The 72,089-nt window shown below is 43.1% G+C and overlaps 1 protein-coding gene and 8 non-coding genes across 9 annotated transcripts; 3 read left to right on the plus strand and 6 right to left on the minus strand.

Moving 5' to 3' along the window:
* Positions 1 to 11,393: 11,393 nt before the first annotated feature.
* Positions 11,394 to 11,466, minus strand: trnat-ugu (transfer RNA threonine (anticodon UGU)). The gene has a single exon. It is a non-coding gene; the product is annotated as a tRNA-Thr (tRNA).
* Positions 11,467 to 21,792: 10,326 nt separating this feature from the next.
* On the plus strand, positions 21,793 to 21,864 carry trnap-agg (transfer RNA proline (anticodon AGG)). Its single transcript has one exon. It is a non-coding gene; the product is annotated as a tRNA-Pro (tRNA).
* Positions 21,865 to 24,159: 2,295 nt separating this feature from the next.
* On the minus strand, positions 24,160 to 24,232 carry trnat-ugu (transfer RNA threonine (anticodon UGU)). Its single transcript has one exon. It is a non-coding gene; the product is annotated as a tRNA-Thr (tRNA).
* A 16,286-nt stretch (positions 24,233 to 40,518) lies between these two features.
* Positions 40,519 to 41,796, minus strand: LOC132884184 (uncharacterized). Its single transcript, XM_060918025.1, has 4 exons — positions 41,772 to 41,796; positions 41,509 to 41,615; positions 41,137 to 41,394; positions 40,519 to 40,974 (listed from the first exon to the last, which is right to left on the minus strand). The coding sequence occupies exons 1-4, from the start codon at positions 41,794 to 41,796 to the stop codon at positions 40,519 to 40,521; spliced, it is 846 nt and encodes a 281-aa protein (XP_060774008.1).
* Positions 41,797 to 47,102: 5,306 nt separating this feature from the next.
* Positions 47,103 to 47,175, plus strand: trnav-cac (transfer RNA valine (anticodon CAC)). The gene has a single exon. It is a non-coding gene; the product is annotated as a tRNA-Val (tRNA).
* A 5,411-nt stretch (positions 47,176 to 52,586) lies between these two features.
* LOC132898863 (U2 spliceosomal RNA) lies at positions 52,587 to 52,779 on the minus strand. Its single transcript, XR_009656593.1, has one exon. It is a non-coding gene; the product is annotated as a U2 spliceosomal RNA (small nuclear RNA).
* Positions 52,780 to 52,967: 188 nt separating this feature from the next.
* LOC132895586 (U5 spliceosomal RNA) lies at positions 52,968 to 53,082 on the minus strand. The gene has a single exon (XR_009655781.1). It is a non-coding gene; the product is annotated as a U5 spliceosomal RNA (small nuclear RNA).
* Positions 53,083 to 55,929: 2,847 nt separating this feature from the next.
* On the plus strand, positions 55,930 to 56,092 carry LOC132896871 (U1 spliceosomal RNA). Its single transcript, XR_009656191.1, has one exon. It is a non-coding gene; the product is annotated as a U1 spliceosomal RNA (small nuclear RNA).
* Positions 56,093 to 65,225: 9,133 nt separating this feature from the next.
* trnat-agu (transfer RNA threonine (anticodon AGU)) lies at positions 65,226 to 65,298 on the minus strand. The gene has a single exon. It is a non-coding gene; the product is annotated as a tRNA-Thr (tRNA).
* Between the last annotated feature and the right edge of the window lie 6,791 nt (positions 65,299 to 72,089).

A 72,089-nucleotide genomic window follows, 5' to 3' on the forward strand; every position in this document is an offset into this window, starting at 1 on the left:
TTTCCAAATTTATTTTTCACTTGTATTTCATTGCAGACAGTATGAACAAAATATATTTCATGTTTTGTTTGTGTTTTCGGCCTTCTTCATTTCATTTGTTAATATACATCCATTCCTCCATTTCAGGCCTGTAACACTGTAATGCTTCTCTGATTGTGGTGGACGCTGAAGCACTGGGACAGGTGGGGTTTTGCTTTGGCAGACCTTTTTTAATGAAAGCAATTATCACTTTTCACACAATTCTACACACACACACACACTCGGCCGAAGCCTGGCTGCCTCCCTCCTCTCAGCTCTTTCCTCCTTGTCAGCTCGGCCATCACTGGAAACATGCATGTACGCATGCACGTACGCACACACACACACACACACCATTAGTTAACCACAGGTGTGATCATTTTGCCACTCACCTTCCCTGGCCTCACTCTCCGTTCACAAACTGGCACTCAACCACACCATTGCTTCCACAAACACATTCTAAAAAAATTTTGAAATAATGAGGTAAAACAATGAAATAATGGTGTGATTTGAAACAGGTGATGTCAACAGGTGATTATAATAATGATCTGGTACAAAATCCATATCCAGCAAAGGCCTAGTCTTGGAGTAACAAAGATGGGCCAAAGATCTGTCAAATGATTTGTCAATAAATGCATGAGAAAATTATTGAAATGTTTCAAAATAATGTTTCTCAAAGAATGATATGAAGGGATTTGGATATTTCACTCTCTGATTCAAAGAATCGGATTCTTGAATCTTAAATGATTTAAGGAATCTGGAGGAATTTTGGCACATAAATGGCAAGGGTGCAAGCCAAAGCGGAACACCTGTGATCTCTGATCTGTCAGATGGCACTGCATCAAGAACCATCATTCATCTACAGCTGATATAACCACATGGGTTCAGCAAACCTCTGTCAAGCACACACACACACACATACACACACAGTGTTGGATTGCTCAGTTCTTTCTCTGGTTACTGGCTTCCCTGCAAGAATATAAGAGACAGACATAAATAAATTGCCAGTTGTCAAACACAGCTGGAACTTGTTACGTGTTACCTGGCAGTTCTACCTGATTCCTTCCCACCCAGAGCCAACACTCAGTGACGTCCCCACTACCACAGAGCACCATAAAAAAGACTAAAACTGTAAATGAATAAGACCAGATAATGGGCAGCGTATCCATAGAGGAACTATGATGATGATAATATATCAGCAGGAACTTTCACTCCTTGATTCAAACTGCTACCACAGTCACACTGCACAAAGCTGGATTCATCTGTGCAGGAACTGATTACTCGACCTGGGCAGGAAGGCTCATCCAAAGCCAGCTGATTGACAGTTTGGCCACTCAAGCAAATGGAAAACAATAGGGAAAAAGGGGGGGGGGGGGGGTAATCAGGAAAAGCAAAAGGAAATAGCAAAATCAATAAAAAAAAAATTCTTATTGCTTTATTTTTATTTCTGCATTTATTTTCTTATTCTTTTATTTTTGTTTTTATTCTTTTTTTGCAGATTTAGTCTTTTTTTTACGGCACTTCTGTGACTCTGACACAACATCAAAGCTGTTATTTCTTCACATTCTGTTGACAATTTTGGTGAATTTATTGAATGTTTAAGGTTAAATTCTTACCAATTCTTACACGCAGGACCTTTAAGTTCCTTGAGCACCCGACTGGATATTCGAGGCACTTTTAGTTTTTACTGTGTACAGTCAGATTCTTTCCTTTGCATATCCCAGCATGTTAAGAAGTCAGGGTCAGAGCACTGGATCAGCCATGATTAGCATCTCTGGAGCAGAAAGGGTTAAGCTTAGCAGAGCTGAAGTTTGAATCTCTAACCTTCTGATCAGTAACTCAGAGCCTTAATCAGTGAGCCACAACTTCTCTCTAACATGCCCTTGACATATGCATTCAGAAATGTGTAATTACATTTCAGGACAATAAGCATGTAATTACATTTAAGTCCAATGCTTACTACATAGGGTGCAACATAATGTCACTGTGTCATTGTAATTTAAATTAATTTGAATATGTGGTTGAATTAAGTGACCACAGCAATGCACATAGGATACGACAGACACAATCTGCTTGCAATTGAGGAAGAGGTCCTTATACCAGCGACCTGCATAATATTGAGTAGAATTCAGTAAATTTAACAACACATCATAAACTGTATCATGAGAATTCAGTGTTTGATTTCACCAATTAACTTAAACAATGCATTTTAACACATATGGATGCCAGAATTGACATGACTACACTGAAGTAAAAGTAGGTGGGGCGAGATGTGGTGAGATGCAGTTTAGAAAGTTTCACAGAGTTACTGCCATTTATATCGACTGCAAGAGAGACACAGCAATCATGTTACTATTCTTTGTTTTCATCATTAAAAACATTGGTAAGTCATTTATATTACACACAAACTTTTGGTGTATGCTAGAGATTTGTACTGATACCTAAACATCATGTTTCAGTTGGTATAAAAATATCCTTAAGAAATGAAAAAATGTTGATGTTGTTGCAATGTCTTTACTGCAGGTGCTGTTGACAGCAGCATCACACCAGACCAAACCATTATATCTTCAGCTGAGGGCAGCAAAACCACACTGACCTGCACATATGATGACTCGGCTAGAGATCTCCACTGGTATCGACAAAAGCCTCAATCAGGACCAGAGTTTCTTCTGATGATTACTATATCTTCAAATTATGTCACTGAAGCTAAACAACCTGACCCAAGACTGTCTATCAGACTTCGTAAAAAGGAAAAGAAAGTAGATGTGGAGATCTTTCCTGCTGCAGTATCAGACTCTGCACTGTACTACTGCGCCATGGAGCCCACAGGGACACAAAACTCAAACACACTGTACAAAAAGTGCAGACTGATTTTTTTCCCCTCAGGAGGGAGAGCTGTTTACCTGTTTCATTCAAATACAGTTTTCTGTCTGAGTTCACAAAGTTTGATATTTATTTGTTTTGAATATCTACAGCCATCATCTTTGGTAATGCTTTCTTTGAGCAATTAATGGGGGAAAGTTACACTTCCTATGACGATGTAACACAATGTTCAGACCTTAATATGAAGAAATAGTTTGAGATTCTGATTCATAATTTAACACGATGGTTTCCACCCTCATTATTTAACAGAATATAAAATAGCACTTGATCCAGTACACTGATGTTAGCAGTCAGCTTTCTCAGGCAGCTGTCTGTTCCTCCTATTGATCTGACGTCTGAAGAAGAAGAACTGACAGCCAAGTTAGCAGCTAACAAGCAATCTGTAACAGTCCCTGATGTGGCTGGAGCACAGAAGCACAGCAGGTGGGAGGTGATGTTCACACACACACTTTATTTTTCCTATTTTCTTTGCTTTTCAGCTTTAATCTCATACAGTCACACACAACACACACGTGTTCTGGTCGACAGAGCTCCCCTTGTCTGCTCTCCCCCTCATTTTATGCTCCGCCATCTCTGCAACACACACACACACACACACACACTAACTGACAACAGGTGTAATGACATGGCCACTCACCTTCCCTGACCCCGCCCTCCATGCACAAACTGATGCTTGGCCACGCCCCCACTGCCACACTATCAAATTCAGTAAACACAAAGCCTTGTTGAATAGAAAAGAGCCCTCAGATGCAGTGTCTTGCAAAAGTATTCATCCCCTTGGTGTTTGTCCTGTTTTATTGCATTACAAGATGGAATTAAAATGGATTTTTGGAGGGTTAGCACCATTTGATTAGCACAACATGCCTACCACATTAAAGGTGAAAATTGTTGGTTTATGGTGACACAAACAATAATTAAGATAAAAAAAAAAAAGAATTCTGGAGTGTACACAGGTCGTCCCCCCCCCCCCCCCCCCCCCCCAAAAAAAAAAAAAAAAAAAGTTAATACTTTGTCGAGCGATATTTTGCTGTAATTCTCTATCGGAATCTATACTTACTGTATGACTTTTTGTTTATTCTATCAAAATAAATATATTATGGGGTGGCATGGTGGTGCAGTGGTTAGTACTGTCACTTCACAGCAAGTAGGTTATGGGTTTGAACCTTTCTGTTTGGAGTTTGCATGTTTTCCCCATGCCTGCGTGGGTTTCCTCTGGGTGCTCCAGTTTCTTCCCACAGTCCAAAGACATGCAGATTAGGTCAACTGGGGACTCTAACTTGCCCATAAGTGTGAATGTGAGTGTGAATGGCTGTTTCTCTGTGTTAGCCCCACGATAGATTGGCGATCTGTCCAAGGTCTACCCCTCCACTGTCAGCTGGTATTGGCTCCAGCTCATCTGACACCTGCAATGAATAAGTGGTATAGAAAATAAATGAATGACTGAATATATTATAGTGACTCATATTAGTCAACAATATTATCACAAAATTCAGCAAAACATGTACATTAACAGAATTAACATACATCATAAACTATATTATCCCCATTTAATATTTGTTTTAATGAATGGATTGTTACTCCATCTTTGTAATCCTGCTGCAGTATCAGACTCTGCACTGTCGTCCTGCACCCTGGAGCTCACAGTGACACAAAACTCAAACACACGGCCTTCTCCAAACTCAGATTAGGATGAGTTCAGATTTAATTTAAACTTTATTTATTGATATTAATGAGCCAATAAGAAGTCCATACAATGTTCGACAGCAGCACTTCCTGGGTGTGCACTTCTTACAGATGTGTTCCCTCATGTGGAAAGTTCAGCACATACAGCACTATTATACAGAGTCCTCACAGAGCTGTGTTCAGAAATGGCTCAACCATACAATTTACTGTACACAGTGAGATACATCCCACTGATTCTCACTGTCGCAACAGGTAATTAACTTTCATCAGCTCATCATTACATTAATGAGTACAATCATTAATTATTACAATACATTTTAACTGCTAAATCATTTTATTAATTAATACACATGTTTGTTTTCATCTAGTAATTTCTTAATTTATCAAGTCTGTATTTGATTTAAAAAATACTTCACTGATTTATTTATTCATATTCTTTTTTACAACAGGCAGTTTTGCAGACAAAATTTGGCCGACAGATGAAGCTGCCAACATTGTCAGGAATGAAACAGACACTGTTACTCTGAAATGTTCATATGAGTCAAGCAGTGAGGACATTCGGCTTTTCTGGTACAAACAATATCCGAACAGCGCACCACAGTTTTTACTGTATAAAGGCGCAAGGTCAAGCTCCTACCAGACCACTCCTGATGATCGTCGATTAGAGTCAAAAACAACCAGAGACTCCACTGAACTTACTATCAGAGGTCTAAAGCTCTCAGATTCTGCGCTCTATCACTGTGCTCTTAGAGATGTAGCACAGTAATACAGAGTCAATGAAAGGCTGTACAAAAACATACAAATGGTATACATGAAGCTTCTAAAACCACAGATTAAAGATACTCCCTTTACCAGCTCATCGGTTAACCACAAACACAAACAGCATTTGTGGTAACACATGCACCTGGAGGAAATTGAAAAGAATAATAATGAGGGATTAACACAACAACTCCACATTAATTACAGTGAATTCACAAACCTACATGTTTTATTCTCCAAAATATTTTTATGACACTTCCAGATCCATTGTGTCAGGTTTTGCTGGTTTTCACTGTCTGGAATAAAAATAATGAACTCTTTTCTGGGTTTCCCTATAACCTACTGTAATCAATTTTCATTTGTTCATTCATTCACTCACTCATTAATTTGCTCATGTGTTTATTATGTATGTAGGTATATATGTATGAACAGATGTGACTTTGCTCATACAGATACAAAAAAATAATGAAATAGAAAAATAAGAAAATTCCCAGTGGAATTTGCTTTCCCTTTTTTTCATCGCAAGATTTGATTGCACTGAACTTTGATGAATATGGGTCATGTATATCATATAAAACAAAATTATGTGATTAATGGATGATGACTCTAAACTTTCATCAAGCACTATTTTTTTTTTCAATTTATTCTGTGATTCAAACTTTCAAATATGCATTTAGGTGGATTGGTCACCCTAAATTTCCTATACTGTCCACTTTATTAGGAACACCTGCACATTCTTGCAGTTATCTCATCAGCCAATTATGTAGCAGCAGCATAATACAAAAAAAAAAAAAATCATACAGATACAGGGCAAGAGCTTCAGGTAATGTTCACATCAAACATCAGAATGAAGAAAAAGTGTGATCTCTGTGATTTTGATCATGGCATGGTTGTTGGTGCCAGAAAGGCTGGTTTGAGTATTTCAGAGACTACTGATCTGGAATTTTCACACACACACACACACACACACACACACACACACACACACCAGTCTCTACAGGTTACACAGGATGGTGAGAAAAACAAACAAACAAACAAACAAAAAAATTGAGTGAGTGACAATTCTTTGCATAGAAACTGTTAGGCCACCACTCTAATTGTGTTTAGTTAATCGTTTCTATAATAATAACAATAAAAGTAATAATGTAAGTCTCTGATGTTAGTGGAATACTGAAGTGCTGCAGGCGGGAAATGATGTTAACACAGACTTTATTTCTCACTTTGGGCTGCTTTTCAGCTTTACTAATCTCATTCACTCGCTCACACACTCATACACACGTGCTCTGGTCAGGAGAGATCCCTCTCTTCACGCCCTCCTTTCTATCCTCCGTCGTTACTGCAAAACACACACACACCATTAGTTGACAACAGGTGTACTGACTTTCCCACTCACCTTCCCTGGCCCCGCCCTCCATTCACAAACTGACGCCTGGCCACGCCCCTGCTGCCAAATGAGATGAGATGAATAATAATCGATATGTGCAGTGATGTTGGTGATTCTACACTGTGTAAGAGTGAAGTTGTTGAATATCTTTGTCATAAATCTTTTCGGTGTTGCACTTTGTACACAGTCCCTGAGCACTCATCTCACAGCCAGCAAATTTGCTGCAAACAGCAAATATTCTAGCAAACCTGCGCAAAAAATAGAATTAGGAATCAATTGTTTGCCGAAAGTTTTCCACAAAGTTAGCCACAAGTGCACTAGAGGTTTGCCACAAAATTAATTTGCATGTGAAAATATGACCTTGCCACAAATTTGCGGCAACATTGCCAAAGGTTCACCACAACTGTCTACCAGAAACCTGAACTTTTGTAAGGGATGTCTCCAGTCTACTTACCGGTATGTTTTTGGAAGGAGATCAGAAACTGGATAACCTGGAGGAAACACGTGCAGGACTCAAGGAGAAATTCACATAGAGGTTATCAATGTTTACTTCCCATCCCAACCTGTGAACACCCAGGTATATGCAAGTACAATGTCTGGCCAAAAATATGTGCTTTCTGAGGCCAAGTTTACATTAGACCGTATCTGTTTCATTTTCTTCGCGGATGCACTGTCCGTTTACATTAAAACGCCTGGAAACGCCGGGAAACGGGAATCCGCCAGGGTCCACGTATTCAATCCAGATCGTGTCTGGTCCGGTGCTGTGTAAACATTGAGAATACGCGGATACGTGGATACGCTGTGCTGAGCTCTAGCTGGCATCGTCATTGGACAACGTCACTGTGACATCCACCTTCCTGATTCGCTGGCGTTGGTCATGTGACGCGACTGCTGAAAAACGGCATGGACTTCCGCCTTGTATCACCTTTCATTAAAGAGTATAAAAGTATGAAAATACTGCAAATACTGATGCAAATACTGCCAATTGTGTAGTTATGATTGTCTTTAGGCTTGCCATCCTTCCACTTGCAAGTGGTAAGTGATATGCGCTGAGATCACACACACAGCGGCTCAGTCCCGAATCACTGCTTGTGCGCTCCACTCGCGCGCTCTGTGAGCTGCGCAGGGCCGGAGTGCGCACCCTCCAGAGGGCACTTGCTGTTCAGGGCGGAGTGATTTGGAGTGCAGGATGCCTGCGGAGCCAAGTGTATCCGTGTATTGGCGTTGCTGTGTGAACGCGAATCGTGTATTGGCGTTGCTGTGTGCACGCTAATCGTTTTAAAAACGTTAATCTGATGATCCGCTGATACGGTCTAATGTAAACCCCACCTGAACTTCTTATTCAGAAGGCAGGACATTAATACCATGAATGCTGAGTTGCTGAGTTCAACTGTCAGTTTGGATAAAAGTACTCTAAATGTAAATGAAGGCCACAGGAAGGAAGGAAGACACCTAAAGCAAGTAAAACACCCAGTTTACCACTCACACACTCCGACTGAAAACCACTTCAACTCTCAACTCTCTTTCACACCAGCAAACCTCTCTCTCTCTCTCTCTCTCTCTCTCTCTCACACACACACATACACACAAAACATACACCATTCCCCTGTAAGGCCTAATGACTTGACGGCATCTTTGATAGTATTACCAAGACCAGCAGCTGTTTTTTCTCTCACTTTAATGAAATACTCCAGAAAATGTTGGATATAAAATAAACAACCAAAAATATTTTGAATTGACTGAGATTACGTTGCAGACTTTCAGTTTGAAATTGTGTGATTTTAGAGGAGGGTTTCTCTTTCCATCTGCCTAACCCTCTCCCTCTCTCACTACACATGCAATTCCTGACATACCAGTGACCCCGTCTTGCCACCATCACCTTCTGGCTTCATCCTTCAGGATAAATTCTATCTTTGTAAAATTTATATCCATAATTTATATATTTCTGTAAAGCTGATTTGTGATGATGTCCATGGTTAAAAACATTCTCCAGGTAAAACTGAATTTAATTGTATTTTATTGTCATTAAATTGTATGAGCCAGCATACAGAGAGAAGGTGAAGTGGGTCAGAGGACTACAGTAGAAGCAACAATCCATGGAGGAAAACAAAAAAGATGATTTTTGACCCCAGTAGGACTCACAGTCCCACGCTGATCAATCTGTGCTCTTCTGCTAGTGTGATTATGGAGACAGTCTTGGGGTGCACATGACAGAGGATCTCATCTGTGCCAGAAAATCCCAACTGCGTCTCACTTTTCTGCAGAGACAGGAGAGCAAACCTCACCCCTCCCAGCTTCAATACATTTAGGGGAACCATAGACAGCATCCTGTGCAGCTCTGTGAGTATCTTCTCTGAAAATTGCATTCTGTGTCAAAGCACAAGCTGCTAGAACACATAATGAAAACCACTGGATCCATCATCAGAGTTTCTCTTACCTCAGTTGAGGATCTTTACCAGAAAATACAGTATGAATTTTAAAAAACTGCCCACTTTATGCATGTTCCCTCCCATCCTGCTAACAGAATATTTAATAATCTGCTCATCTACATGAGCTAGAAAGCTTTCCAGAAAGGTCCACAAAAAAGACTTCTTATTCCCAGCAACCATTTTTATCTGTGCAAAATGGGGCAAAGTGGTAGGGATGAGTGAAAGAAGATAGATAGATAGATAGATAGATAGATAGATAGATAGATAGATAGATAGATAGATAACCTTGGTGTGTTAAAGTCTTTCTCCTTTCTACACAAGATGGCATAGTCCGTTATCTTACTGTGGGCCAAGTACTAGGATCCTGCACACACACCCCAGAGATATAGACTTCTGTCATTATATAAATAACACTTTACACAATTATACAGGCTCGATCTGTTCTTCAGTCATACATACATAGTACATTTATATTCACCGATCAGCCATAACATTACCACCACTGGCAGGTGAAGTGAATTACATTGATTATCTCGTTACAATGGCACCTGTCAAGAAGTGGGAAATATTAGGCAACAAGTGAACAGTCAGTTCTCGAAGCATTATTGCCAACTTAGTGACTTTTTTAAATAAAAAAAAGCGACTAACGACAAATCTTGTGAGATTTTGGCTACTTTCGAAAGACGATATCTTTGTCTCCAGAGGATTAAAAGGTTTATTCACTACAGGGCAGATGAGGCCGAATCATCCCTGACTGAAAACGAAACATCCTTCTTGTGGTTGGTTTCCCAGGCAGACAGAGGCTGTGCACTGTGTGAGAGAAAAAATAAGGAAAACACCTTGTCTCTTCAAACTTTCTCTGAGTAATCATTTTATATGCAAATATAGTAATTATCACTGCACAGTTGTTTTCTTTAAAATTATGTGCATGGTGATTTTGTCAGATGACACTGAGGTTATAAAATAGGAATTTTCTCAGTGCAGAGCAGCAGCGTGAAAATGGCTTGGATGTGACTGCTGGTGAACATGTTGTTTTAATGGGCCACGTTTTAGTCACTATTTCATACTCGTTCCATTGCCTGATAACCAAAACAGAAAAACAATGTAAATGAGAACAGCTTTATTGGGAATTAGGCTGTACTAAAATCATGTCCGTCACCAGCTATGCGGTCACTGAGGTCCGGACCTCAGTAGTTTTTTTTTTTTTCAGAACTAAAGAAAAACAGCAACTTATTAAAAAAGAGTGAACTTCCCTGATAAGATGACTGCATGCTGTCCAAACACATCTTCTTGCCAGCCATCATCACATGGTCCATTGTTGATGTTATCAACTGTGCATTGATGGAGACTTGAGTGCAAAGAGTTCTGCAGAAATTGCACACCAAAGACACCTTCAATCCCTCAGTCTCATCCACAGTAATCACACTGATCTTTAAACTGTCCATATGGAGACATTCTCACCAGCAGAAAATGGTCTTCAAGTGATGTGAAATCATGAGCAGCACTTGCTCACCTTCTCAATATCCCCTCTTTTGTTTGGATCAACTTTCTACATTCAAAGCGTCCCTTACAGGCCCCAGCAAGGATTGAACTCACGATCTCTAGTTTATGAGACCAGTGCTCTTACTACTGAGCCTCGACTCTTTCACAGTGGCTGAAGATTGGGGCCACAGCAGAACCTTGAAGCTCCTGTGCCAATCCTCAATAGAGCCCACAGAAACTGCCTTAACATCACTCACAACTTTAGTTCCTAGCTGCAGTTAGCTTCTGTTTACTATTTGCCTCACAAAAAATGGACACACATTTTAAATAATGTGGTGTGTCAATCATAGAGTGGGTTGTGGGCTGTACATTCTGGCTAAACACACTGAGCAGCAGCCAGTGGTTTTCAGGTGATGAGAACTACAATCAAAAAAATCTAACCAGTGTTTTTGGTTCTTTTTTTTTTAATGTAATTTTCTCAACCTCTTGCTTTTTCCATGCATATCTCATAGACTTCTTGTCCCAAGTTCCCAAGTGCTATATAGTCCAAAATTGTAATTGTGTAACCAGGAACTTACAAATATGTGCAGCATGATAAGAATCCTTTAGAGTTTTAGCTGCAGTCTTTTTGTTGATATCAACTAACTCACTGATAGAGAACTGAGTAGAAGAAACAGTAAGAGCTCTCAAGCAACAAATGATAAGGCACCACTTTTTCTTCAGTCACAATTCTCTACCTTCAGAAGGTAGGTCAAAGGCCCCAGTGAGAATTGAACTCACCACCCCAGGTTTACAAGACCAGTGCTCTAACCACTGAGCTATGGAGCCTTAAACAAGTACCTATCTATTGATCCATGCAAAATTACTCAAAATGATTGGAGCGATGACAATGGTGTAATGGTTAGCGCTGTCGCCTCACAGCAAGAAGGTCCGGGTTCAAGCCCCGTGGCCGGTGAGGGCCTTTCTGTGTGGAGTTTGCATGTTCTCCCCGTGTCTGCGTGGGTTTCCTCTGGGTGCTCCGGTTTCCCCCACAGTCCAAAGACATGCAGGTTAGGTTAACTGGTGACTCTAAATTGACCGTAGGTGTGAATGTGAGTGTGAATGGTTGTCTGTGTCTATGTGTCAGCCCTGTGATGACCTGGTGACTTGTCCAGGGTGTACTCCGCCTTTTGCCTGTAGTCAGCTGGGATAGGCTCCAGCTTACCTGCGATCCTGTAGAACAGGATAAAGTGGCTAGAGATAACGAGATGAGAATAAAAATAATAATAAAAAACCCTTATTGTTTACTGAATGAGAAGGGCAGGAAAGATTGAGAATCCAGCAGCTATGGTTTGTTTACACCCAATATTAAAACTTGTAGCATCTTAGCAATCACCACAAAGACGCCTACAAAAAGCAAGAATCGGAGACAGTTTCACTAACTCTTTACATGCCAGCAGCCAAATCAGTTTCTCTGACCACCACTTCACTGGAATTAAACTCGCAAGCAAAAGTCACATGACTGAATACAACCTTTGTTCTATTCCAGGTTAAGCACTTGCAAAGAACAATTGAAAAACTTCTCTGTGGATTGTCGGTGAATAAAATGGCAAGCTCGTGGTCGCAAACTGTGACTGTATGGCAGGCTTTGGAGAGAACTTTTTTGTCCTTTCTCAAGATCTGCGCCAGCAGCTCAATACAGGCTATGAACAGGAGTGAAGATAATGGGCATCCCTGGTGGACACCAGAGCGAACATCAATCACTTTTGTGAGGTGCCCATTTACCAAAATTCTGTTGCAAATGTAACGGGTACTGTAGCAACGGCACCGTGATTGACAGATTGACTCCTGTCACCCTGAGATGCAGGAGAGGAACGAGGACACAGCGCGTTAGTTTCGCAGGTCTTGCAGTAATGAAGCAAGAAACAATGCAAGTCACTAAAACTCGCCACCCGCCCCCTGCTGGCCAGGTGTAAACATTACAGCATACACATTAATTTAGAAACCATACAAATGCCAAAAGGGAATGCAAAAACTCGTGGGGGTACCTTTCAAAATAAAATACAAATATCAGTTGTAGTCAAAATAAAAGACAATAATTCTTTTTCATACTTATATTCAAAAACACAAAAGTGACCCTTTTGTGGTCGTCACACACTCCCCGACAAAAAGAAATGGGTCCCACCATTTTCTTCTCAACTAATGTTCTTTTTTTTTTCCTAACAGGTGACAGGAACTGGTAAGATGTATGAAGGGGGTGGAGGTAAGTGGTAAGGCATGTATGTAAAGGGGGGATAGAGGGCGAAATAGGGGTTAAAGGGATATGTTGGTGTTGTGTATGGAATGCTCGAGTGTAAGGGTTGTGTGGTGTGAGGTGTAGTGTAAGCAGGCGAGTATAGGTTTGTGTTTGCCATGTTAACTCTAGCTTGTGTTGTCAGTGTGGGCTGACCAAGTCTCTCATATGTAAAGATTTGTCTCGGCTGTCGGTCCCGACTTGACCTCCTGACCTCTGTCGGACGGTCTGGCATTGCATTTACAACAGGCTGTTCCTCTTGGATGGGCTCTGGAGCCTCGTCATATCCATCTTGTTCCTCAGGTCCCACGTCAACAGGCTGGACTTCATCCTGTTCATGTTCTCCTCGCTCTATTTCTCCTTCAGGTACCGGATCCACTTCAGGCAAGTAGTCTGTGTTCGTTCTCACCTCTTCTCTTACAGGTACTGGGACTGGGCGACCCACAGGGATGGCTGGTCATTGTGGTGGGACTACAGAGGGTACCTCCTGTATCCTCTCAGCTGGTATCCTCAGCCAGTAACGAGGACCATCAGAGTCCGAGTTAGAGTCTGATTCCGCTCCTTCTGGTGGGTCTACACGCTCTGAGGTTGTACGTCGGATCTGGCACTTACTTTTCTGTAGTCTCTTCTCAGGAGCGGCCCGACATGGAGGTTCTTCAACTGGAAGGTCATTCACAAGTAAGAGCAGATTGCGATGTAGTGTTCTTGTCTTTTTCTTGTCCCCAGACTCAGGATACACTACGTACACAGGGTTATCAGCAAACTGTTCCTTCACGACATAGATGGCCTTCTCCCAGTATGACCGTAGTTTTCCTGGTCCACCACGCTCACTGAGGTTCCTGACTAAGACTCTATCGCCAGGCTGTAGCACCACTCCTCTTGCTCTCTTGTCGTAGAGGACTTTGCCTTTGGCGCTGGCCTGCTTGCTATTCTCACTGGCAATTCGATAGGCTTCAGACATCTGCTTTGCCCACTTCTTTGCGTATCCCTTTGGCGAGTCTGGCTCTGTGTCTTCAAGCAACCCGAACAGCAAATCAATGGGGAGACGAGGATGACGGCCATAAAGGAGAAAGAAGGGTGAGAAGCCTGTCGACTCGTGTTGAGTACAGTTGTATGCATGCACAACTCTCGGGATCTGATCTTTCCATCGCTCTTTCTCTTTGTCAGTCAATGTTCTCAACATCTGCAGTATCGTCCGATTAAACCGTTACGCAGGGTTCCCCTGGGGGTGGTACGGCGATGTTCTTGAATGGCGAATGCCTGACAGCTGCTGGAGTGTACTGAACAGTTCATTCTCAAATTCGCGGCCTTGGTCGTGGTGCAACTTAGAAGGATATCCAAAGCGGAGGACGAAGTCATTAAAGATGCGCTCAGCCGCTGTCTTTCCACTCTTATTCTTTGTCGGGTAAGCTTGAGCAAACCTTGTAAAATGATCAATGACCACTAGGATATATTCATAGCCACCACGGCTGGTTTCCAGATGCAAGTAGTCGATACACACTAACTCTAGTGGTGAGCTTGATGTGATACTACCCATCGGGGCACGAACATGAGTAACCGGCTTCTTTGACTTAATGCATGGACATCTCTTGGTGATATGGTCTTCGATCTCTTTTGCCATGAATGGCCAATAGAATCTCTCTCTGGCGAGGTTCAGGACCCTTTCTGTGCCAACGTGAGCCATGTCATTGTGGAGTTTCTTCAAGACAAGATCTCTGTACTTGGCAGGGAGTACCAACTGCTTTCTGCCATTGGCACGCCTGTACAGGAGACCATTCTCCAAGACGAGCTTTCCCCATTCGTGGAAGAGCCTTTTAGTAGCTCCACTAGCAGCTTTCCGTATCTCATCAGTCAAAGGTGTTCCTGCCTCTTTCAACCTAATCAGCTCACTGATGGCTTTGTCTGCACGTTGCGTTTCCACAAGCTCATCATGACTGATTGCATTCAAGTGATCGAAGGGAGGAGACGGGTCGGCTTGGGAGGAGATGTTCAGGGCTGCCACCCACGCTACATCTTTCTGCTTGGCTACTTTACTCCCATCCCATACAGCGCGAACCACGTCCTGAGAACACTCTTTGGTACAGGACTCTGTATAGGCTTCAATGTCTAAAGGTAGACGTGACAGCGTGTCAGCATCTATGTTAGACTTTCCAGGTCTGTACTTTATGTCAAATCTGAAGTCTGAGAGTTCCCCAACCCACCGATGGCCTACAGCGTTAAGCTTTGCTGTGGTCATAACATAGGTAAGTGGATTGTTGTCTGTATATATCGTGAAGTGAGGTGCGTAAAAGAGATAATCCCTGAATTTTTCACACACAGCCCACTTCAGGGCAAGGAATTCTAGCTTTCCACTGTGCAGATGGTAGTTCCGCTCAGCTGCAGTTAAAGTCCTAGACCCGTACCCGATGACTCTCAACTTGCCATCCTGGTGTTGATAAAGGATCGCGCCTAGCCCCTGGTCTGAAGCATCCATGTGTAATTTGAACGGCGAGTTGAAGTTGGGGTACGCCAACACAGGGGGGCTAACAAGGAGAGAAACGAGTCGGTCAAGGGCTTGCTGGTGCTCAGCGGTCCACTCCACAGGTGTTCTGGATGGTAGTTGTGGACCTTTGCCTTTACCATGCTCTACAGCGGCTTTACCTGGCTTGACTTGTAGTAGCTCGTAGATGGGCTTCGCTATCCTGGAAAAGTCCTGGATGTAGGAACGGTAATAGCCCAGGAAGCCTATGAGCTTTCTCACATCTCCGACTGTCTGTGGAGTCCTGCTGGCCAACAATCTCACTGCATCCAGGTCTCTGGGATCGATTCTCACTCCTTGAGCTGACACAAGTCGACCGACGTACCTGACTTCTCTTCGAAACAGCTCACACTTTTCAGGTCTTAGCTTCACTCCATGTCTCTGAAGTGCTTTAAGTACTTTGCGGACCCCTTCCACGTGCTCGTCAAAGGTCCCCGCATAGCACAACACGTCATCGAGGTACGGGAAGCAGCAGTCATCTCTCAAGGGACCCAGCATCTCTTCCATACTCTGCTGGAAAGCTGCAGGGGCGTTTGAGAGGCCAAACGGGATACGGACCCATTCGTACAGCCCCCAGGGGGTAATGAAAGCGGTGAGGTGTTGAGAGTCTTTGGCAACAAACCCTTGATGGTAGGCTTTCCCTTGGTCGAGAATACTGAACCAGGAATAGCCACCAAGCGTATCAGTCAGATCTTGTATCCTAGGTAAGGGATGTCGATCAGGGATGGTTTTCTGATTCAAGAGGCGATAATCTATGCAGAGGCGGAGCGTGCCATCTTTTTTTCGGACGCAGACCACTGGCGCAGCATAAGAGGACTTTGACTTGACAATCCAGCCTTTCATCAGCAAATCTTGTACGTACTCTTTCACTTCTTTGAAAAGTGGCTTGGGGACTGAGGAGTATGCTCTCTGCACTGGAATCTCGTCCTTGAGGTTGATCGACATCTGCAAACTGGGAATGCAACCGATATCATGACTGTCTCGAGCAAAAGCAGCTGACTCTTCCCACAGCATCTTCTTTACTTTGTCTTGCTCTTCATCACTAAGGTGGCTGAGGTCCACGGGAGGCTGCCATGGGGTCAGAGCAGTTTTAGCGGCTGGTGTCGTTGCAGCATTAGCCACTACCCTGGGCCAGGACATCTCCTGTGAGCTGGTCTCAATCACCCTAGCAACAGTCTGGACGCTACCCAGGACGGTCTTCCTAGGTATAATGACAGGATGTTTTGTGCCATTTCTTACTGGAATTGTGACATAAGGTCGCTTTGTAGATTGCATTTCAAGCAGGCCCTCTGCAATCTCAAGCTCTGTGAGATGAGCATTGTTTTCTTCAGGCTCAAACAAAAGAAGAGGGTCTGACTGGTCTGCAGCTAGTGGGATCTGACACTTGACCCAGGCTATCTGCCCAGCTGGAATGGCAGTGTCGTAGCTTCCAGTTCTTACCCGTCTCGGACACATGGAGGGTCTGTCTGTCTGAATGTAGTTCACCAGCAGCTCCACCTGATCAACAGAGGCAGATATTGAATCAGAGAGGAGAGTGGTGAGGGCTGGCACAAACTCTGCGGGTCTATTCTGAACCACTTCCTCAAGCACATTGAACCCAAGTATTGGCCGTTCAAGCGTGATGCTACTGATGAGGAAAGGCACCATTATAGAATGGCTTAGAGTGCAATTTCCAGAAAAGCTGACTGCGATGAGGACCCAGCCATCAAAAGGAAGGACTCCTCCATTCACAGCTTGTATTTCCAGCTCTTCGTTATCGAATATTTCACTGAGGGGTCTCACTGGTGCATCTGGCAGGTACTTCTTTTTCCAGCTTCTATCGATCATGCTCACCTGCGCTCCAGTGTCTAACAGCGCATTGACTGTCAAGCCATTGAGGTCACATCGTGCGATGGCCTTGGCGCCTATAAACTTGGCTAGACGCCTGCTTGTTTGAGTGGGCAGGGAAAGGGGAGACTGGGGGTCGTCTTCAATGCTTACTTTTGGCCTTTTATCCAACAAACTCTCCCTTGCACGACTCTCAGAGCTAAACACATCGCACTTCACACTGTGGGACTGAACGTGAGGCCCGGTCACTGCTTGTCCCGTGACAGCGACCGGCTCCAGTTTTCCTGATGCTTTGGCTTCTTCAGGCAGCCTACTGCTCTGTGACCGTCTTCGCCGCAGTAAAAACAGTGAGTGCAACCTGGGAGATTCTGTGCGAGGCAGTTCACACAGCTGTATGGTCTGGGTTTCTTTTGGTCAACTTGAGCTTTGCAATGATGGCAAGATTCAGGATTTTGAGTCTGCTGTGGCCGTTGCAGTAGCTCAACTTTAGTCATTAACTCTGCCACTTTCTCTGTTAACTGCTGAAGTGCATTAGTCTTTGGCTGTTTATCTGAAGCATCTCTCTTTGCTCTACTGCCTTGTGCAGCTGCGACTTCAATCTCCACTAGCTCTGTACTATGCACGCGTACTTGCTTCTGCTTCACATCTGACCCCAAACGTCTCTGTCGCTCATTCTCCGTGTTTGTTATCTTCATCATTTGCTTTAGAATTGTCTCATCAGACACAGTGCTATCTGAAAGCAGTACTTTAAGTTCTCTACGTATGTCATTATGCTTATGGCTAAGGCCTTGGTAGATAGTGTGTAGGAAAATGTCTTGAACTGTGTTTGCATTGTACTTCACTTCTGTGTCAGCGTGTTTTGAAGCAAGGAGGATTTTTTGTTTCAGACCTATGACGCGGTACAAGAACTGTTGGGGGGTTTCACTGTCATTTTGTTTCGTGCACATCAGCTCTTGGAAAAGCTCGGTGTTGCTTCGCCCACCTAAGTGGGACTGCAGGAAACCTTTCAGCTCATCAATTGTCAAATCATCTTTGTGCATTAGCATGTCTTTAAAGTGACCTGGTTTGATAATTCTGAGAACGCCTCTCAGGATTTCAGTCTCACTAAATCGGTCTTTTACTCCATCGTCAACTTGTCTGCATATGTTATTGTAGCTTAGATCTGAGCTCTGGTCACCGATCTGTCTGCCGTGAACCTTGAACTCACGTCGAAGCATGGACAGATCTCGGGGAGGAAAGACTGAGTCGTGTTTGTCGTGTACATGTTGTTCAGGTGTGTGTTTTGTGTCAGAGGAAGGTGTAGAATGTACTTGTGTAGATTGTACTGGTGTAGGCATGAGAGTACATGGTGATGTGGGGTTGTTTAGGTATTGTAGGAGGTTAGAAAGCATTCTATGTAACTCTGTCTCGGTGTTTTGTGTGGCGTTAACATCAGTTTGTAAGTGTTGTGGACAGGTGATTGGTGAAGGGGCAGCTACGCTAACCATAGCTGTATGGGTTATGTTAGTGTTAGGAACACTAGCTGGCACATTATCAGTACTCACATCATCAGTGACTAGATCTTCCTGACCTGTTGTCACATTCTCACTCTGCACTGGGGTTGAAAATACATTGTGCACCTCAAGATCTGCAACTGCCTTAGACTGAACATTACGACTCTGAATGACATTATTCACAGTATCATTAAGCTCCAACAACACCGCCATACCTGAATCCTCAGAGTCCATGAGAGTGTCACTGTTCATAAAAGCTACGATGTACTCAAAGCAACTGTCTTCCTCACCAACCTGAAGCGTGGATGAATCTTTCCCCGGCACAGGACCAACACTCTGGGCTAGTTGGAAAAGTTCATCGGCCGTCAGAGTGAGCAGAATCTTCTTGATGTCCCACACCAAGCCTTTTCTCTCACCGTCCGCCATGACTGCTTTTCCCTTTTCCTCACTGTTGGTCTCTCCTCCAGGCACCTGTTTCACCCATGGATCCAGGTCTGGCTCCACTTGCACAGCACAGACGTCGCTTTACAGGCACTCGGTGTGGTGGATGCTCAGCCTGTGCATCTGTGATGATGGATTGTTAAGGTAGGTTGTGTCTTCACACGCTGGAGGGCAGGGGAGGTGCTGACATCACGGACGCAGGACCCAATCTTCCTCCAGGTGCATGGGCTGAAGAGTCATCAACTCCAGGAACGCTTCAAACTGCTGGTTCTGATCATGCTTGCAGCCTGCGCATCTGACGCCGATCCCCGTACGGGCCACCAAAAATCTGTAACGGGTACCGTAGCAACGGCACCGTGGTTGACAGATTGACTCCTGTCACCCTGAGATGCAGGAGAGGAACGAGGACACAGCGCGTTAGTTTTGCAGGTCTTGCAGTAATGAAGCAAGAAACAATGCAAGTCACTAAAACTCGCCACCCGCCCCCTGCTGGCCAGGTGTAAACATTACAGCATACACATTAATTTAGAAACCATACCAATGCCAAAAGGGAATGCAAAAACTCGTGGGGGTACCTTTCAAAATAAAATACAAATATCAGTTGTAGTCAAAATAAAAGACAATAATTCTTTTTCATACTTATATTCAAAAACACAAAAGTGACCCTTTTGTGGTCGTCACACAAATATCTTGATACAGCAGACCCACCCACTCTTTAAACCTCCCTGGAAAACCCGCCTTTTCCAGTACCTGAAAAAGTTACTGGTGTGAGACCCGATCAAAGGCTTTCTCAAAGTCTAAATTTATAACTAATAGCTGAAAGTTTATGTCCCTCGCAAAACAGATGGCGTCTCGAACAAGCACTCGGCTGTCCGTGATCTTCCTCAGGAGGATGGCACAGGCTTGATCCGGGTGGATCACGTCTTCTAAAACTGTTGACATATGTCGTGATAGTTTGCTAAAAAGCTTACAATCAAAATTTAAAAGGATGATCAGTCTCCAGTTCCTCAAGTCTGTCTTGTCACCTTTTTTTGCACAGTAAAGCAACTATCCCTATCCTAAAACTGTCTGGAAGTTGAGCCAGCCTTTCAAATTCTTTAAAATCAGTCAAAATGTCATTTGCTAAAACATCCCAAATGGTTTGATAAAATTCCAGAGGGAGTCCAACCGCTCCTGGAGACTTTCCTTGTTTAAAACCTTGAAGACAGTTTTGCAAATCTAAAATAGTAAAATCCTTGACTAATACACCATGACTGTTTTTTTTTTGTCTAAAAAACTTAAAACTTCCTGCACTGTTTCAGAATGCACAACTTTACTTCTGTAGACGTTTCCATGTTAATTTAAAAAAAACAAAAAAGCCCAAACCAAAACAAAAAAAAACCTCTACCATGTTTAAAGGAGATACGCAGAACCTTTATTTTTAAATGCATTTCTGAGTGGATAATATCTCCATCCTTGACTCTTGTTTGCTGCATAAATGGGAATATATATATATATATATATATATATATATATATATATATATATATATATATATATATATATATATATATATATATATATATCCCAGGCTTTACCTTAAATGGTCGATCTGGACTGGGGTATCAGGGATGTCGCTGGAGTGCGTCTTTTTTAAAGCGCGAGTCTAATGAAAGTGACATCAGAAAATCCCTGCCTCGCCATGTGTGATGTGCTCGGATACACTGTAAAGTTGGCAAATAAATGAAAAATTGGTTTGGATTTCTCTTTCTGCACCTGAATTGAGGAATGTGTAAAGGACATTAGACACTGGATGCTTATTAATTTGCTTAACTCTGACAAAACTGAAGTACTTGTCCTGGGACCACATGCAGCTCGAAGTAAGTTTTCTGATTCCACAGTAACTCTGGATGGCCTTTCTGTTTCTTCATGTGTAGCAGTAAAAGACCTCGGAATGATTATTCACCCCAGCCTTTCATTCGAAACTCACATTGGGAAGGAAGCGGATGTGGTTTTTTTTTTTTTTTTTTTTTTTTTTTTTTTTTTTTTGGACCTGTAGGTTGGCTTGTTGGTCTAGGGGTATGATTTTTGCTTTGGGTGCGAGAGGTCGCGGGTTCAACTCCTGGACAAGCCCAAGTTTTACCTTAAATCCTTAAATGGTCGATCTGGACCGGGGAATCAGGGATTTCACTTGGCTGAATTGCTCTTCAAGTGCTCATCTCATGAAAGTTCCATCAGAAGGTGTGATTTGCTCAAATACACTGTAAAGTTGCCGGATAAATCAAAAAATTATTTTGAAAAGTGCTTTTTTGCATCTGAATTCTGTTCCAAAAATCACTAAAAGCTCGGCCGCCATTATTAGTTCGCAGCGATTTACAGGTCGGCGGCGCTGCATGCGTGACATCGTTTGCGCCAGTCCGTTCTTTTGTTTCCACACGGACTGTATCCTATTCTCTGCAGTGGTGTGCGTTCTTGATACCGAGTCTTTTGAAAAAGACACGAAAGCTCTTCAAACTCGTCCTCAATCGTTGGCTCTTTGGATTAGGATGACATCGAACCTTTTGCCATGGAGAAAGAAGCGGACGGATTTTTTTTCCTAATTTATCCTTTGCTTTAGATAGTTTGGCTCGTTGGTCTAGGGGTATGATTCTCGCTTAGGGTGTGAGAGGTCCCGGGTTCAACTCCTGGACGAGCCCAGGCTTTACCTTAAATGGTCGATCTGGACTGGGGTATCAGGGATGTCGCTGGAGTGCGTCTTTCTTAACATGCGAGTCTAATGAAAGTGACATCAGAAAATCCTTGCCTTGCCGTGTGTGATGTGCTCGAATACACTGTAAAGTTGGCAAATAAATGAAAAATTGGTTTGGATTTCTTTTTCTGCACCTGAATTGAGGAATGTGTAAAGGACATTAGACACTGGATGCTTATTAATTTGCTTCTGCTTAACTCTGACAAAACGGAAGTACTTGTCCTGGGACCACATGCAGCTCGAAGTAAGTTTTCTGATTCCACAGTAACTCTGGATGGCCTTTCTGTTTCTTCACGTGTAGCAGTAAAAGACCTCGGAGTGATTATTCACCCCAGTCTTTCATTCCAAAATTCGAAACACACATTGGGAAGGAAGTGGATGTTTTTTTGGTTTTTTTTGAACTGTGTTTAGATTCAGTCTTGGTTGAGGAAACTCTTCACAACCATCATGGTGATGGCTCACAGAATGTGACGGATTGTGGCAGGACATCCAAACCCTCCCAAGCATCTGTAATGGGCCATGGCAATCTAGGCTCTGGGTTCCACCACTTCCTGATGAACTCGCAGTGTTCGCACCAATCCAGCTGCAGGCACATCCATGAGGGCTCACCAAGCTCAATGCCTGCTGGGACGTTCGTACCTCATCACTCACATTACGGATTTTACGCACCAGGTAATGAATAGTATGATAGTTTAATTATTGTAAATCTACTATACATCCCAATCGCATGCACATAGATAGATAGATAGATAGATAGATAGATAGATAGATAGATAGATAGATAGATAGATAGATAGATAGATAATAACCGTGGTGTGTTAAAGTCTTGCTCCTTTCTACACAAGATGGCACAGTCAATTATCTTATTGTGGGCCAAGTACTAGAATCCTGCACACACACCCCAGAGATTTAGACTTCTGTCATTATATAAATAACACTTTACACAATTATATAGGCTCGATCTGTTCTTCAGTCATACATACATAGTGCATTTATATTCACCGATCAGCCATAACATTACCACCACTGGCAGGTGAAGTGAATTACATTGATTATCTCGTTACAATGGCACCTGTCAAGAAGTGGGAAATATTAGGCAACAAGTGAACAGTCAGTTCTCGAAGCATTATTGCCAACTTAGTGACTTTTTTAAATAAAAAACAAAGCGACTAGCGACAAATCTTGTGACTTTTTGGACAAATCTTAGATACTTTAGATACTGTATTAAAATCATGTCTGGGGTGGCACGGTGGTGTAGTGGTTAGCGCTGTTGCCTCACAGCAAGAAAGTCCGGGTTCGAGCCCCATGGCTGGCGAGGGCCTTTCTGTGTGGAGTTTGCATGTTGTCCGTGTGGGGTTTCCTCCGGATGCTCCAGTTTCCCCCACAGTCCAAAGACATGCAGGTTAGGTTAACTGGTGACTCTAAATTGACCGTAGGTGTGAATGGTTGTCTGTGTCTATGTGTCAGCCTTGTGATGACCTGGCGACTTGTCCAGGGTGTACCCTGCCCTTCGCCTGTAGTCAGCTGGGATAGGCTCCAGCTTGCCTACGACCCTGTAGAAGGATAAAGCGGCTAGAGATGATGAGATGAGAAAATCATGTCTGTCACCAGCTATGAGATTACTGAGGTCTGGACCTCAGTAAATTTTTTTAGAACTAAAAAATAAATAAATAATAATAATCAGATCAAATAAAAAGTTTAAACCTAAAGACAACTGGATAAAAAGCAAACTTCTCTGATAAGATGACTGCATGCTGTCCAAAAATGTCTTCTTGCCAGCCATAGTCACGTGGTCCCCCTTGAAGTCTTTTTTTTGTTGATGTTATCAACTGTGCATTAATGGAGACTTGGGTGCAAAGTGTTTTGCATAAATTGCACATGAAAGACACCTTCAGGTCCTCAGTCTCATCCACAATATTCTCACTGATCTTCAAACTGTCCATGTGGAGCCATTCTCCCCAGCAGAAAGTGGTCTTCAGGTGATGAGAAATCATGAGCAGCACATAGTCCAAAATTATAATTGTGTAACCAGGAACTCACAAATATGTGCAGCATGATAAGAATCCTTTAGAGTTTTAGCTGCAGTCTTTTTGTTGATATCAACTGGCTCACTGATAGAGAATTGAGCAGAACTGTTTTGAAGAAACAGTGAAAACTTATAAGCAAGGAATAATACAGGCAACATGTGTCCTCAGCCCCAATATTTCAGATCAGAACTCTCTATCTTCATAAGGTAGGTCAAAGGCACCAGAGAGAATTGAACTCACCACCCCTGATTTACAAGATCAGTGCTCTGACCACTGAGCTATGGAGCCTTAAGCAAGCACCTATCTATCATAGATTCAGCCCAAAGCAGAACCTTGAAGCCCCTCTGCTGATCCTCAACGACCACTTGTCCACCAAGTCACCACTTTTCCACTGAGTGCTGGTTCTGAGCTGGTGCCTAATCTTGAGCCAGTTCTTGAAGTTTCCACAGCCAAAGAACCAGCTCTCAGCCAGGAAAACTGGTCCCAGAGTGCCACCAAATTGTTGCTGGTCTAGAACCAAGAACCGCTTACATCAGTGGCTAGGACTTGTTTTGCTGGGAAACAATCTTGAAGGTTTTTTTTTTTTTAACAACATTTAAGAGTTTGTCTCTGAGAAACAACCAAAAACTCCACGAGATGACATGAGGAAGAAACCTTGAGAGCAACCAGACTCAAAAGAACCCATCCTCATCTGGGTCACACCAGACAGTGAGATTATAAATAAGTTCCCTTCTATAACTTTGTGCCACATTGCCAAAATTTGCAACAGACCCCTTGCACTGATGTCACACTTACATTAGCAGCTGTTACTGCCCTTGTCCTGGGGGACAAGTGAACTTTGTTTATGAAGGCAAGCGACATTGAAGATGTCAGACATCTGCAGTTCAAAGAAAGCTACCATGAAAAAGCTTTACTACTGGATTGCTGGAATAAGAGAAGCAAAGGATAGATACATGCAGAAGTTAGAGTTTATTTATGGTTATGATCCGTGCAAAATTACTCAAAACGATTGGAGTAATGTCCATTCGTGGCCTAGGTTTACCTACATGGATGTTGGAATGTACCTTCTCACAGCATTTTCTCTGTTATAATAAAAAATAACTAAAAAAACCCTTATTGTTTACTGAAAGAGAAGGGCAGGAAGGATTGAGAATCCAGCAGCTGTGGTTTGTTTACACCCAATACTAAAACCTGTAGCATCCTAGCAATCACCGCAAAGATGCCTAGAAAAAGCAAGAATCGGAGACAGTTTCACTAACTCTTTTCATGCCAGCAGCCAAATCAGTTTGCCTGACCACCAATTCATTCACCAGAAGTAAACTTGCAAGCAAGTTACGTGAATGAGTACAACCTCTGTTCTATTCCAGGTTAAGCACTCGCAAAGAACGACTGAAAAACTTCTAACTCCGTGGATTGTCAGTGAATAAAATGGCAAGATTGTGGTTGCAAACTGTGACTGTATGGCAGGCCTTGGAGAGAACTTTTCTCACATGCCATCAGTGACGGACTGGGATAAAAAAATAGCCCTGGCATTTTGCCCTGTAGACCGTGGAACGCATTTGAACCAAAAAAAAAAGGGGGGGGTGTCATAATCGCAAGAGAGTGTCACAGTCACAGGCAGGCCTATGTTGAAATTAGGTCTGACAACGCCACCACACATGAAGCATTTATACATTAAGCATTTATGGACACGTGCAATGCTATACATTATGCTCAGATTAACCCATCAATTGTGACTTTAGTCCACAACCACAACATTCCAGCACAGAACTGCGCAGAATAAAAAACAAAACAGTGGGCTACACACACAAAGCACATCAGGTAACAGTGGCAGACGTCAGCCCCACGCATTAAACAACTACATTAAAATCATGGAAATCAATGCTCAACCCAGCCATAATTTTAAAAAAAAATGTCTTACCTTCATCATTTGCAATGCTCCCTCCTGCAGCATCGGTCTCCATCTCGGTTGCACTGGCTAATACACAGTCAGACCCACCACGAGCTTGTTGTGTGTTGGTTGCCACTGCCAGTTCCATGCATTCATTATCCACCATCATCACCATGTCTTGTTCATCCTCTTTTTGCTCATTTTGTTCATCCTCCTTTTGCTCATTTTGTTCTTGCTCATCATATCCCTCCTCGACAGTGTCGCCAACATCAATGCTAGCGCTGCTAGTTGAGGTTGCAGTAGATGAAAAAAAACACACCCAGTTTTGCACATTTTTCGACCCCCAACAGCAGTGCTCTCTTCAATTTTCCCTCTTTTTCTCCGCTCCCCCCTTGTGTCGTTTAGTGCCTCCTCGATTCATTTTACTAAACTATGGTAAGTATCCGACCTCTACCGTCCGTTTATCTCCTCTTCTACTTTGACCAACATCAACTTGACCACTACCACAACGCTGAAGTAGGCTACAGAATGTTGAATCTTCAACGTTCTATTTCTGTCAGTTTGGCGGGAGGCTAAATGAAATTCCCACAAGGCAGTGCTTTACTTCAGTTGTCGCAAACAAATACAAAATACAGATATATTTGTTTTATTTTAAACTGTGCACATTTTTTTTACATCGTAGGAAGAAATTTCCCAGCAAAATAAAATAGGCTAATGTAAAACCTGAAACAGATCATCATGGTGCCACTGTCACTGTAATATATGGAGTTGTAAGTGGTATAAATAGCGAACATATCTTGCTTGATATGTCAATAGGGTGGAATTTTTAAGACGACGAAGGCACGTAGTGACCGAGTAGCTGAGGGTGGGCCGCGGCAATGCGGTTGCGGGGCCACGATGGGCATTGTCGGGGCTGCGGCCCCTCTGGCATGTGCCCAAATGCCAGACCGCTCAGTCCGTCACTGTCACCAAGCACTGGGCCCTGCCACATTAGCAACTGAGGAAAAACTGGAATTAAGACACTTCATGTCTTAAAGTAACGATCAACTAATGAAGTGGCCACTTTGCATCAGGGAATATCTCATGCTCTGTCACTGTTGGTTATTTTCCAATAACAGCATGTTTTATTTCTTCCATGTTGAATTGTTACCTCTGGATGTGATTAGTGACCAGAGAAGTAACTTAAGGAAAGCTACCTCCAGTGTCAATTAATCTGCCTACTCAAAGACAGTCATATAAGAGCATAAGAAATGGTTTCATCTTCTGTATTAGTGTTTGTGTGTCCTGAATTCAAAATGGTCACATCAGTCCAAATTTAATTTGGTACTTCGTATTTTCGAAATGGTTTGATTGTACATTCTTACCATGATCTCATTTCATGTGTTCACATTACAAATTTTGAATGAAGTTGTACTGTTTTTTTTTTTGTCAAACTGATCTTTTGAATCAGATTTGAGCCACTTTTGATTTGTTTTTAATTTCACACTTTATTGCACATACTCTATATACATCACTTCTGAACCCCCTCCCACATTCATTTCTCTGGGCAAGGATGTACAGCATTTGTTTCTGGCTTTTTTTTTATTAATCTATCTCCTTTATGACTTATTTGACTATTTAAGATTCTTTGTGAAGTGCAACATGTGGATTATGCATGTAATGTTATTTCTTTTGAACTACAAGTGAACAGAGGTCTATACACACTCGGGGCACTTTTACTCCTAAAACTAGTTTTGCCTTGTCCAAATCAGAGTGTAATGCAGTACATCACATGTTTGATTCACTGACTTCAGAGTAACAACTGTACAGATGAAAGAGTCCTTATATGATTGAGTTACATAGATTAATTTATAATCTAACACTAAAATTATACTTAAATCTAAAAAGTGTTTTAAATCCATCAATTTTTTTAAATGTCTTAAATACATATGTACAATTGTTAAAATCTATACAAATATTGCATGTTATTTTAAAATAAGATTGTGTCCAAGTTTTTTTTTTTTTCCCCCCTGTGGATAATGTAAAAGAGCTGTTTGATAATTTACAGTTCATTTGTCGGTATATGCACAGGCATTTTTTGTAAAAGAAATCGTTCAGGAAACACTAAAGTTGGCTTTGATAATTAAATGCCATGCTCGTTATATCTGCATGCCAAACCCTGTGTAATAAACTAAACGTTAAGTGTGTCGAGATGACCGGACTCAAAAGCAAGACTAGCAGTTCAGCAGGTAAGAGTGATTTATTGAAAAGCAAGACAGCAAAAAAACATGCAAGAGACAATCAGTTACATGGCTGGCCTTCATGCAGTACCTTCCGAGTGATATTTGTCAGGAAACGGAATAAAAAGACACACTCAGTTAACATATTTCCACTCAAAATAAACATGAGGTGCCTGGTCAAACTGTCTTCACGTGGTGAGCAGACTGCTGGAAGCATCAGCCTGAATAAGGAGAAAATCACACACAAATCAGTGTGAGCCAGCTTGCTATCAAGTGCTATACAGCGAGTGTGGCTCCTTCAGGATCTATGTCCTCGCATGGAGCAACAATAAACAGAACACACTGATTTAAATTGCAAACATTTTATGGTTATGTTATGGTTTTGTGAGGCAGCATGGTGGTGTTGTGGTTAGCACTGTTGCCTCACAGCAAGAAGGTCCTCGGTTTGAGCCCAGCAGCTGACGAGGGTCTTTCTGTGTGGAGTTTGCATGTTGTCTGTGTGGGTTTCCTCCGGGTGCTCCGGTTTCCCCCACAGTCCAAAGACATGCAGGTTAGGCTAATTGGTAGCTCCAAATTGACCGTGAGTGTGAATGGTTGTTTGTTTCTATGTGCCTGCGATGACCTGGTGACTTGTCCAGGGTGTACCCTGCCACTCACCCATAGTCAACTGGGATAGGCTTCAGCTCACCTGCAACCTATCCCAGTTGATAATGGATGGATGGTTTTGTGATTTTTATTTCCCTTCAATACCTGTTTGCAATTCAGTTTCACTGGCAGACAAAATCAAAGTTGCATAAATTATGATAAGGTGCATCACTACTGTTGGGTGTGTTAGAAGCACACGTGTTAGCATTTGCGTGAAATGTGGCATCATAATTTTGTTTGAAGTATACATTTTTAAAATGAAGCACATAGTATAGTTTCCAGATATGAGAATTTCTCACACAGATAAATAACTATAAATTTTCCTTTTAAACAACATGTTTGTGAACAATAATGTTTGAGTGAGTAAATTTGGTGGTGGATTCAGACTTTATAGTACACACACGTACAGAACCAATCAAAGGTTTGGACACCTAATTCAATGTTTTTTCTTTATTTTTATTAAAAGATTTATTACAACACCATGTCTTAAACTAATGATGGATGTCGTTTCTCTTTACTTAGTTGAGCGGGTCTTGATATCATATGGATTAGTACAGTCGTAGAATAGGGCTATTTACTGTATTTTTATTATTTACTATTTGATCTCAATCACATTAAAAAGGCAAGAAACTCGTCCACTAATTAACTTTAGATGAAGCACGCCTGTTAATTGAAAAGCATTCCAGGTGACGACCTCATGAAGCCGGTGAAGATAACGCCAATAGTGTGCAAAGCGTCATCAAGATAAACAGTGACTACTCTGAAGAATCTAAAATATGAAACACTTTTCACTTTCTTTGTTTACCACATAATTCCATATATGTTCCATGTATTATTTCATAGTTGTGATGTCATCAGTATTGTTCTAAAATGTGGAAAATAGTCAAAATACAGAAAACCCTGTGAATGAGTAGGGTTACACAAACTTTTGACTGGTACTGTAATTACAGCATAGATTATACAGAGTACATTATTAACGCAGATACTCAGGGGTGTTCTTTAAGGGGGAACATTGAATCTGACCTGCAGTTCTTCTGCCAGTTTGAGTAGACTCTCCAGGATCATGTCACCCTCCCTGAGATCTGCAGATTCGCCTGCTTGCCAGTTTGGATTCTGACCAGTGTAATGGTGGTGGCTGAAGAAGGAATACTGGACAATAAGGGGTAAAATTGTGTTACAACGCACATCAAGGTTTCACTTTTTTTGACATCCCAACATTCCCTTCACAACACAACGTGTATCATCAAATCTTAATATGGATGCACAGGCTCAAATAATGACTGGCAATTTCTTCTGATTAGTACACAATCTGAAAAAGTTTCTCAGCACTCACAGGGTAATATCCACAATAAATGTTGGAGCCAGCTGGGTGTTGGGAGAAGTTCATGTTTGAATCCAAGGAGCCTGGGCTACAGTAGTGATACCCTGCAAAAAAAAAAAAAAAGTTATTAAATGACTTCCCATTTGGGAACACATTAACACCATCTCAGTAAAGCATTATTCTGGAAAATATTACAATACAGCTCCTATAGTCACTCTTATTTCCTCCCTACTGTACTAAACGGTGCTGACATATCAAGCTTTAAAATAGTTGTGTCAGAAACAATTGAAAGAAATCACATGCAGTATAAAGCCTGACCGATAGACTGGTTGGCCAAATTAAGGCTCTGTTAAATTATTGGTATCAACAGAAATCATGTGCATGAAGCACCTCTAATATCATTAAAAAAAATAAATATTCAGTATGAAAAAGCACATATGAGTTCAAACAAAAGCCAAAAACATACTGCCAAGCACCATATGGCATTAATCACTTGTATTTTGTTAAAAAAAAAAAAAAGAAGCAGTTTTGCAAGACATTGTAGTACTTGCTGCTTATAAGAAACACCAACACTGATGCTGAGAAACAATACACTGGGTGACATCCCAAATTGCATGCATGCAAGTGTACATCAAAATACACCATAACAGTATTTGCTTCAGAAGCATGCGATTGGGATGTATAGTAGATTTACAAGAATTAAACTATCATACTATTCATTACCTGGTGCGTAAAATCCGTAATGTGAGTGATGAGGTACGAACGTCCCAGCAGGCATTGAGCTTGGTGAGCCCTCATGGATGTGCCTGCAGCTGGATTGGTGCGAACACTGCGAGTTCATCGGGAAGTGGTGGAACCCAGAGCCTGGATTGCCATGGCCCATTACGGATGCTTGGGAGGGTTCGGATGTCCTGTCACAATCCGTCACATTCTGTGAGCCATCACCATGATTGTTGTGAAGAGCTTCCTCAACCAAGACTGAATCTAAACACAGAGACAGGGCAGATATTAATGAATAAAAAGTACTAAAAATTCAGATGATTGCTAGAGACCAAAAACTTAGCTAGCTGGCACTGTACAAGCAAGATGACTTTCCTTTTCTTATTCTCTGTCTATTGTCTCTACAAATTCCTGTAGATGACTCACTTTTTTTTCAAGGCTATGCTCCGATTAGTGAAATAGTAGTTTTAGGTGTGTCCAAACTTTTTATTGGTACTGTAGCTAGCCCTTTATCGGTGTACCATATGAAAATCTCCACACCCAAACTACCATAAATATCATTAAAAAAAATACCATAAATAAACCCAAAAATATGTTTTCAACTAGAATACTTGCGTGTGGAAGGTGATCCCTCTTGATTTGCAATATTTGTTGGCATAATGTTCATGGTGAAGCATTCATGCCCCTTTCAAGGAATTTAGTCCACTCTCTTATCTGTTATCTTATGTCTCGTGCACATTCGAGGATTTTCAAATCTTAGCCAAGTTTAAAAATGTGGGCCACAGACAGATTTAATCAATTTTTTTTTGTATTTTAATCATAAGAATGCACACACCAGATGATTCATTCAAGGTGCAAGACCACACATTTGGCAATTATACTGAAACGATGTAGATGAATAAATACGTATTTTAAACTACCAACCGTTTTTCATCGTAGCAGAGTTTTCCTTGGGTGAATTCACCATCTGATAACAGAAACACTTTGTTGACTTGCTGGTCACCTTTATCCCAGCAGCAATCTTGGCCTTGTTGCCAGGCGTGAGTCGCTTTAGTTTGACCAGAAGCTCTGGGTTTGCCCGTCTGAAGTACTCGTTGTGAAAGTGATGCCGCTGGGCCAAGGCGAAAGCTTTGCCGAGTTGCTGCTTCTCTGAGCTGTCATGATCTGGGTGCACTTTTCTGAAACCATACAGGTTTAGCTGGCGAAAGAAACTGATGATGGAAGTGGTTTTGAAGTACGCTCTCGTCTGCTCATTAGGAGAACCTAACACTTCTTCTTCAAAGGGTTCCTGATAGATGAGTATTTGTTCCCCACTGGAGTCCCAGCAGATTGAGCAAATTTGAGGATTGTTCACCAAACGCCACAACTTGCTGGGGAAATGGTTGGGGTTGATCGGGATGGTGAAGCATGTTTCTTTGACTTCCATACTAGCTGAAGAATTTGCAAGCACCTGGTGAAAACGGACAGGAGCTCAGGGTTAGTGAACTGGAGTTATTGATTTATATAGACATTTGTAAACTAACTTGATTATAACAGTTGCTCTTTAGTGTTGACTAGTTAGCAAGGCGGGGGGGGGGGGGGGGGGGGACGACATGTCACACTCTCAGAAAATAAAGTGCAGTAGTAGTCCTATTATGCATGGTCATTGGGACAGTACCCTCTAATGTGCTTATCTGTCCCATTTATATACTTCCTGGGAACGCATATGGACCTTTCTGATCCTAAGTACCACCCATAGTTACCTTGAGGCCCAATAATGAGCCCTAAGGGTACATTAGTGTAGATTGTACCTTGGGGAACAGAAATGGACTCTTACTGTAACACTATTTCTGACAGTGGAGACTTGACCAGCCTCCTTTTTGTTGTTTTTTTGTTTTGTTTTAAAATAATCAAACAAAAACAGACCCAAAGTCAGTTTGAATTACACGATCATGTGTGGCTTATTGTCTGATATCTGGAAACGTACACCTGTTATTTTGGTTCCTTTTGGAGGTTCTCTGTTCTCCCCTCTTCTCAGAACCGTTAAAACTATGCGGGAACCGTTACTCACGCGCCAGTCTCGCGTGTTTACATTCAAAAGGAGACAAGCATGCGCATTTTCTTCTCTAGCACGCGCTGTGGAAAAACATGAATATTCAATGAGCGCGCGCGTGGACTTGTCCAATCAGAGTAACAAGCGCATGCAACTTCATCCGGCCCACTGATCTCTCTGTAAAATATCTGACTATTTTCTACATTGTAGAACAATACTGAAGAGATGGAAACTATCAAATAATATATGGAACATGGATGGAATTATGTAGTAAACAGTGTAAAAAACAAACAAACAAAAAAAACCCCTCCAAAATGTTTCATATTTTAGATTCTTCAGAGTAGCCACCGTTTACCTTGACGCTTTGCACACTATTGGCATTATCTTAACCAGCTTCATGAGGTCGTCACCTGGAATGCTTTTCAATTAACAGGCAAATAATAAAAATACAGTAAACAGCCCTGCTCCACAACTGTAGTCATGCATATTATGTCAAGAACCGCTCAGCTAAGTAAAGAGAAACGACATTCATCATTACTTTAAGACATGAAGTGTGTTTTAATGAATAAAAATAAAGAAAAACTACTGAATGAGGTGTCCAAACTTTTGACTGGTACTGTATATGAATATAGAATAACAGTTACAAATCATGAAGTCTTTGAGGTAAATGATTGTATTTAGAATGCATGTGCAAGTTTGACGTCTTTTTGTCGTGAGTTAAAGGGCAGAGGAGTGAAACATGATATGGTTTCACTTTCTCTCTCTGCTTCGCCAGACTATTGACCAGTTCGAGTCCGATGGCTGTGATAACTGAGTCTTACTGCAAGTGAAGGGGAACCGGGAGATGGTTTATGATGCACAAGCTCCTTTTTTGATGGGTATGCAGCATTCCTTTGGATTTTTTCCCTCTAATAAATCCTTTTTACTTATTAACTAAACAACCAACGAATTAACTTATTTATTTTTGAATAAATAAGGCTGCGTTCTGTGTGTTTTCCTTACAGTGTCATTGCAATGATGAGTCCTGAAGACAGCTGGGTGGCCAAGTGGCAAAGAATAGGTGTAATTTATACACTTCACTATAATTCAGTCATTCATTTATATATGAAATAAAGTCAATATTTGGTGTGAGATGACCCTTTGCTTAAAAAAAAATAGTAGTCTGAGGTACAATGAGTTTTATGCGGAAATGAGCTGTAGGTTTTACTGAGCATCTTACAGAACCAGCCACAGTTCTTCTGGACACTTTGACTGTCACACTCGCTTCTTCATTTTGCACCAAAACCCAGCAGCCTTCATAACGTTTTCTTTTTTAATCTGAAAAGTGCTCTTATGTAATATGCTGTTCAAACATTTTGTTTTTTTCTGTAACATTTAATTTTGTGCTGGAAAATGAATGTTTGGGACTCTAAAATGTTTTTGTACTCACTCGATAATGTAGAAATCATAAAATAAAAATCTATAACAAAGTTTGTATGAAAAAAATAGGGTGCCTAAGACTTTTGCACAGTCCTGTGTATATATAAATAAAATATTACTGCATTTGTGAATCTGTTATTTTCTTTCACAGGAAATTTCAAAAGCAGGTGTCTATCCAGCCATCCATTATCTGTGGCCGCTTTATCCTGTTCTACAGGGTCGCAGGCAAGCTGGAGTCTATCCCAGCTCACCATAAGCTGGAACATTTACTGGAAGATTACAGTAACTGGCAAACACACCGCCTAGTGGCTAGTGTTAGTAATTACCAGTCAGACACACTGCCGAGTTAAGAATGTCTTAGCGTTAAGAGGCTTTTGAGAAACCCAGCCCTGATCAGTATGAAGGTAAAGAAGAAGGAATGAGAATAGACAGTCATGCGATTAGTGTGTGTCGTGTTAGTAGACTATTAAAACTTAAAAAAATACAAATCACTCAGTTAGTACAAGGTGACTTACTACGAAGGAGAAGATTAAATCGCTGATAGCCGCTGATGAATTGCTGATAATCGCTGGAAACTCGCGGTTACTCGCTGTGAAGGTTTGTGTCGCTCTGAAGCTCTGTGTGGATGTGTGGCTCTTACTATATAGCTGCAGATTTTGAAACATAACTAATTAAACTGTTTTCATTTAAACTAATCAAACTGTCTTCTTTTAAACTAATTGAACTAATGAAATTGTCTGAATCATGTGACCTGGGTTTTCCCCTAAACTTTAGGGGAAAACCCAGGTCATGTGACCAGGTGACATCAGCTCCCTGAGAGAGAGAGAGAGAGAGAGAGAGAGAGAGAGAGAGCATCCTGATCGCTCTGTGTTGCTCAGTAGCCCATTCAGTGTTCTGTGTGGGCGGCTTTATATCTTCTCTCCCGGACCGAGAGCTCATAGGCTCGTCAGAGTGAAGCCATCTGGCCGCCATCTTACCCCTCACATCGCGTGGATTTGGTTTGTGTGTTAAACCGTCATATCCGATCAAACTGGGCCCAAGACAAGTTTCTCCTGACCCCCATCCCCATTACCTCCTCTTATTTTCTCAACTTTACCCCCATTCCTTACATATCTTTATAGCGCTCCCCTTTTCTTTTCCATTTCAGTCTCTGGTCATTTTATGAACAGCTCTTTTACTACTATAATTATTTTTACAGACATTATTTCAGTTTATCTTTTTCTTTTGTGTAGTTCTTCCTTCCTTTCTATCTGTTTATTTAAATACCAACACAAAGGCTATCCTTCCTTTCTGTTTAGGACAGCTGTTGAAACAGGAATATTTTCTCATGTTATTTGCCATTTTCACTTCATTCTTACAGTCAGGTTTTAACAGTATTTATTGGTCACAAGCTGCATGAATATTGTTACAGTGAATTATGTGACTTTGCAGCTTTGCTGAGATTTCGTCCATATAGTGTTCCAATGCTCTCCCAACTGAGCTGCTTTACCTGAAAATCAGTAACGTATGAGGCAAAAATCAGACGCTTGGTCCAGGAGCAAGGTGAATCCCATTTTATCTGATGACCACGTTCGTAGAACAAGCCCGACCATGCCACCATCAGAGCTCTGTTCTAATGCTCCCTGAGCCACCATGTTGCACCCAATGCACACATTTCTTTAACTGCATGGACCAAAATTCACAGCCATGACCCATTTTCATCTTTAACAAAAGTTATTTCTTTGTCCATCATTCAAAGTGGGCAAAAGCTTTTAAAGGTTCCACCAAGAATTGGACTCGGATGACTGGATTCAAAGGCCAGAGTGCTAACCGTTACACCATGGAACCAAGTTATGCTCCACTTTTAATTTTTAGAAGATGAATACAGACCCGGGGCATTGCTAGACATAAAGCTCTATTGGGTCACAGCCCCCCCATATCAAAGGTTTATGGTAGTTATTGATTTTCACCCTGGCAAGACTGCATAGTTTTTGTAGCTTATATAAATGCTAGTATGCACTGACTTTTGAGTGCTACGGGATTCTGTAGATTAGAACTAACTAACTACTTTTGACAATGCAGTGAACTTACTGAAGGTTGACAGCCGTAAATCAAATGCATACAGCATCAACAACTAGCATCACTGTTGCCAGCTGACCGAGCATAGATCAATGATGATAATATTAACATACAGCTAGATCATCTTACCTCCCTCCACCTTATCCACATCTCTCCTTACTGCTTCTCTCCCTGCCTCTGTTTTGGATGAAGAATTTCCTGATGTCCATCTGCAGAGGTACAACCCCGATTCCAAAAAAGTTGGGACAAAGTACAAATTGTAAATAAAAACGGAATGCAATGATGTGGAAGTTTCAAAATTCCATATTTTATTCAGAATAGAACATAGATGACGTATCAAATGTTTAAACTGAGAAAATGTATCATTTAAAGAGAAAAATTAGGTGATTTTAAATTTCATGACAACAACACATCTCAAAAAAGTTGGGACAAGGCCATGTTTACCACTGTGAGACATCTCCTTTTCTCTTTACAACAGTCTGTAAACATCTGGGGACTGAGGAGACAAGTTGCTCAAGTTTAGGGATAGGAATGTTAACCCATTCTTGTCTAATGTAGGATTCTAGTTGCTCAAGTGTATTAGGTCTTTTTTGTCATCTCTTCCGTTTTATGATGAGCCAAATGTTTTCTATGGGTGAAAGATCTGGACTGCAGGCTGGCCAGTTCAGTACCCGGACCCTTCTTCTACGCAGCCATGATACTGTAATTGATGCAGTATGTGGTTTGGCATTGTCATGTTGGAAAATGCAAGGTCTTCCCTGAAAGAGACGTCGTCTGGATGGGAGCATATGTTGCTCTAGAACCTGGATATACCTTTCAGCATTGATGGTGTCTTTCCAGATGTGTAAGCTGCCCATACCACACGCACTAATGCAACCCCATACCATCAGAGATGCAGGCTTCTGAACTGAGCTCTGATAACTTGGGTCGTCCTTCTCCTCTTTAGTCCGAATGACACGCTGTCCCTGATTTCCATAAAGAACTTCAAATTTTGATTCATCTGACCACAGAACAGTTTTCCACTTTGCCACAGTCCATTTTAAATGAGCCTTGGCCCAGAGAAGACGTCTGCGCTTCTGGATCATGTTTACATACGGCTGCTTCTTTGAACTATAGAGTTTTAGCTGGCAACGGCAGATGGCACGGTGAATTGTGTTCACAGATAATGTTCTCTGGAAATATTCCTGAGCCCATTTTGTGATTTCCAATACAGAAGCATGCCTGTATGTGATGCAGTGCCGTCTAAGGGCCCGAAGATCACGGGCCCTTAGTATGGTTTTCCGGCCTTGACCCTTACGCACAGAGATTCTTCCAGATTCTCTGAATCTTTTGATGATATTATGCACTGTAGATGATGATATGTTCAAACTCTTTGCAATTTTACACTGTTGAACTCCTTTCTGATATTGCTCCACTATTTGTCGGCGCAAAATTAGGGGGATTGGTGATCCTCTTCCCATCTTTACTTCTGAGAGCCACTGCCACTCCAAGATGCTCTTTTTATACCCAGTCATGTTAATGCTGGGCTGCCAACTCTCACGCAATGAGCATGAGACACACACATTTGATTGTCTTCACACACTCACACACCATACCTCCGATTACTCACGCTAGAAAAAAATCTATTTTATCTATCTGATCTAGGCTACCCATTGCGTCGCGCCAACCACTTGTGATCGATCAATTACGCCTTACGTTGGCTAAACAGGCAAAGAGGTGTTCCCTTCTGTACACACTCCCCTATGGTAGGTGGCACATCTAATGATGCTGCACTCGCCGGAAGTTGGATAATTGCCTACCGTCAATTTAGAGGAAGAGGAGAGAGAAGAAGGTATCCGAGTTGAAGACGAGTGTCTCAGACAGGTTTGTACATATGCACGCCAATGTGTGGTGTTACTGGCGTAATTATGAACTTATATAAAGTTTCTTAATTGTTTTAGCCTATAAGTGTTGTGAAAATATTTAATGCCATATTGAGAGCTGTGTACTAGGCATGCTAAATCATTATAGGCCTACTGCCATGCCACAGCCTCTATCTTCCCCAACAAGCAGCACGGGAGAGCACCTCCTTAGCACACGTTTATTAAGGTGCATTTTTAGCTTGTTTACTGTATGTTATCATACTTTATGACTTTATTTGAAGCCGTACTGGAAATGTTGTAAAATAAAGCAAGTAAGAGATAATATTACAAATGCAAGAAGAGCCATTAGCCACCATACCTATTGTTTATTTACAGGGTATTTATTTTTAATTATTTATGATGTATGTAATTGCTCAGTTAAAGTAAATAAAGCATGGTCACCTGTAATATCAAAGAACTTGAACTTGTGAATAATTAAAAAAAAAGACAGAGAACAATATACTGAGGAGACAGGGTTTCAAAGAGGGCAAGACAGGTAGAGAATATTTGTCAGATAACAGGCCCTGACGAATGCTCTATTACTAATAAGAAACATAGATAAGAAATAAATTAATAAGAAATATATTAATATAGCTTAGTTAAGTATGACCAAAATTTTTAAGCCCAACTTTGTGTGCACATTCCCACCTATGGCCAAGGTTCAGCTTTTTGTGTTTCAATACTGTTCAAACTCAATCATTTTAATGTTTCTTGCACATTTTGCTTACTGTTTAAGCATTTTATTTGTTCTTTTGCTGTTGATATTTTTCCCCATGCCAATCTTCTGTTGAACTCAGTGGTGGGGAAAGCCCTTAAATGCATAATGAATAGTCTGTGAGGGACAATCTTATTTTTTGCAACAGTTATTAAAAACTTAACATTTAGTTTCAATTCAGAAGGTATTTAGGCTTAGCTGATGAAATATTTTCAAACATGAACTTGCCTTTAAATCTGAAACACAGGTCTATAGGGCTACAGGAACATTGGCGGTCATCTGTAGTTTTCAAGTGTGGGGGCTTTAAAGCCAAAACTTGGTGCTTTTGTTGGCCACAAGCTGAAGGCCTGGCAAGTCAGGGTGTGTAAGAATGTATGTATGGCACAGCAGGCCACTCCAAAAATCCACCAGAATGCAGGAACATCTACTAAATCCAAAATCTCAACCCCCCCCCCCCCCCCCCATTGTCCATCTCCAGCTGGACGACCCACAAACAAAACACCAGAATGCAGGGGGACACGTGAATATCAAACTGAATACAAAATTCCCACTTACTGCATGGTGTGTGGAAAAATTTTGCCGTCGACCCCCCCCCAAAAAAAATTTCACTCCAAGGAATTTTGAAAAGTTGGCAGCCCTGCCTTACAGGCCCCAGTGAGGATTGGACTCACAACCTCTGGTTTACAAGACCAGTGCGCTCACCGCTGCGCCAAAGCTGGGGAACAATAGTCTGTTAAGGGGAGGGAAGAAAGGAGGGAAGGGGGAAGAAGGGAAAAAGAGGAAAAAAAGGAAAAGGGAAGAGAAAAGATTATTAAGGGCTTAGCTTATGATTTTTATGTATTGAACCATGGTAAACATTAGTTGTGAATAATTTTTTAAAAATAATTTTTCTATTTTCCCATAAATATATTTGACTTTGGCATCGCCGGTTCGAATCCCACCTCCGGCAAAACAATTTGACATTCAGTACAATTGTAATATTTCATCAACTTTTATTAATATTGATATTAAACATGTTCCATCAAGTACTGTTGGCTTTTTTTAAAGGTTTTTGGTTGTTAAAGGTTTTTGATTGAGTGACAGCTAGTGTAAAGACTGACAAGTGTCTTTTGAATCACATCAGATTACGTTATATAACATGTTAACACTGATTAAAATAGATATTTGCCTCATATTTTCATCCAAAGTGTTTTTGCTATCCATGTGGTGTTAAAGGTATATTCTTCAAAGATTGTATTATATTAGCTTTTGTAGAATCCTTATTATAAAAACCTTAATTAAAAAAATATATAGTATATATATGAAAGTGCTTAAGTCACAAAAAGATCCATTTTGATATATTTAAAAAAAATTTATTTCACATTTATTCATAGAAACATATTTCACATTTATTCAAGATCACACAAAGAGTTGGGGCAGCGTGTCCCCACAAAAAATAACAGAACATATTTACACATTCAAAACAACAACAGCTCCTCTCTAGTGCAAACAAACAGTCTGCAGCCTGCCCCCAAACAAGAACAACAAATCACAGACTGTACCTTTAAGGAGGAGTCCTACACTTTTTTTAATTCATATAATTAAACAGTGAATTAATGGCACTGTAATATTCACAATTAATGAACAGCATTCACCAGCTTGCTTCAGCTTTACTCACTTGCGGGTCAGGATAAGCCTGAACATCTGGGCGTGTGGCAGGTCCAGCTGCTCCCGGACAGCTTGACTGGTCGACAAGTAATTCAGGGAACAGACCGTGCACCTGAGGGTTTCGGTCAGCATCAGGTAATACCTGTCAATGTCCAGGACTTTACGGGCCCTTTTATGGACACCATATCCAGTCAGCTGCTTTCCACAGGAGGGGCAGAAAACTCTCACTTTCCACAGGTGGTAGGGCATCCACACCATCAGCCTGTGTGTGAAAAAGTGGTCTGGAGTCGGGGTCTGGTGGTAAATGAGTGCTGGGACTGGGGGCTCATACCACAACTTCAGATCCGCTCGTAGTCTGCCAGACTGGAATATGGTGTTGGCAATCCAGCGCTGGTCCTGTGTGGGGATCGTCTTCCTCAACTCCCCTGGCAACCAAAATGAAGCTCCATCTCCTGCTTCATCCTGATAGGTTGAAGATAAAATAAGAATTAGTTTTATGCATGAATACAAGTTAAAACTCAGCAAATAAAATGCAGACACACACATATGCACGCACACATAAACACACACACACACAGACACACTCAAGTAATCTGTGTGACTTCTGTAGTGTGTTATTCCTACCAGGCTGCTGGTGTGGGTATCGCCATGTGGACATGCAGGAGGAGGAAGAGGAGCAGGGCTTGGGGTCCTCACGGAGGATGCAGCAGAGGGAGCAGGGCTTGGGGTCCTCACGGAGGATGCAGCAGAGGGAGCAGGGCTTGGGGTCCTCACGGAGGATGTAGCAGAGGGAGGAAGAGGAGTGGGGCTTGGGGTCCTTCTGGCCACTAGATGTGGCTTCAAAGAGGCTGACTGCACCCCGCCAAAACGTTGCTTGGTGAACTGAAAGCAGTTAACATTCAGTAAGAATTCAATGAAAACAGACACAGAACACTTAAAGCTCAAGTGGGATGGCATCATTCAAAGCAATCAGTATAAATCATATTCACCGCTGACAGGCTTGGAGGAGGCCGCAAGAAAGTCTTCTGAGCAGCTGCAGGGGCCACAGATCCCTGACTGGCTGGTGCTGGCTCTCCTGCCGCTGGTGACTGTGTGGCAGGCTGCTAAAATGGAATTACAGAATGGGAAGAGATAGTTAACAGCAGATGAGCATGTTTTAGTACCACAAAAGCTTGAAGAATCAGTCAGCACATCAAATAGCTCACCTTTGTGGTATGGAAATCACAAGTGCAGCCTGTGGGCCCACCAAAAAGTGTTGCCTGCCCACGTGTCTGGAGGGGGCATTTCTCTATCTACAATGACATCATTATCGCTCAGTCAAGAATGAGTTACTCAGTGTTCAACATACTAATCTCTGTTAAGCAGTCAGTACTGTCTTCCTACTTTACCTTTTGATAGAGGTCGTGCCATTTTTTTTGCCTTGGCGCTGGTCAGTTACCAGAGCCAGAGGGCCAAACTCCGCTGGAGGCAAAAGTTCTCAATCTCGCCATCCACTCCCCCTCCCCCATGCCTTTATGGCTCTTACTCATCTGAATGAAGAAAACGTAAAAATAAAGACAGTGATCACAATTTCCATTTATATAACGATAGAGAAATAGCTTGGATACACACATTAACACCCTTTATTCTTACACTAATGCTGGGACTGGTGCACATTTACTGTAAACAAGCCATATTCTTACACTAATGCTGGGGGACTGGTGCACACTTACTGTAAACAAGCCATATTCTTACACTAATGCTGGGACTGGTGCACACTTACTGTAAACAAGCCATATTCTTACACTAATGCTGGGACTGGTGCACACTTACTGTAAACAAGCCATATTCTTACACTAATGCTGGGACTGGTGCACACTTACTGTAAACAAGCCATATTCTTACACTAATGCTGGGACTAGTGCACACTTACTGTAAACAAGCCATATTCTTACACTAATGCTGGGACTGGTGCACACTTACTGTAAACAAGCCATATTCTTACACTAATGCTGGGACTGGTGCACACTTACTGTAAACAAGCCATATTCTTACACTAATGCTGGGACTGGTGCACACTTACTGTAAACAAGCCATATTCTTACACTAATGCTGGGACTGGTGCACACTTACTGTAAACAAGCCATATTGAGGTAACATTACAAGAGAATGCTAACAAATAAAATGCTAAACAAATTCAAACTATTGTTGGTTTATCATTGAATATCAACACTGAGTCAAGATAAATAGCCTAACGCACGTTTATAATCAACCATCATATTACCATCGTGGCAGAAGTTAATGTCCAACCACAAAATTACCATCGTAGCATAGGTTAAATATAATGTCCATCCTTACGTTAATATTATGCTAACATCATTCATATGTAAATCTATGCCTTTTGATCATCATATTTGCTTTCTTTACGTCAATAACAGTAATTTCGCAAAAACGCTGACATGCCATTGAATTGATATATGATCATTTTCCACAGGTATTAAACGTTAGCAAGACAGTAAACTTATCTGACAATCGTTTGTTCGTTGCTGAATTTACACAAAGTTTTTACAGAAAACTTTTATTCATAATATGGTCTTACTTTTAGTATTGCTGGATTGATGACGACAGCCGCTGAAAAAAGTGAACTGAGCGAAGATTCTCCGTTGCAAGGTACGCACAATCCAATGTGAGATTGGAGAGAGGCGCAGCGATTGGCTTGTGAGATTGGAGAATCCAATGTGAGATTGGAGAGAAGCGTAGCGATTGGCTTGTGAGATTGGAGAGAAGCGTAGCGATTGGCTGTGACATTGGAGAGATTGGACTCATAGAAACAGACTATCGCTGGAGCCTTAACGCTTTCTCAGCTGCTGAAGCTTGGGGCCACAGCAGAACCTTGAAGCTTCTGCACTGAGCCCCAAAACAGCCCCCAGAAACTGCTGTAAAGTCACTCACAACTTTAGTTCCTAGCTGCAGTTAGCTTCTGTTTACTATTTGTCTCGCAAAAATTGGACACGCATTTTAAATAATGCAGTGTGTCAATTGTAGAGTGGGCTGTGGGCTGTGGATTCTGGCTACTTTCTCATCTGAGCTAACAAAAACACTGGACAGGCCAAGCCCTCAAGAGACAAACCATAAGCACCATGAGTGACCTCACCACACTGTCCTGCACGTATACTGGATCAGTTTGGCGTGTCCACTGGTGTCGACAAAAGCCTGGATCAAGACCAGATTTTCTGATGCTGTTTGATGAAGTCACTGAAAGTGTCACCAAGGTTCAATTGCCTCGTTCACAATTTTCCATAAAACTTGATAAAACGAGTAAGAAAGTGGATCTGCTCATCTCCCCTGCTGCAGTGACAGACTCTGCACTGTACTACTGCGCTCTGGGGCCCACAGTGACAGGAAACCCAACTACACTGTACAAAAAGCACTACACATGACTGGAGCAGAGCCGTGCTTTTCTCATAAGATGGAGCTATTTATATGTTCACATGCACATTCTAACTGCCTGTATGTCAATTCGCTTTCGGATGATCAACCATCATTTTTGTCCTGATTATAAACTGTTAATGTTTAATTTGGATTTAGACCTAAATACTAATCCTCACCTCTAACTTCTTAAAAATACTAATGATTCGTTAAAACTTTGCTTTTTTTTATTATTTACTTCATTAACAATAATTATGTGCAAAATATATTCGTGGCCACCATATAGCCTTTAAAATTATTCTTGAAGTTGTAGCACAGTAATGATCCACTGAAAGCCTCGCAGTGTTCCTCACACACAGGTGAGACTTGCATGCTCCAGATATACTGATGATGCCCCAAGGATAATTTTTTTCTGATTTAAAAAAAAATAATCACATTTTATTTATTAACTGATTCTGCAGAAATGTCTTCATTCTTTTTTGTTGGTGGATGCAAGAAAAGAGAGCTGAGAGAGAGAGAGGAGGGGCAGAGCAACAGCAACACTAACTGAGAGAAGAAACTGGTAAAGATTCTCCTTTCCTCTTCATGTTTGGATGTTAATTACCCATTAACATACATGTCAACCTTTGGTCAATCAAACCTGTATAACCAACCTCCAAAATCCGTATTTCCCTTATAAAATCCGTATAAGATGCAAATTAAAATAATTTACCGAAAATTTGAATGATAATTAACAATGATAATGGCACTGGTCTCCTAAGCCAGGGACTATGGGTTCGAGTCCCATCTGGGGTGTGAGGTCAGCAGAGTGGTGCAGCGGGAGCGTGCTGGGCCCAGAGGCTGATGGATCGAAACCATCCTCTGCTAGCTGGTGGTCTTTTTACTCCAACGTTTTCCAGAAGGCAGCTATTGCAGGCTCCAGACCCACAGAAAGTGAGAGGTCAGCAGCGGGAGCGTGCCGGGCCCGGAGGTCGATGGATCGAAACCATCTTCTGTAGAGTCTGCCAAATTTTACTCCAACGTTTTCCATGACCCAGTGATTGTGGGTTCGAGACCCATGTGGGGTGTGCAGAGTGGCGCACCGGAAGCGCGCTGGGCCCAGAGCCCAGACGCCGACACAGTCCGCTGCTCTTTCTAGCCACTTTTCTTCCCAAAATTCCAAGCAGAGGCAATAAATGTCATCTATCTGTCTTACTAGAAATTTGGTGGCTGGCCTCAAAAATTGTCCATCAGGAGGCCTGATTTTCAGTGCTCTGTCACTAGTTTGCCATTGGTCAGTGCTTTGTATCACGCAGACAGGCACATAGGCATTATGGGAGTGAAGTAAGGCCCACCGCATCTACCAATTGTTGTCACAGTATGTTACCCATCTGTACGACTCACAGATCAGAGCTCTTTGGGTAGCAAAGATCCTGGTCAGTGAATCAGGAAAAATCAGAGTGATTTCATGGTTTTCTAACTTTTTTCCACATGTTCTTCTTAAGCACAAGACATAAAATGTAATTAATCAAGTGCCCTGAATTGTACACATACAGTCGTTCATTTTCTGTACCCATGAGCTATCTCAGGGGTAACCCAGACACATTCACACCTCTGGGCTATTCAGAGTTTTCGCTTGACCTTCTCTAGGTCTAGGAACTGGGGCAGGAACCCGGAGCACCCGGTGCCAATCCTCACAGGCACGAAGAGAGCATGCATGCTCCAGGCATAAAGGCTGCCGGTCACCCACTAGGCTCAAGCCCAGACCCTGCTCGGTGTGAGTTGACACTGCTAACCACCGCAACATTATGCGGCCTATGTAAATTCAGTACAAAGCTGTGCTTTCCAGTGTAAAATTGGTTGGCTACGACTGGCAGTGTACATGCTTCCAAAGAAAAGTCTACTTACTTAAGTCGGGGTAAAATGCCTTGTGAGCAATTTGTGACTGGAATGAGGACGTGCTGATATTAAAGCCGGACGTTGCAAGCGTTTGACTTTGGTGCAGACCCAGCAAATTATTTCAAACTGAGCAAACACAAAAGAAGTTTCTGTCACGGAGATGAGAGACGGCTGAGGAACGAGCCTAGCTATTTTTGAGTGGCTGCCCTTTTTCGTCGGGTTGTGGCAGAGCCCCAGTAGCCTAATGGATAAGGCACTGGTCTCCTAAGCCAGGGACTGTGGGTTTGAGTCCCATCGGGTGTATGAGGTCAGCAGAGTGGTGCAGCGGGAGCGTGCTGGGCCCATAACCCAGAGGCCGATGGATCGAAACCATCCTCTGCTAGCTGGTGGTCTTTTTACTCCAATGTTTTCCAGAAGACAGCTATTGCAGGTGAGGAGTGGGCAAGGAGATGTTCTGATTATTTAACAGATTGTCAGCTACACAAGAAATCCTGCCTCAGCCAGCCCCAGGATGTTTGTGCGCCGCCACCAGCCTTCCATCCCCTGCCCCTGGCCCAGTGGTTTGAGGAAGTGCATGCCAAGGATGGTTTCGGCTGTGGACCTCCACTGTGCGTTTGGATGTGTTCCACTTCATGAGGCGGTTCGCTGACGGTCTCACCACAGAACACCATCCACTGTATGGTACGTTCTGTTCTAAATTGTCAAGCACAATTTTTGAGTGGGACAAGCAGGATATCTGTCATCTGAAGGAGGCCAAGCAGGCAGAGCTGAAGAAGAAACATCCTGGCTATGAGCCAACAGATGCTCAGGTGTTGGCGACCATCAGCACAAGTGAGCTAGCGAGGCACTGCCGCAGGAGAACCCAAGGGGTAGAAGAGACCCGTGCACTCATCAAAAGTCTGCTTGACTCCATGTGGCAGCTGGTGGACAGCACTGGACTGCACCTCATCAATCACAAGAGCATGCCTCGAGTGTGGGAGATACAGCAGAAACACCTTGCCTGCATCCAGGATCCACCAGGAGTGCAACTGTACACCAACATTGGGTCAGGGGTGGAGAAAGGGGACAAGACACTTGACACTATTTTTTCCTCTTTTTCTCTTCTTTTCCCCCATTTTCTTATTTTTCTTTTTTCTTTTCTTCCCCCCTTCTTACAGTCCATTATGCCCCTCGCCTGGCCGGGAAGGCAGCTATGCCAGCCACTATACCACCAATGCTGCAGACCTACCCTGGGGACACATGCCTAAGTGCCATTGCTTCTGTATTTGAGGCCCAGGCAACAGCTGATCAGCCCAAGAGCTGAGGTTTCTGTAGTGTAGTGGTTATCACATTCGTCTCACACGTGAAAAGTCCCTGGTTCAAAACCGGGCAGAAACAGCAGTGGGTTGGTTTATTTATTTATTCATTTTTTGAGCGACTGCTGAGCTGTGATCTCTGCTCTGACCGTGCCAACTACAGAAGCAAGTGTTTGCTTTTCACCAGCCAAGGTATGGACACATTTACTGAACAAATCTTACACAGTGACTCTCCAGTTCTCTGTTTGTGGACAAACATACACCTGTCGCTTGTTGCCAACGAAAGGAAAACACACAGGAGCCTGTGTTGTTCACGGCTTCATGGGTCGACCGTGCGCAGGGGCAAACTGATGTCATTCAAACCTGCAAACAACTACTTACAGTACATTGCTCGTGGAAAGTGGAAGGACTGTGGAAGCATGGACATTGCAATTGGTCACAAGGAGGTGGTGTTCTCAAATACCACTTGGTTGCTTGTTTACAGAGTGAGGTCAGGTCAACAGGGCTGCACACGGCATCAGAACGCTGCAAAGTGGCACTGACTCTGGAATGCTTCATCATGTATCAACGAGTATTTGCCAGCCAACATTCAGACACATTTGCTTATTAACTCTAAAGCCGTGACTGTGCAGTTCTCCGTTTGTGGAAAACAGGCAAAGTAGCTTGTCACCAACGAAAGAAAAACACGCAGGTGCCCGTGTTCTTCAAACACGCCCAGGTTTGCGCAAACTGATGCTATTCGACTACATGCAATGCGAGCGGAAAGCAGAAGGAGCAGCCCTCAGTCACCTCCCGATCCGTTCCTGCTGTTTCCTCCCAAGTGCCTCGCCACACTATCTGCCTTTGGCCCGGAATCGAACCCAAGTCAACTGCTTGGAAGGTAGCTATGCCAGCCACTATACCACCAACGCTGCAGGCCTACCCTGGGGACACATGCCTAAGTGCCATTGCTTCTGTATTTGAGGCCCAACACTGCAAAAAATGCCCTCTAAAAAAATAAGAAAAATATATAGTGTTTCGGGGGAAAATCACTTATTTTAAGCAAAATAATCTGCCAGTGCAGCAAGATAATGGGACTTGGTAAGATTTCTTAAAACAAGAAAAAAATATGCAAGTAGTAAGCATACCAAAAATCTTAAATTAAGCATAAAAAGCTAGTTTTTATTTTACTTGTTAAGATTTTCTCTCTTATTCTAAGCCATTTCTTCTGATTTTCAGTAATTATTGCTTAGAAACCAATTTCATCTGAGCAAATATTGCTCAAAATTAGAATTTAATAGGCTTAAAAACAAGGCAAATGTGCTTGATTCCAGCTTATTTAAAGGCTCAAAACAAGTTTGTTTTTCTTAGCTAGAATACTTATTTTCTTATCTAGAATAAATTTCCTGTTTAGGTGTGATGAATGTAGGGGAAAAATAGACTGGACAAGAACTTCAGATCTGCATTTTTATTTTTATTATATCAACAAAATGCTGCAAAACACAAGTTGGCATGAGAGGCATAGCAGGCTATGGGGCAGCAAGGAATTAGAAGACGGCCTTCAATGAACACAAAAATAAAACTTTGTTCTGTTTCACACAATGAATGTCTCAGGCACGCACACCTCACTCACATGCACTAGCTAAGAAAGGCCTACCAGTCAGCTTTGGCACATTTAAAGGCCGTGGTTTGGTCTTTCTCATGAATCTTATCACCCAAGACCTCGGTCTGAAGGATCGAAAGAACAGATGCCACACATTTCGGGTACGTCATATGAAAAGCGTAGTAGTACGCCATGATGTATAGGATGGATTCCCCAAGACCGCTCCTAGGGAATGATGTGACAGGAGCATTTCCAGCACAGAAAAAGCAGTCTCCCTCTCCCACTAGGACAAACGGTGTGGCGAGTGGCCGTCTTCTTAGGTATACGCCTGGGTCCTCTGTGGGCTGAACATTAACACACAGTATTACTTAAATCCAACCTCCTCCAGACACATACTGGATTAACTCAAACCTGCAAATAGAAATAACAAATAGAAAGTTGCAGAAGGTTATGGAATAAATTGTATTTACCGGTAGAACATGAATGAGTGCCTCTGATAGAGATGCCATCTTCTTTGGTGCGGGGTAACCGGAAGGAAACATAGCTGGCACTGAGATGATTAGATGGCTTGCTCATCTACGGGGGGGGAAGTAATTTGAATTACTCACAATTACTCAACAATAAACAGTGACAAGCCATCATCATGAAATTGGCCATTTCAGAAGGATTCCAAACCCTTACCAGCAGGAAGTCCCAGCGGGGGCTTCAGTGCCTTCTTGTAGACGCCATAAAAGGTGAGTTTGGTTCTGAAGTCTGCCCAACGCTCCCTCAGCTCTTTCACATAGTGCATGTTGTCCTTCGCAACTATTCGTCGCAGCTCATCAAGAACCTAGGCATTTTATTGCAAAAAAAGTGGGTAAACACAACTCATGTTTTAACATACAGAGCTATAATTGTAATGAACATTAATTTTAAATGAAATTAGCAGGTACACAGATGAGTAAAGCTACACCACATTAACTTAATTTATATTCAAGCATTATCATTCTTACCTTTTAAGATGTTGATGGCCACACTGTCTAATTTTTCCATGACATCCATATTCCTGTTGTGAGCAAAGCAGTTTATTTTCGACAACTCATTTTAGACACTAATTTACCATCTTTTTCAAAACATGCAAGCCATACATTGGGCGGAGAATAGTGCAAAGTCACCCAATCGGATTTTTAACCAGGCAGAATTATTGTTTGGGGAAAGTATCCAATTAACACTTGACACATACAGCATGTCTGTAAGTCGGAGTATAGCCGCATTACTGTACACCAGAAACGACCAAAGCGACGGAAGTTATTATTTCTCTATGGAGGGCCGGCGAACTCAGCGACCAAAGCGAATTCGCCGGGGGCGAAGCGAAATGGGCGACCAGAGCAAATTTCAGAAGTTAAAAGTCAGTTAATATTATGTAATGAACTATGACACGGTTCAGCGAAAACCAATTGGAATGTTCATATCTTCGAATGTCCCAGGCTGACAAGCCAGAGCCGTTCTGTGATTAGTGAAATCAAACATGTCAATATCACGTCCAGAGCGAATTCATGGCGAAACTTCTTCAACGACCTCAGCTACTTGGTCGCTTTGGTCGTTTCTGGTGTACACGTACAGTTACTCAAAACAATCAATTGTATGTTCAGACCGAAAACGACCAAAGCGTGGTCAAGGACGCTGAAGAAGTTTCGCCATGAACTGGCTTCATTCGCTCTCAACGTGATATTGACATGTTTGATTTAGGTAATCACAGAATGGCTCTGGTTTGTCAACATGGGACATTCGAAGATATTAACATTCCAATTGGATTTCGCCAAACCGAGGAAAGAAATGCACCAGATATAACACTACACCACCCAATGCTGATTGCTAAATCTCTGCTTAGCATGCTGTAAGCACAAAAATTAGTCTAGGAATTTACCATTTAGCTTAAGAACAATTACTTGTAATAAGGCACGAACACAACACTCACTATATATAGGCCTACTATAAAACTGACCAGTGGCGCACCATCTGCAAACCCGAGAGCAGAGTCCGTCTCTGAGCGGAGTGATGTCCATGTGTGTGTGTGTGGGGGAAACTAGCGGCTTGAAGTCACGTGTCATGCAGATGGGTCCCTAACTCGCTAACATGCAGACCAAAGGCAAAACCTAGAGCTTATACTAAGGGCAGTGGCGATCCTCGAGTGATTTACTCCCCGGGCAAAACCCCCTGCTGGCAGTGTTGCCAGATTGGGCGGGTTTAGGTGCTTTTTGGCTGGTTTTGAACATATTTTGGGGTGGAAAACGTTAGCAATATCTGGCAACACTGCCTGCTGGTAGTACTATTGTAGTAAAGTCTTTTTGATGACTAGTACAACGTTCCGCTGGCGGGATTGTGCATATTATGGGGCTATGACAAGTTAGGCACACACACACACTGATGACGTCACCTGCGCAACTTTGGTATAGAGGGCTACCGCATGACGTCACCGCGCCGCGAGATTTTGTTAAGTGCCATATTGGAAGACCAAGTACACATCTATGCAAGTACATACATTCATAAAACAAACTACACCTGAAATGTAGCCAGGGCCGGTTCTGCCCTAATCTGGACCCGGGTGCAACATCGCGCAACCCCCCCCCCCCAAAAAAAAAAACAAAACACCAGTCTAAATCAGGACAACCATCACATAACTATAACTATAAACATTGTATACCAACTATTTTAACTAAATGGGCTATAATAAATAAGCCTGCAGGCAGCCACGGCGGGCTGCCTCAGAAAACTAACCATTTGTCCTACCTTAAAACTCGTTTTGCATTTTCTCCCTCCTTTTTTGTATTTTCGACCCTCCGTTTATTTTCTTTCCTTTTCTGAAAACCCGATTTGTGTCCAGACATTTTGTTCTGCTACCAACGAACTAACTCGTCAGGTCTCGTCTCTCGAGTCCGCGATGATTCCCGTGGGAAGGGCAACAACTGATACATTTTTACAAACAACCAATAAACAGCCAATAGGGAGGTTGCAACGTTCAGGCTCTCCTTTGCTCAGAGACACTCAGTAATGCACTTATTCTCTGTCTCCCGGCAGAAAGCTCCTTGGTTTGCTTGTGTCTCAATCACAGCTGGTATTCTGTAGAAAGACTTCTTTTCACCTTTCCCATCAGCTTTGTTGGAACCCTAACACAGCACAAAAGTTTACCATTGTAGGTTTATGATGAATCAAGTGCCTCGTGGGTTTAAATTCCGCGCGCTGCCGTTATTTCCCCCTAATCACGAGTTTGTTGGTCTTCCAATATGGCGCAGGGTTTGTTTACTTCCGGTTTCCGGTGACGTCAGTGAAAAGGGTATATTGGGCTTCCCCAACCAAAATGTTCACACACACACACACACACACACGCACGCCCGTCTAGTTTTTTTTTTTTTCGGGGGGACCTTTTTTCTTGGGGGGGGTGGGACCGTTTTTTTTTTCGCCCCCCCGCGATGCCGCCCCGGGCGGCTGCCCGGTTGGCCCGCCCCCAGGACCGCCCCTGACTAAGGGATTCACGCTGCTATTCTGCCCGACCGTTGCCAACAAAAGACAGCGTATGCATGTATAAAATGTAATTAGCTGTGTACAATAAATCATGCGAGGTTACCACATAAGGCGAACATGTACCGTATGTGGTCTCCCCGTCAGGAAGTCCAGCAGCCAGTTGCACAGGGAGGTGTTGAGTCCCAGCTGGTCCAGTTTGTGAATGAGCTGCTGAGGAATGATTGTGTTGAATGCTGAGCTAAAATCTATGAACAGCATTCTGACATACGAGTCTTTTGAGTCTTATTCTTTCTTTTTTAAAATAAAGTAACCATTCCTAAATCTATTATAATACCATATGAAAGTACAAAATAAAAGGACCAAATTCCTATTTTTCAGTTTCATTTAAAAAGCGCGTTAAATAAGAAAAAAAAATATTTCCTAGACCGTAAGACATGCTACAATATCAGATTAGTATATGAAGCCGAAAGAGCAAACTGCTATCCCAGCTCCTTACTTAAAAAAAAAAAAATCTGCTTGATATAACGCTCCTGTTTAGAGAACAAATCAAATTGATTAGAATAAATACTACACTTGATCCTGATTGAAATGCGGAGAAATGATAACTTACTGCAGCTAATGGCTTTAAATATACCACTTCCACATATTAAACTCCAGGAAGGTAAATACAGCTAGACTCCGCCCCCAACAGCTGGATCCTTTTAAAGAGAGACATCGCCTTTTGAGGCGTGTAGGAGATGCTTTAATGCAAAAAGATCAATAGTTCTAACATTCTTTGACTAAAAATGTTCAGCTCTGCCAGAGCAAAGCCTACAAAAATATACTGAGCTCATTAACATTTCTCTGCACAGAAATCTTTAGTAAAAGGCGAAAGATTTATGCGTCAATGAAGAGAAACCTGAGCTGCACTGAACACTGGATCAGGTTAGTGACACTGGATTGGAGGTGCAGAAAGCTGGTATAGGGTAAGGTGGCCTGGGCCAATCTCTTACACCTTTACAGCTTTATTAGCCATTGCACACAGGCAGAGAAATGTCTGACCAACGAGCTTTTTTGAAAGAAAGATCGATCGATCGATCGATCGATCGATCGATAGATAGATAGATAGATAGATAGATAAGCAAGCGGGGTGGGGGTGTTGAATTTTGAAAAGGAACAGTTGAGTGCTGAGTGATCTGTCCAATATCACGGGTGTAGGCCTATAAATTAAATATGAAAACATCAGCTGGAGTTTGATTATTGACAGGAACGCTGTTGACCCCAGCAGTAAGTGCTTTCCATACCACATTTTTTATTGATAAATGAGAGCTATTGCGTCATCCTTGTTAGTATAGTGGACAGTATCTCCGCCTGTCACGCGGAAGACCGGGGTTCGATTCCCCGACGGGTAGCCTTTAAAATTTATTAACTTGCGCAGCAGGGGGATGGAGGGGTTCGCACTGCAAGAAGGTTCTGGGTTTGAGCCCAGTGGCTGGTGGGGGCCTTTCTGTGGTGAGTTTGCGTGTTCTCCCTGTGTCAGCTCTGGTTAACCCCACAGTTCAAAGACATGTAGTTCGGTTAACGTGGGGTGGTGTTGGGCTGAAGTGCCCTTGAGTGTATGCATATATAAAATGTTTGTGTATATATATGAATGACCACATTTTGTGTCAATTAAATCTTATTAATAGTAACAGATCTAGATAAATCCAGTAACTATAGACCATACTTTAATATGCCTAAAGTCAATGTCGATTATGACTATTATGAATTGCCAATGGTAGACCCTCTGATGATGTTCTTCTAATATTCTATTTCTAAGTTGAGTAAAAGTCAGACAAAAAAAAGTTTTCTGTGTTTTTAGCTTTTAGGTAAATATTGGAAAATTGAGTTAGCTAATTTAATGGACGCCCGCTAACATATCTTTGCGCATGGAGCCTTAGCAAACCTCCCTCGTGATAGTGAGAACTGGCAGCCTGGATTTTTCCATTGGCTCGCGCGCTCGACCCCCAATCCAATGTTGCTTTGGTCGGCCAAAGTTATGAGGTTGCTGTGGGGTACTAAGACTAGACTAAATAACAAAATTAAATGATTCAGACATCCCTAGTCTCCCGAGTGCTCTGGGAGTCTCCCCGGGAGCATGTAGACAGAGACAGGAAAGGCAGGAGAAACTTGATCTAAGTCTTATTTGGAAAGTTGTAAATTAAATTGGAATGACTGGCTATTGCTGATATGTGGTTTGATGTTGTGACATGTCAGTAAGTGTAGCAAACAATTGATTTGATTGATGTAGATTTATGGTGTGAAATGTAAAGAACTATTGTTAATATGTGAATTGATGGTGTGAGATGTAAACAAGTAATGCAAATAATAGTGTAGATTGATGAGATGTAAATACTATTGCTAATATGTGAATTGGTGGTGTATATTGTGAATAGGTTTTACAAATTACAGTGTAGATTGATGGTGAAACGTAGGCGTAATAAGTTACCAATATGTGCATTGATGTGAGATATAAATAACTAGGCCATAAGCTGATAAAATATGTATTAAACTGATGGTGCGATAAATAAAAATGTTTTGAGAGATATTGACCACTGTGAGTGAAGAAGAGCTCTCCCTCCTTACAAAAGCCAATTTAACCACTGTCCGAACCAATGGATTTTTGAACAAAATGCTCTGAACGGATCAAACTTTGGTGCGCGAACCAGAACGGAACCCGTTCCCTGTTGGTGGAAAAGGGCTACGTGTCAGTCGGTGCAAAGTCTTGTCGGGTCCATATCTTGTCTGACCAGTAGAGGGAGCGCACATGAAATCACCACCAGTGTCTTGTGCTGACTTGGAAGAGGAGGGGCCAAAAATTATGCAAAACCCTGCTTGGACGCTTTGCCTGCCCTCATGGAGCGGCCTACACCCTTGCAGGGTTACATCTCAGCCAGGTAAAGAAGCTTATACTTACCTGGCAGCAGTGATGGGAATAACGGCGTTACAAATAAACGGCGTTACTAACGGCGTTACTTTTTTTAGTAACGAGTAATCTAACTAATTACTTTTTACATCGTTATAACGCCGTTCCCGTTACTTACAATAAAACGCTCTGCGTTACTTTATTAAAGCTGTTCTCATCTGGCACGCTGCTCGCTCAGCCTTTCTTTCCTCTGCTTTAGTGAGGGGCGGGGAGACGCGAGACAACGGCACAGTAAGCCAATCAGAGTAGATTTGGACAACATACGTAGGTAGGCTCCGCCTACTGCACTACTGCGCACACTTCAATCAGAAGACCCAGCGATGGCGAGCGGTCAGCCCAGCACTGCGCTTTCACACTGGAAATACAGCCATTACTTTTCATTACTTGAAATAAAAGGCAAGAGTGTTTACGTGCAATGCACATTATGTCGAGGAACAAAGCGTTTGTCCTCGTCAGTGGCCAGTAATTAGTAACATAATTTTAATAACTACAAAAATATATTACATTTGATAGATGTCTTATCTCACATTGTCCCACAAAAATATTAATATAGTGTAGATAACGTTACTAATTGGTTCTGTTAAGTGTCCATTTCAGTCATTAAACACATTTAACATTCACTTTTATTATGATTACACTAATTTAATTTGATTTTTTTTTTTTTAGGGGGAACAAAATGTAACGGAATAATTACTTTCTCTGGTAATTAGTTACTTTTATGACAAAGTAACTCCGTTAGTAACTCAGTTACTTTTTGGGAAAAGTAACTAGTAACTATAACTAATTACTTTTTGAAAGTAACGTGCCCAACACTGCCTGGCAGGGGCAACACTATGATCAAGAAGGTGGTTTGTCCAAAGTGAGGCCCAGCCATTGCACTCCAGTTGTGCTGACCTTTGTGAATTCCTCAAATGCAGGAATCTCAACTGCGTAATTTCTGGTAGTGGGTGACTGCGTTCGCGCTCTCCCCTTTTGCCTAATTCTGTTACAGTCAAAAATAGAGCTGTTTGTCTTTCTGAAGTTTTTCTTTTCTTTGTGTTCAGATGTTTTACATCAAGAGCTACTAGCTGCTTTAAATCTTGGAGGAGCTAGAAGGGTTATGCTCTTAAGGGTAACATGTGGAAAAAATCTCTCTGGTTCTGTGTATTGCTGCATTTCTGAGCACTAGGAAACAGATTTTGTTCAGGCTTCTTTTATCCTTAGCACCCAGCTAGGGTTTCCATGAGTTTTGAGCAGAAAATGGTTGTTGAGGATGCACCGTGGACGGAGAGAATTTCACCGGGGTCATGCAGACCTTTGCGAATTCCTCAAATGCAGGAATATCGACTGCATAATTTCTGAAAGTGGGGGAATGCGTTCCTGCTCTCTCCTCGTTCCCATAACCCTGACAGAGTCAAAAATAGAGCTGGTGGCTTTTCTATCTATCTATCTATCTATCTATCTATCTATCTATCTATCTATCTATCTATCTATCTCCTTCCTTCCTTCTTTCCCCTCCCCTGATGTTGTGCGCTGGAGTGCAAGTTGCACGATGTGTTTGAAGTCTTATGAAGACAAGTGGGCTCAGGGACCAAAGTGCAGCATGTGGAGAAAATGTAGCTGGCTCCGCATGTTGCTGTTATTTTCGCTCTGCTCGCACGGCTTTCCGACCACCAGGGAACGTGTTCTTGAACGGGTTTAGGTCAGGCTTCTGGGAACCTTGGCACGAGCAAGGGTCTCGATCAGGGGCATCACTAGGAATTAAGCTTTACTGGGGCACTGCACCCCCCCGCACAATGCACCTTAACGTTCCTGGACAACCTATGCAAAGTGGATAATTCTTATGCTCTCGTGGATTAAGTTATGCAAGGAATAGGCCAACTAGACGGAAAACACATCCCAGTCCCCAAAAAAATTATTGTTGGCATTTGGGCTTTTAATGCATGCTGATGCTAAACGTGTCACCTCAACTCTCACGATTCACGAACTTAGCTGGTTAGTTATGACTGACTAGCACATAGCCTACAACCTTAATCTTACCTCTCTCACCCTCCTCCTCATCTGTCACTTTCCCTGGCCCTGTCTCTGCTTCGTGAGAAGAATTGTCTGATATCCATCTGGAAAAGTAATTTAATATCGTTTAATTCGATGTAGTTTAATGGGTTTGTTAGAATATGGTTTGCTTAGTTTTGTTGCAAAAACTTCGTGCTACCTTAACTCATCCAGAGTCCGTTCTCTGACTCATCCAAAGGGTAGACTCATCTCTCCAGTAGGCTAAATGGACTCATGGCACGCCACACGCACGCTATGTTTACAGTGAGAATCTCCCAGACCAATCAGAAAATTAGTTAGAAAGAAGAGGCGATGGGCGGCACGGTGGTGTAGTGGTTAGCACTGTCGCCTCACAGCAAGAAGGTCCTGCGTTCGAGCCCCGGGGCCGGCGAGGGCCTTTCTGTGTGGAGTTTGCATGTTCTCCCCGTGTCCGCGTGGGTTTCCTCCGGGTGCTCCGGTTTCCCCCACAGTCCAAAGACATGCAGGTTAGGTTAACTGGTGACTCTAAATTGACCGTAGGTGTGAGTGTGAATGGTTGTCTGTGTCTATGTGTCAGCCCTGTGATGACCTGGCGACTTGTCCAGGGTGTACCCCGCCTTTCGCCCGTAGTCAGCTGGGATAGGCTCCAGCTTGCCTGCGACCCTGTAGAAGGATAAAGCGGCTAGAGATAATGAGATGAGATGAGATGAGAAGAGGTGATAGAAGTTTGAAACACACTCTGTCCTACAACTTACAGTAGATAAATGATCTGCCAAAGAAACTAGTTTGTTACAAAAATCTTTCAACATTTCCTTACTGGGGCACAGCTGATTTTTACTGGGGCACGTGCCCCAGTAAAAAAGGCCTAGTGACGCCCCTGGTCTCCATGAGTTTTCAACAGAAATTTGTCATCAAGAATGCGTCATCGACAGAAGGCATTGCACAGTGCACAGCAGAAGTAAACAGTAGTCCGGAGATGGTGGATAGCATTGCTTGCCCACAAGCTTTGTTCTGTTATTTCTTCCCTGGTGGTCAGAAAGCTGTGCGAGCAGAACGAAAACACCAGCAACATGCGGAGCCAGCTACATTTTCTCCACATGCTGAGCTTTGAGCCTCCTTGTCTTCATAAGACTTGCAAACATAGCAGATATTTGCTTTCTTCCAAAATACGAGCACAGACCAACTAGTAATCATAAGAAGATGTAGAAACTTGTCCTAAACTAAAAACACGCCCTCTGATGTCGTCACGGTTTGCACCAGGAAAAAAACAAAAAACAAAACGGCTATCCGGAAGGGGACCGACTTTTCAGGTTCCGAACCCAGAGATTAAATTGGGCCGAGCCCTCCGGAGCTCAGCTCCGCCTCCTCGCCTCGGCAGTACAGCCAGCAGGAGCTGAGCTCCCTCTGCTTCAGTGTTTATTATAATACTTTTATTCATTTTCATCTATTCTAAAAACACCATCAATATGAGAGTTCGTCAATAATGATTTAGACAACAAAAAATAAGCTAAAGTGAATTACACCCATCAATTAAAAAAAAAAACATTTTCATTGGAATTATCATTGAATGCGCATGCGCTGCGAGAATGCATGACATCACACAGCATCATCATACGTTTAATGTTAACGTTAATGGACTTCAGCTCGAGAAACTGGCGCCACTGTTTTCTATCAGTCCATCATACTTGATATTTTATGAGGATTTGCGTCGAACGAAGTTGTAATTATCTGCGAAACATGATGCCTTAGAAAAGTAGACAGAGGTAAGTCATGGTTCTTTTGTTTATTTTGTCTTTGTGGCAGCGGGGGCGTGGTCAAGCACCGGTCTGTGACGGGAGGGCGGAGTCAGGGAAGGTAAGTGGCAGAATCACTTCACCTGAGAGCAATTAACCTGTGTTTGTGTGTCTTCCCAGCAACCACGCCCTATATAAGGAGAGAGAGAGCAGAAGAAATGAGCTCTCTCCCGCCCCAGATGACTTGTGTGTGTGTGTGTGTATGCATGTGGCTGGGAGAGTATACATTGCTACTGAAAAGTGCAAAATAAAATAGTTTTTGGAACTTAGTTCTGGCCTGCTGTACTTCTGTGCTCCACCCACCTGCTCTGAGTTCTACAGTGATGCTGAAACCCGGGATCTGGAGCACAGTAGCCTCACAGCCCCATGGAGTCCTCCCCATTTGCTGAACTGGTCCACGCCCTTGCCACGGCCCAGCAAAGCCAGCACCAGGCGCTACTCACCCTCCGAAAGGAGCAAGAAGAGCGGTTCGAGGGCCTGGTGTTGGCCCAACAAGAAGATCGTCAGGTGTTCCGGCACCTCCTTGCGTAGGCGGGGTCCACCAGCGCTCCTACCGCGGGCCCGTCTCCCCTCACTGTCACCAAGATGGGCCCGCAGGATGACCCTGAGGCGTTCATCACGCTCTTTGAGCAAGTCGCCGAAGCCTCGGGGTGGCCGATGGAGCAGCGCGCGGCGCGCCTCCTCCCCCTGCTCACGGGAGAAGCACAGCTGGCCGCGCTACAGCTCCCCGCCGACCGCCGGCTGGCCTACGCGGACCTCCGCCGGGCCGTCCTCCAGCGCGTGGGGCGCACTCCAGAACAGCAGCGCCAGCGCTTCCACGCGCTGCGCTTGGAGGAAGTCGGCCGGCCGTTCACGTTTGGCCAGCAGCGTTGGTGGCTGTCCTGGCGGCAGGACGGCAGATGGCATCTTCTCTTCTCTCTCTCTCTCCCCCTCCTCCTCCTGTGTCCCGTCCTCGCCCCATTCCCCCACCGCGGGGGCCGGCCCCACCCCAGCTGGCCCGCTGCACCCGCGGTGCCCTCCCGTTTCTCCCTTCTGTGTCTGTCTCTCCCCCACCTCAGGTGAGTGAACCCCAGATCACCGGTGCAGAGGGAAAGCCCGGGCCGGTTGGCTGGCGCTGCGGGAGCCGGGCCACCTTCAACAGCAGTGCACGACAATGGAAGTGGGCGCGGTGGTTCGGATCCCCGACGCACCAGAGGCCGCCCTCGATTGGGCCGGAGCGTATCGCATACCGGTGAGTATCCAAGGGGCTACATATCAGGCGTTGGTGGTTTCTGGTTGTAATCAGACCTCAATTCGCCAAAACCTGGTTCAAAACGAGGCATTGGGGGGAGCACAAGGGGTGAGGGTGTTGTGTGTGCACGGGGATGTTCACCGCTACCCTTTGGTGTCGGTCCACATTATTTTCAGAGGGGAAAAAATTATAGTGAAGGCGGCGGTTAATCCTCGCCTTACCCACTCTTTAATTTTGGGGACTGATTGGCCGGGATTTCGGGGTTTAATGACGCGCCTAGTAGAGAGTGGGTCCTGCCAGTTGACAGGGGGAGGTCCTGGTGTCACTTTGGCGGGAGCAGCTGTCACAGAGCCGTCTACGTCATCTCCGCGTCAGAGTGAGGAGCCGCCGGCTCCTCCTCTCTCTATTGGGGAATCCATCGCGGATTTCCCATTAGAGCAGTCGCGAGACGAGACTCTGTGGCATGCGTTTGACCAAGTGAGAGTAATCGATGGTCAAACGCTCCCGCCGAACGCCACCCCGTCCTTCCCCTACTTCGCGATTATGAAGGATAGATTATACCGAGTGACGCAGGACACTCAAACTAAAGAGCGAGTCACGCAGCTTTTGATTCCAAAGAGCCGCCGGGAATTGGTATTCCAGGCAGCTCACTTTAATCCCATGGCCGGACACTTAGGGCAGGATAAAACACTAGCCTGAATAATGGCCCGATTCTATTGGCCGGGGATTCGCGGCGATGTCCGTAGGTGGTGTACGGCATGCCGCGAATGCCAGTTAGTAAATCCAGCAGCCATTCCAAAAGCACCTTTGCGCCCTCTACCGTTAATCGAGACCCAGTTTGAGAGAATTGGGATGGATCTCGTCGGGCCATTAGATCGGTCAGCACGAGGGTACCGCTTTATATTAGTTCTGGTGGACTATGCAACGCGATACCCGGAAGCAGTGCCTCTGCGCAATATCTCAGCACGCAGTATTGCAGAGGCACTCTTCCGTGTCATCTCCCGAGTTGGAATCCCAAAAGAGATTCTGACTGACCAAGGCACTACGTTTATGTCACGAACACTGCGTGAACTGTATGGGTTATTGGGGATTAAGCCGATCCGCACCAGCGTGTATCACCCAAAAATGGACGGTTTAGTGGAATGGTTCAACCGCACCCTCAAAAATATTATTAAGAAATTCGTAAGTGAGGACGCACGTAATTGGGATAAGTGGCTCGAACCCTTGCTGTTCTCAGTGCGAGAGGTCCCCCAAGCCTCCACGGGGTTCTCCCCGTTCGAATTATTATATGGGCGTAAGCCGCACAGCATCCTGGACGTGCTGCGGGAAAATTGGGAGGAGGGACCTTCACAAAGTAAGAACGAAATTCAGTACGTTATGGACCTGCGTGCAAAACTCCACACGCTCACCCACCTAACTCAGGAGAATTTGCGGCAGGCCCAGGAACGGCAAGCCCGCCTGTACAACAAGGGTATGCGCCTTAGAGAGTTCACACCGGGAGATAAAGTACTCATACTGTTGCCCACGTCGAGCTCCAAATTGATCACCAAGTGGCAAGGGCCCTTTGAGGTCACACAGCGAGTCGGGGACGTCGACTATGAGGTGAGGCGAACAGACAGGGGTGGGGCGCTACAGATCTCCCACCTCAATCTGCTGAAACTCTGGAACGAGGAGGTCCCCGTGGCGTTGGTGTCGGTAGTTCCGGAGAAGGCAGAGCTGGGGCCGGAGGTTCATAAAGGGACATTGGCATCACGTACCTCTCCGGTCCCCTGTGGAGACCACCTCTCCCCGACCCAACTCACGGAGGTCACCCAGTTGCAGGCCGAGTTTTCAGATGTGTTCTCGCCCCTGCCCGGTCGCACTAACCTCATAGAACACCACATAGAGACGCCCCCAGGGGTGGTAGTGCGTAGCCGCCCTTACAGGCTACCCGAACACAAAAAAAAGGTGGTTCGGGAAGAACTTCAGGCCATGCTCGAAATGGGCATCATCGAGGAGTCCCACAGTGACTGGAGCAGCCCGGTGGTCTTGGTTCCCAAGGCCGACGGCTCGGTCTGGTTCTGTGTGGACTATAGAAAAGTCAACGCGGTGTCTAAATTCGATGCGTACCCAATGCCTCGTATTGATGAGCTGCTCGATCGACTAGGCACGGCTTGCGACTCGACACTGGATTTGACGAAGAGATATTGGCAGATCCCTTGACTCCATTATCCCAGGAGAAAACGGCCTTTTCCACACTGTTCGGCTTACACCAGTTCGTCACACTTCCGTTTGGGCTGTTTGGGGCGCCCGCTACGTTTCAGCAGCTGATGGACAGGGTCCTCCGGCCCCACGCTACCTATGCGGCCGCGTATTTAGATGATATTATCATTTATAGTAACGACTGGCAGCGGCACCTGCAACACCCGAGGGCCCTCCTTAGGTCGCTGAGGCGGGCGGGACTCACTGCCAACCCAAAGAAGTGTGCGATTGGGCGGGTGGAAGTACGGTATCTGGGCTTCCACTTGGGCAACGGGCAGGTGCGTCCCCAAATTAATAAGACAGCAGCGATTGCGGCCTGCCCGAGGCTCAAGACCAAAAAGGGGGTGAGACAGTTCCTGGGGCTGGCTGGCTACTATCGTAGGTTTATACCTAATTATTCGGACGTCACCAGCCCGCTGACTGACCTCACTAAAAAGGGGGCGCCAGATCCGGTCCAGTGGATGGAGCAGTGTCAGCGGGCTTTCTCTGAGGTAAAGGCTGCACTGTGTGGGAGGCCACTTTTACACTCCCCTGACTACTCTTTCCCTTTTACGTTACAGACGGATGCGTCGGACAGAAGGCTGGGGGCCATTTTGTCCCAGCAGGTGGAGGGGGAGGACCGCCCGGTCCTTTACATCAGTCGGAAGCTGTCAGTGAGTGAGGGGCGCTACAGCATGATTGAAAAGGAGTGCGTGGCGATCAAGTGGGCGGTCCTCGCCCTCCGTTACTACCTGCTGGGGCGCCCTTTCACCCTCTGTTCGGACCACGCGCCCCTCCAGTGGCTCCACCGCATGAAGGATGCCAACGCGCGGATCACCCGTTGGTATCTGGCACTCCAACCCTTCAACTTCAAGGTGGTCCACAGGCCGGGGGTGCAGATGGTCGTGGCGGACTTCCTCTCCCGTCAAGGGGGGGGGGGAGGGGGGGGGAGTCGGCTGCAGGCCGGACGGGCGCTCAGCCTGAGTCAGGCGGTGGGGGTATGTGGCAGCGGGGGCGTGGTCAAGCGCCGGTCTGTGACAGGAGGGCGGAGTTAGGGAAGGTAAGTGGCAGAATCACTTCACCTGAGAGCAATTAACCTGTGTTTGTGTGTCTTCCCAGCAACCACGCCCTATATAAGGAGAGAGAGAGCAGAGGAAGTGAGCTCTTTCCTGCACCAGATGACTTGTGTGTGTGTGTATGCATGTGGCTGGGAGAGTATACATTGCTACTGAAAAGTGCAAAATAAAATAGTTTTTGGAACTCAGTTCTGGCCTGCCGTACTTCTGTGCTCCACCCACCTGCTCTGAGTTCTACAGTCTTTAGTTGAGAAACTTTCTCAGGCAAAATATACTAGTACAGCAGATGACATAAGTAGCGTTAGCTAACACTGACAGACAGGATGCTAGTCGAAAAATTCACGCCTCCATTTGTTAAAGTTCAGATTTTTTTGTCTGTAGTTCTGTCTAAAGTTGGCAGATAACAGAAAACAGCTACAACTTAGTAAATTAAGATAAAATATGACAATATTTTATCTTAATTTACTAAGTTGTAGCTGTTTTCTGTGTTTTTAGCTTTTAGGTAAATATCAGAAAATTGAGTTAGCTAATTTAATGGAAGCCTGGTCGACCTGAACTGCTGGCGACATGGATTTCTCTTGGCTGCATCGTTCTGAAAGTGCTTGTTTCATGAAAGGTGCATCAGAAAATACCTGGTTTTCTGTGTGTGATGTGCTCAAATACACTGTAAAGTTGGCAGATAAATAAAAAATGCTTCTTTGCGTCTGAATAATGTTCCAAAAATCACTAAAAGCTTGTCCACCATTATTAGATCGCAGCGACTGACGGGTAGGCGGATTTCACTTGGCTGCATCGTTCTTAAAGTGCTAGTCTAATGAAAGTTACGTCAGAAAACCCCCAGTTTTCTGTGTGTGCTGTGCTCAATTACACTGTAAAGTTGGTGAATAAATAAAAAACTGTTTCGAAAAATGCTTTTTTGCATCTGAATCCTGTTCCAAAAATCACTAAAAGCTTGCCTGCCATTATTAGATCGCAGCGATTTACAGCTTGGCGGCGCTGCACGCTTGACGTTATTTGCATCAGTACCTTCTTTTGTTTCCACACGGACTCTATAATATTCTCCTCAGTGGTGTGAATTCTTGATACTGATTCTTTTGAAAAAGACACGAAAGCTCTTCAAATTCATCCTCAATCTTTGTTTTTTTGTTTGAGGATGATTTGGAACCGATAGCCGAGCAAGCAGACTCAAAAGAGAACCCATCCTCATCTGAGTCACACCAGATAGTGAGATTATAAAGAAGTTCCCTTCTATAACTTTGTGCCACATTGTCAAAATTTGCAACAGACCCCTTGCACTGATCTCACACTTATATTAGCAACCGTTACTGCCATTATCCTGGGGGACAAGCGAACTTTGTTTACATACTGAAGGCAAGCAATATTGAAGATGTCAGATGTCTGCAGTTCAAAGAAAGCTATCACTAGAAAAGCTGTACTACCAGATTGCTTGGATAATCTAAGTCAGAGAGAAGCAAAGGATAGATACAGACAGAAGTTAGCTTATTTATGGTTATGATGTGTGCAAAATTGCTCGAAATTATTGGAGTGATGGTGTCCATTTTTGGCCTAGGTTTACCTACATAGATGTTGGAATGTACCTTCTCACTGCATTTGCTCTGTTTTAATAATTTAAAAAAAATGTATCGTTTACTGAAAGAGAAGGGCAGGGAGGATTGAGAATCCATCAGCTGTGGTTTGTTTACACCCGATACTAAAACTGGTATCGTCCTAGCCAACAAAATTAAGGTTCAGAGACAGTTACACTAACTCTTTATAGGCTCCAGCGAGAATTGAACTCACAACCCCTGGTTTACTAAACCAGTGCTCTCACCACTGAGCTATGGAGCCTTGACACTTTCACAGTTGCTGAAGATTGGGGCAAAAGCAGAACCTTGAAGACCCTGTGCTGATCCCCAAAACAGCCCTCAGAAACTGCTGTAAAGTCACTCACAACTTTAGTTCCTAGCTGCAGTTAGCTTCTGTTTACTATTTGCCTCGCAAAAAATGGACACACATTTTAAATAATGCAGTGCGTCAATCGTAGAGTGGGCTGTGGACTGTACATTCTGGCTACTTTCTCATCTAAGTTAACAAAAACACTGGACAGGCCAAGACCTCAAGAGACAAACCATAAGCACCATGAGTGACCTCGCTGATCTCCAGGCTCTTCATGTGGGGCCATCCTCAGCAGCAGCCAGTGGTTTTCAGGTGATGAGAACTGCAACCACCAAAAAATTCAACCAGTATTTTTGGTTCTTTTTTGATCGCCTGCCCAAATGAATTTTGGCGGGGGATATAGAAATGGGTTCTGTCCGGCGGGCTGTCCGGCCGGTCACATTTTTGTTTCTGGGCCATATCTTTAAAACTACTGAAGATATCTTCATGAAACTTTATATACATATCAAGCAACATGTGAACTGGTGCCTTTTGCTATTTTGGATTTTTGAAAAAAGTATTTTTCAAATTTTTACATAAAAAATATATTTTGACTTAGTTTATCAGAGCAATGTTCGTTTCCGGACCATATATCCAAAACTATTCATGATCCAGATTTGAAACTTGGTATGCATGTTAACAAGGTGATGTTACGGGTTCCTATTTTTAATTTTTTTTTATTTTTTGACATTTCAACGTTTAGGGTGGCACAGTGGTTATCACTGTCTCCTCACAGCAAGAAGGTCCTGGGTTAGAGCCCAGCGGCTGACAGGGGCCTTTCTATGTGGAGTTTGCATGATCTCCCTGTGTCTGTGTGGGTTTCCTCCGGGTGCTCTAGTTTCCCCCACAGTTCAAAGATGTGGTTAGGTATATAGGAGCCATGGCCTGAGGTTGGGCTGAGGTGCCCCTCAGCAAGGCACCTTACCCCCTGGGCGCTGTAGCATAGCTGGCCACTGCTGTGGGTATGTGTGTGTGCTCATTGCTCACTTGTGTGTGTTCACTGCTTCAGATGGGTTAAATGCAGAGGAGAAATTTCACTGTGTGATTCAGTCGGTGCTTGAGTGTATGTGAAACAAATAAAGGCTTCTTCTTCTTAAATCTACTTGGCTAGATAACGCATGTTCAGTACTGACACAGATACTAGTAAACAATCCTGTTGCCATCGCAGTGTGATTCTTGCCATCTAAAAAGATCTCTTTTCTCCATGAATAAAAACAAAAGCATGTCACATAAAATTATCAATGATCCAGTTTATTTTACACCCAAATGCTTGACACTTGGCATCTTTAGGGTTGTTAACAACAATTTAGAAGCAATGTGTCCAAGAGCTCCACTAGCCTCGGTAAATCATGTTTGGAGCACTGATCTCTACGTAAAAATCTGGAAAGCTCAGCGTGAAACCATCTGACCGCCATCTTACCACTCACATCGTTGAGGAGAATGGTCATTTAGGCTACTGGAAGCTAAACAAAACTGGTCAAGTTATTGATGTAGTTGGTGAGAAAAATTACAAGAAAAATGCCTGCATGTGCAGCAGTGAACTGTACAAACTGTCAAGTCAAAGGTTGTGGACGGACATTTCACCTCTGAGTATTGATAGTGTGTGATCATTTTTACACGTGTGTGCAGTGCCATTTGCGTGGACCCACCTACAGCATTTTATGATGGTTTGCAAGAGCAAAAAAAACAGAAAATCTGTCTCATCGTTTTGTCTGTTTTTACTGAAAATCTGACAGTGATATCTGGGATGAACACTGTGACTGTGTCAGATTTTTGATGGAAATGTCCCAGACTAGATCAAAGCCAAAGTCTAGACATGTTTGATACTGAATGTGAGAGCTCAAGCTCAACAGGCCAAACTCAAAAAGAAGAATGAACTGAGTAAATTAGCCTCAGCAGCCTAAATGAAAGAAGGACCATAGCCTTAGGCAGAAATGGCAGTGAGGGATGCAAATAAAAAGAGATGTTGTTTTTCTAGTTTGGTCAGTAGTTATTTTCATTTATCTCAGGCGAAGCCCAAATGACAATGTCGATCATCTACACACGTCACACCTACTTGCACAAATTGACAAAATGGGCATGATTGTCTGTTTTAACATGATTTTAGTTTAAATTGAGTCCAAGTACATTGATAAGTACTCTTAAATCAGGGTTGGTCATATTTCCCGGTCAATGGCTTATTTCCCGGACGGCGTCCAATATATGATTTCCTGTACAAAGAAAAACTGAAATAATCTCTGTAAAAATAATTATAGGAGTAAAAGAGCCGTTCAAAAAAAATGATCAGAGACTGAACTGGAAAAGGGAAAAAAAAAAACAATAACAGTGAAGGGGAGTGCTATAAAGATATGTAAGGAATGTGGGTAAAGTTGAGAAAATAAGAAGAGGTAATGAAAGGAAAAAAGTCAGGAGATACTTTTCTTGGGGCAAATTTGATCGGACATGACAGTTTAACACAGAAGCCAAATGATCACACACTTTCGATGTGAGTGGTAAGATGGCAGCCAGATGACTTCACTCGTCTCAACGGCAGGGAATAGGCTATGAACGCTCCAGATTTTTACGGAGAGCTCAGTGGTTTGTAGTCGGTGATGTCACGATTTGTCCTCAGAATGTGATATTTGAACCTTGGAGAGAGGAAGATGGCGGTGCACAGGAACACTGTTTCATTCATTCATTCATTATCTCTAGCCGCTTTATCCTTCTACAGGGTCGCAGGCAAGCTGGAGCCTATCCCAGCTGACTACGGGCGAAAGGCGGGGTACACCCTGGACAAGTCGCCAGGTCATCACAGGGCTGACACATAGACACAGACAACCATTCACACCTACGGTCAATTTAGAGTCACCAGTTAACCTAACCTGCATGTCTTTGGACTGTGGGGGAAACCGGAGCACCCGGAGGAAACCCACGCGGACACGGGGAGAACATGCAAACTCCGCACAGAAAGGCCCTCGCCGGCCCCGGGGCTCGAACCCAGGACCTTCTTGCTGTGAGGCGACAGCGCTAACCACTACACCACCGTGCCACCCGGAACACTGTTTTCCTTTTAAAATAAAATATGTACACAGTATACAGGTACGAATATGAACAAGTGAACACTCAAACATGTCTTGTATGGATATTATCTGTCAGTATAAAAGTTTACTTTTTGGGTTTTGTTTGTCTTTAATTCAAGGCATTTAACAAAAATATTCTTTTAACCATTTAGGAATTATAGCAGTTCATTGTTGCGGTGCAAGGACCCGATAGAATTCACATTGCAACCGTAAGGACTACTATTAGGGCCCGAGAACCAGAGGTGCAGGCTGACGGCCTGAGGGTCTGTTCCTCCAGTGGCACATGCATCTTTGGCTTATGCCTCATACTTGTGAAAAATCAAAAACATACACTGTCTGTGGGTTTTGGCATGATTGAGAAGCTCCATAGCTTTCCCGAATGCAAGCAATGTTTAGATTTTTGAATGTGTTTATTTCTGTAGTTGTCACAAAGTTTGTTCAATCTCCGTGGTTTTTGGTGGGGACACTGTCATCACCATGACAGATATATTTCACACTGGCTTATATTTGCTCCACTCAACAGGAAGTCAGCTATTTTGAAAGATTTGAATTTTTAAAAAAATAATTTTTATGTACTCTTTCAAACTCATTGGATTCGCTTGAAATTTGGCTGGTATAAACTCCAGATATATGAAAATACAGTGGTGCTTGAAAGTTTGTGAACCCTTTAGAATTTTCTATATTTCTGCATAAATATGACCTAAAACATCATCAGATTTTCACACAAGTCCTAAAAGTAGATAAAGAGAACCCAGTTAAACAAATGAGACAAAAATATTATACTTGGTCATTTATTTATTGAGGAAAATGATCCGATATTACATATCTGTGAGTGGCAAAAGTATGTGAACCTCGAGGATTAGCAGTTAATTTGAAGGTGAAATTAGAGTCAGGTGTTTTCAATCAATGGGATGACAATCAGGCATGAGTGGGCACCCTGTTTTATTTAAAGAACAGGGATCTATCAATGTCTGATCCTCACAACACATGTTTGTGGAAGTGTATCATGGCACGAACAAAGGAGATTTCTGAGGACCTCAGAAAAAGTGTTATTGATGCTCATCAGGCTGGAAAAGGTTACAAAACCATCTCTAAAGAGTTTGGACTCCACCAATCCACAGTCAGACAGATTGTGTACAAATGGAGGAAATTCAAAACCATTGTTACCTTCCTCCGGAGTGGTCAGCCAACAAAGATCACTCCAAGAGCAAGGCGTGTAATAGTCGGCGAGGTCACAAAGGACCCCAGGGTAACTTCTAAGCAACTGAAGGCCTCTCTCACATTGGCTAATGTTAATGTTCATGAGTCCACCATCAGGAGAACACTGAACAACAATGGTGTGCATGGCAGGGTTGCAAGGAGAAAGCCACTGCTCTCCAAAAAGAACATTGCTGCTCATCTGCAGTTTGCTAAAGATCACGTGGACAAGCCAAAAGGCTATTGGAAAAATGTTTTGTGGATGGATGAGACCAAAATAAAACTTTTTGGTCTAAATGCGAAGCATTATGTTTGGAGAAAGAACAACACTGCATTCCAGCATAAGAACCTTATCCCATCTGTGAAACATGGTGGTGGTAGTATCATGGTTTGGGCCTGTTTTGCTGCATCTGGGCCAGGACGGCTTGCCATCATTGATGGAACAATGAATTCTGAATTATACCAGCAAATTCTAAAGAAAAATGTCAGGACATCTATCCATGAACTGAATCTCAAGAGAAGGTGGGTCATGCAGCAAGACAACAAACCTAAGCACACAGGTTGTTCTACCAAAGAATGGTTAAAGAAGAATAAAGTTAATGTTTTGGAATGGCCAAGTCAAACTCCTGACCTTAATCCAATCGAAATGTTGTGGAAGGACCTGAAGCAAGCAGTTCATGTGAGGAAACCCACCAGCATCCCAGAGTGGAAGCTGTTCTGTACAGAGGAATGGGCTAACATTCCTGCAAGCCAGTGTGCAGAACTGATCAACAGTTACCAGAAGCGTTTAGTTGCAGTTGTTGCTGCACAAGGTGGTCACACCAGATACTGAAAGCAAAGGTTCACATACTTTTACCACTCACAGATATGTAATATTGGATCATTTTCCTCAGTAAATAAATGACCAAGTATAATATTTCTGTCTCTTTTGTTTAACTGGCTTCTCTTTATCTACTTTTAGGACTTGTGTGAAAATCTGATGTTGTTTTAGGTCATATTTATGCAGAAATATAGAAAATTCTAAAGGGTTCACAAACTTTCAAGCACCACTGTACATTGCGACGGTATAGTAGATATGGCCTATTTTAAAAAAAAAAATGGCTCACTGAGTGTGACAAAAGGGTGAAAAATCTAAACTACACTCAAATTACATTTTGTGTTTGCTGTGTACTACAAAGTCCACATTTTCTGAAATGGATGTCCATTTAACTCATGTAGTCCTAGTTTTGCTGTGAGGCAGGCAAATAGCTTTCAAAAAGAGGATAGACCTTGATGGGTGAAGCTAAAAATATGTAGGAACTTCAGAATTGTAACACTCTTGACACGTGCCACTTCTCCATTGTGTACTGAGAAAAAGCGCATCCAACAACATATCCTGGTACAGACTGCATGTCCTTCAGGTAAACTGCATAGCCAAGTCCCCAGAATGCAAAGCGCATGCACAGTAAGGCAATAAGTAATTTTACTGTAACACTCCTGACAGTTTTAAAGTGCTTTGAAAAGCTTTCAGCCCACCACCACTGTGTTAACGACATAAATGGTTTGTAGCAGAACAGAAGAACAAATGAAAAATTGAGAAAATGGTCACAGGTTTATTATTTAGGGCAATTTTCAAGCAGCAGTGATGCTGTATTTGGTTAAAAAAGACAAATTAGTGACAAGTCAACACATTCAGTGCCAGCTAACAACAAGGTTATCAACATCAACTGTGAAACAACTGTCGCTCTCAGGCCCTGTCCACACGGCAACGGATTCAGGTGACTCCGATACAATTGCTTATCGTTTAGGCCTGGTGTCCACACGGCACCGGCGTTTTGGGTGCCCAAAACGCAATCTTTTTGAGAACGGGTTCCAGAGTGGAAAGATCTGGCAACGTTGCCGTTGTGAAGTCGTCTGGATGAGTAGAACGGATTTGTTTACGATGACGTCACAACCACATGACTGTGAGTGCTTCACACCGGGTAGAAGTGTAACGAACTCGATGCGAGTTGTCAACAAATCCTATAACTTGGTTCATGAAACGCACTTACAAAATATTTTCACTGTGAATATTTATTGTGTAATGGTGCAAAGTGAGAGAGAGAGAGAGAGAGACTCTGCCCTTAGGGCAGAGTCAATCCCGCCAGCAAAAATAGGGAAAAAAAGGAGCAATCTCACCTTTTCAGATGTTGATTTAAGTCCTACAATACATTCCTCAAAAAGGGCGTAGAAGAGCAAATTAATCCATCAACGTGTAGCATTCAATTTATTCCGGACCATTAAGGACGCCGCCTTCCGCGTAGAATCATACGTCATCCTCGCCGCCATATTGGATAGATCAAAGCGGAGAATAAAGATTCATGTGCTGTGTTTAACTGTACCAACAGGTTTACCATCCAAATGAGATCACATGGGATTACCTTTCACAGGTGAGAAACAACAAATTAATCCATCAACGTGTAGCATTCA

Source organism: Neoarius graeffei, chromosome 1, assembly GCF_027579695.1.
Source record: "Neoarius graeffei isolate fNeoGra1 chromosome 1, fNeoGra1.pri, whole genome shotgun sequence".
NCBI lineage: Eukaryota > Metazoa > Chordata > Actinopteri > Siluriformes > Ariidae > Neoarius > Neoarius graeffei.

Excerpts from the sequence above, each read along its gene's own strand:
- LOC132884184 (XM_060918025.1), bottom strand. The coding sequence starts at position 41,796 with ATGCCCCCTCCAGACACGTGGGCAG. Across the intron at positions 41,395-41,508 it reads TTGCGGCCTCCTCCAAGCCT|TTCACCAAGCAACGTTTTGG; the intron begins GTCAGCGGTGAA and ends AACTGCTTTCAG. Across the intron at positions 40,975-41,136 it reads ATACCCACACCAGCAGCCTG|GATGAAGCAGGAGATGGAGC; the intron begins GTAGGAATAACA and ends TCAACCTATCAG.